Source organism: Crassostrea angulata, chromosome 1 (assembly GCF_025612915.1).
Source record: "Crassostrea angulata isolate pt1a10 chromosome 1, ASM2561291v2, whole genome shotgun sequence".
Lineage (NCBI taxonomy): Eukaryota > Metazoa > Mollusca > Bivalvia > Ostreida > Ostreidae > Magallana > Magallana angulata.
Window position 1 is genome coordinate 30,213,569 of NC_069111.1, and position 72,089 is coordinate 30,285,657.

The following is a 72,089-nucleotide window of genomic DNA, read 5'->3' on the forward strand; positions in this document are numbered from 1 at the left end:
TGGCGCGGCGACACAGGTACTGAAGGTTGAAGCGACATATCGGCAGCTTGTATGTCATCACTTTCCGGCTGTAAGTACAGTTCCTCATGACAGCAATGGTGGCCTCACTGGGACTGAAATGGGGAAACACTTGGAGGTTGACCACTTCAGATACAGGCCAGTAGCAGCCCTTTACATCCACCTGCAATAAAATCACAACATTGGTTTTATTACTGGTAATTGATAATGTATTATCTCTGTCTATTATGCCAATTAAAAGCATAATGAATTTGGAATTTCATCAGATTGTTATAGTCATTATTTTATCAGTAAATACAATAATGAACATTTGCACCTCTGCCTCCTTTCCCGCCCCCACTTTCCATTCCTTTTACGTTAATCACTTGTTGCAAATATAACTCAATAAACACTTTTGCTCCAATTCATGTTTAAAAAAATTGGAAACAAAATTCAAAATAAAAATATTATTTGTTAACATGTTCCAATTATCATAACATTATAAACTGTAATTTGAAAAAAAATTATTGCTATATAAAGATGAGCAGTTCAACCCATACTGGTCAGTGAAGCACTTGCCTTCATTAAAACATTGAAGGTGTGAAAGTCGAGGACTGCTATAACATTGACACTGTACTCTTTACTGTGGACAGGTGACACACATCGCAGGGCCACAAAATCCCCCAGGGGGCTAGACTTCATCTGCTGGATCCCCGTAGGAAGGTCCAGGTTCTGGACACTCCTGACAATCTCCCAGGTATCCGTTCTCCGGATTTCCAAGGTTTTGTGAAAGGCCACTAAGACTAAGTTGTCCCCTGCTATGCTGTTGTAACATATGACATGTGCTCTAAGTGTAGGTGGGACCACATTTACTTCCATATTAATGTAAGCACTCTTTAAACAGACATTCTCCAAAATGTAGTTATCAGGCAAAGACACAATGCGAGTCAAATTGTCTGGCCTCATGAGAATCTGTTTTTTGCATGGGGATATGTAACACTCGTACCAACGCCTGCAGTGGTAAAAGATCAGAAAATGTCCAACTATTTCATTTGTCTCTAAATCTATCAAGTAAAACCTGGGAGATAGGTAGTACCGATTAGTGTTGATTTGCACCACCAGTAAGTTGTCATGGTAACCAATGACACTACACTCCCGTCTGTTTCTATTATGACTCGACCTCTGAAACCAATGTGGGTCTTCGAAATCTGGCACAGGAACACGTGGCAGTTTATAATTGGACATGAACCACCTTTGTTTTTCCACGATGACTAGTTCGAATTTAGACTTGAAGCTGGGGATGAGATAGCGTCCTCCAGTATTATCAGGTTTTACGAGAACTCCGTGCCGAAGTCGAGATTCTCTACAAGTAGTAAAGTCAGCATAGTCTGTGAAGCCTCCCAGGTTCCTCTGGGATTTAATCCACTTGCTGTATGGGATGGACTGAATTTGACCAAAGTTCTCATAATCGGAAATCTTCCTCCAGTGTTCATGTCGACTATGACTGAGGTTGTATTTGCTGCTGTTAGAATTTCCCATTGTAACACACTGTTATTGTGGAGAATGTTGATTATATCTGCACAGTGGTGGCAGTTTATAGATCTACGCCATGGCAGTCTCTATCTTTGTTGATAAACATGGCACTGGATAAGCAATAAAACCCATTTACTATTTTTATCTCGTCCTCGTTACTGTGACAGAAATTTTTCATGTTTTGCGTCTCCGAAATCAGCTGATCAACATCAATGGCAATCTCAAATTTTTATCAATGTACAAAGCATATTTAGTAAAATCCAAGTATGTTCTGGTAGTAAAAATCCTTCGATTCTTAAATCAGATGTCTGTTTTCTTTGTCAATTCTTACATTTGAAGAATTTCATTTTTTTTTCATCTTTGTTCTCATCCGATCAATAATATTTACATCAATGTCAACTGGACGCCTTATTTGGTCGGAAAAACGCTTTACAGTTCGGGAAAAAAAAACAACGAATCTGTGGAATGGACAAATACCTTTAAAATGAAATGATTAAGGGCGTATTTGTACCGAATAAAATAAATATACTGTATCCGAGGCAATTGACAGTAGTATAACATTTTTACATAAATTAAAGAATTTTTAACAGAATTAAACATCGGGCTTGGTATTCCAATTGCTAGACTGGTCGTGTTTTGAACAAATTCGGACAAATAACAACACATCGATCATGGCAAGAAGATACAATCCCTCCCGAATTGGATTAAGTAGAGGAGATGCAATGCCAGCCGAGCCATATTATCCAAACGTTCCAACAGCACCAAATATGCCAGCAGAGGATTACAACCGCGCTTTGATGCCACGCTGTAGTAAAACGGGAGAGGACATAAGTAATTTTCATAAACATTTAATAGGCAAATTAGATAAATTAAACTCAGTTAGAGCCACTAAACACAAGAAACATCTTTGGTACAACAGGAGATATGCTGGATTTTGTGCGGCGTTTGCATTTGGAGTCTGTATCCTTTGAATTTATTTTACAGAGTAAATTCGAGATTGAGGTGTTGTGTAATCGTAAAAAAATAGCATGATGCCATCAGAATAAATGTTGAAGATATTTATACTCTTAATGTTGACCTCAACAAATTATTTATCATGATATCTATAAGTGAAATACAAAGAGTACATCATGGACATAGATTAAAATGTTTGTAGCTGATTAGCTATTACAATTTAATTACAATTATTTATTAGGGTTTTATAAAAATATAAAACCTAAGACATAAACTGATGATTGGATAATTTTTTTACACAATAAGCTAATCTTAACAGCTAAAGTAAATTTGTACAGGTAGATGTGTGCACAATAAGTAGTTCATTTAATTACAGTGTTAATGAGACCAGTAATTGATAACATTTTATTATTATTCAACTACTTTGTATATGGAGCAGTCTGTCTTTCAATTTCATTCCTTAAGACATACTACAGATCTTTACACAATGCATGCAATGAAACAGGAAGAATTCTTGGAGAAACTGGATATTAATGTGACAAAAACAGACATAAATATTGCCAAGGGACAACCTATAGCCTAGAGGACCCTAATCACCCTGTTATCAAAATACTGATGTTAATATCAATTCATGTGTGTTGTAAAAACAAAGCATTTTCCTGAGAGAAAAGTGCATGTGCATGTAACAAATATGACTTAATTTATATTTTGAAATCAAGAAATCAGAGTCCACGTCCACTATTTGCAGATTGCATAATGTTTGCACACATCCAATTTAAAACCCTGAATACTTTAGTTGATTGCATTTGTTATGTACATATATCAGATGAAATGCATTTTTACAATGCATTTCCACACCGATTGTGGATTCTCTAAAATAACATAGAGTTGGTTTTTCTCTCTTTATTTTTATGAAGATTTCAAAATTTTGAGTAGAGAAATGTTGCATGATTTATTTTTATTTGATGCTGATGTAAATAATGTTCATCAAAAGGTTGAAAAAGATGAACACTCTTATTAAATGTACTATGTTGATTCTTTCATCCATTAAAATATAATGTATAGATCTACTATCAAAAAATTTCAGTAGAAAGTTTTCTATGTTATACTATTTTTATTGAATTTAAATTGAACCTCTAATCTCAAAAAGCGTTTTCAGTTATTTGTGGGTATAAAAAAACCATCACAAGCCATGACTTGAATTTCTAGGAAGAATTGTTTTCTTATCATTACATGAAAATTTTGCGTGATTTAAAGCAGTATAGTTTTTTTTAAATCATGTATTAACATTAAGAGTACATGTATGAAATAATGTATTCAACAGCAGTGGATTATTTCTCTTTTGATGATACTTACTGCAATTTGTAAATTTAATTACATGAATAAAAATTTAAAATTAAAATAAATTGTGTCTAGAAACTATCATATGACATGTACAATTTCGTCTGTTTTTCGTCCGATCTGCTGAGATTGCATTGGTTAGTCAGATTGGGAGTGGAGGAGACAGCAATCTGATTGAAGTAAGATCTTTGATCCGCTCCGTAAATTTCGATGTCACTACATCGAATTTGTCGGAGCGGATCAAAGATCTTACTTTAACCAGAACGGTGGCGACAGTATACTGTGTGCGACAAGACTTACGCCTAATGGCTATTGGAACTAATTTTGAAAAAAAAAATGTAAAAAGAATTCATGAACGATATATTTTTAGTAATATTCGACTTGGTAAAAATACAGAAATTATTATAACAATTTGAACACTTGAAGTCACTACCGTCTGCGTGGAAACCTAAATGGAAATATAAAAGTTTTCATCAACACCCTTTCGTGAAAATCACGAAGCCCGACGTGCGTGTTTTTGAGAGAAATGTTTATTCAATTTTTGCCAAGATTCAATGAATTACTTCGCCATTTGTGAGACGTAAATAGTGAAATACATTGCACTATAGTTATCAAGTAAAAAGATTGGTATTTGTATTGTAAATGTCAGTTTGGTCCAAGTAGGTATATTATAACCAACGTTTTCTGCTCCACCTGAGTTAAGAAACACATTTTAAGTTTTGGTCGAGTTTTTACGAAAACGGGTCAAGCAATTTAATTAATTTGTGATTTTTGAATAGTTAATAAGGTCTACGTTTCTAATTATTTTGAGCAAAATCAGTTTCCGTGAGTGCCGAACATTTTTAAAGTTTCTTTTTTTGAGTTTTTAGAGAAAGGCTCGTATTCAGTGTGAAAAGTTTTGAACACAACACTATGTAATCATCATTGTCGAAGAGTTATTTTAGGAAAAACTTTATTATGTTTTACACATTGCTCATTATGTAATACAAAAAAGCAGCTAAATACAGAAAATATTTAAATGAAATCTGTATATAATGCTATAAATTGCATGGAAACACAACAGACCATCAACTGGTACGAGGAAATAAGTCTCATTTAATAGAATACTTAATGACATTTTCTAACATTATTTATTGATCAGAAATCATCAATAAATAAAATTAAAATCATTTAATAATGTGAATCTTAAACCTGACACGTGCACATAAACTTAAGACTCGAGCAAGTAAATTAAAATATAAAATCATCTCTATTACATATACACAGGTTTTTATAATTCAATATATTAACATCGATATAGACATGTATTATTTACATCAATCGTTAAATACATAGATTTGTAACATTAGATCAATTCTACAACGGTAACACCCATTTCATGAGGAAACTATTATAGACAGACTATGAAACAATTATTTTGATATACTTTGTTCATTTGACATTTAATCGGCAGCTTTTACTGCATTGTCTTTATACTTTTACACTGGCATTAAAAGACACATACTATTGACCTAAACACACAATCATTATTTTATTTGCACAAATTGTCCATTTTTTGTTGCCTTTTTAATCATATCTTGATTGTATTTGTTACAATAATACAATAAACAAAAAATTATTTTGAAATATATTTACTAGTATGCTAGTCAACGAATCCTGTAACCTGTTGGAATTACATATATTGTACATTTTAAAGAATTTTAAAAATATATAAGAATCGATCACATATATTCCTCAGCAAGGACTTCCGGTCGCTTCGGCGATGACGTCCTACAATCTTGCTGGCTTGACGTTCCTTCATCAACAAGTGACACCTGTAGTTTAATGAGATTGACATGTACATTTTTTTTTGCATAAATACAAGTAATAACTATCAGAAAAAAAACTTCTAGCATATACATGTACTTCAAACAAGACTGAATATACCATAATCATATGATATTCAGGGAGTTCCAGGTAGCCACTATTTCATTATTAAAATTATTAATGTTTAAATATAAAATTGGTCTTTTTTTCTGAAATATAAAGTAAGTTCGTTTGATGAACACAGTCTGTATATCATCTGATGATTCGGTGTCTATTTTTACGGCCGTTGACAGACTCTTACATTACATGATACATTTTCCTTAACTTGTCATTCTTTCACATGCTGCTGATATATATAGTGTGCCTTTCAGAACAGTCAAAAAGTTCATACGGAACACAGATTATGGCAAAATTCATCAACAACTACTTATTAAACTCCACTCTCTAATTTCCCTAGTTTTTCCAGAAGAAAAACTGTTTCCGTTTTTACAAACGTTGCAGTATTGCAGTAGCATTTGGGTAGATGTGTTTACATGATTTTATAACAAACCTGGTTTTTTTCGCCGAGGTTTTCTTCTTCCTTTGTAGTTGAATTATTTGTTATTCGTAATTCGTTCTGTCAATGAAAATTTATGTACATTTTACGATTTAAAACTTGCTAATCACTAAGGTAAAAAAAATTACCAATGTATTGTGTATAAAACACCACGTAAAGAGAAACTACAACTTTATCGATGTTTTTCTCATTTTACGTGTATTCATGCATGCTCTTCTTTTGATATATGTTTATTTTTTTTCCCCAGCGAATTATAGAATAGATTAACATAAAACGGTCACGATTTTCTTTAAAAAATTTTACATTGGTCACTAAGGCACGTTTGGCTGAAATGTTAACGTCGTTTGTCAAGAAAGAAACGAGCCTTTGACATGGTTTTTTTTACGTCTATAGGTTGCTGAAAAGAATACAAATGTAAGGGACAACACTTAGAAACTGTTGGTTTATGTTCATGATAAACTTGTAGATCGAAAATTAAAGTAAAACTAGTGAGTATTTCTTTTTACAAAAAACCCAAGAAAACAAACCAAAAACAAAAAACAACCCTCCCCCCCCCCCCCCCCAAAAAAAAAAACCAAAACAAAAAACCCAAACACATCTCAACTTCTCCCTTTGGTTTAAGATACATGTATGGGAAAAATTTGAAAAGTAAACAGTATTTGTAATGTTAGCTGGTCTAAATGTCACATCAGAGTATTCATGTTAAGCCAAAATCTTGTTAAAATTTAGCCTTGAAAATCGAAAAATAGGTTCGGGTTAAATATCGTAGGATAGGGTTCAGACCTTTAATAATAAATATTCTGTGCTTGTTGGAGAAACTTCTCCCACGTGAAGGACCCTTATAATTAAGTAAACTGGATTTCTTCATGGAAAATATAATAAATACCTTATATGCTTTCCCTCTTCGTCTCAGTATTTCAGAAAACGTGTAGATCATAGGGTTCAAGGCCGAGTTAATGGGGAGTACAACGACAATGACCCAGGCGTACACCTGTGTTGTGACGTCGATGCCCGTGAAGGTCAAAAGCCCTAAGAGAAGAAGGAGGTCGCAACACACAAGAAACTGATCTAGTATAATTTAAAATTGAGAAAAGGTTTTATTTTTATCATTAATAATGTACATATACATTGTATATCAATTACCTATCGCATATATTGTACAGAAAGCTTACGATATTTTGCAATCACCATGGATTTTTTTTTCTTTTTTCATTTTATCTAGAATAATTCAGTTTACATCCATAATATTATATGATAATATACTTTATCAACTTGATAACATGTTTTTTATATTCTGGATACTAAAAAAGCCGACTATACCCATGCGTTGGATCTGTATGTCCAGATGGGCACATATAACACACTCTCACACACACACGCATGCACGCACATCACCTATTACTACATGTACTACCATGCTTAACTAATTTGCAGAACTCACTAAGTTTATAGTGATATCAATGTAATTTGTTTCTTACCAATAACACCAACAGGTATCCAGCACAACATATCTGTAATGGCGACAGCAACAAGTGTCTTGGCCAAGTTAATTTCTCTCCTTCTTTGTGCAGAATGGCTGGAGTTAACATTCACTCCCATTCTCACAACAGTAGCAAATATAACCAACTGCCCCACAAATATGGCAATGAAAATAAGAAAGTTAGCTCCAACAAATAATGCCATGGAATACTCCCATCCTGGCTTACGGTACACTGACAGAGGTAGAGAGATACAAATACCCGAACTAGAATAGTAATTCTCAAAATAATCACTACCAAATAGTGGTAACAGAGAAAGAAATAATGAGATAGTCCATATCGTACCGGTCATAACTTTTGAAACCAAATTACTTCTCTGCAGACTTGATAAAGGATCTCGTATAATGATTATTCTGTCAATGGTGATCAAGAGAACAAACAGAGCGGAGGCTTCACTTGAAAGAGTAGCCAGAACACCAGCAACAGTACAAATGTGACTGTGTCTCCATCCTTCATCCTCAAAACCGTAACGACCACTAAACCTTAAATTAGCTCCGGCTATAGTGAACATATATACTCCCATCAGAAAGTCTGCAATGCTTAAATTGATGGAATAAATTACAAAGGATGAAAGATTCTGTGTGTTCCGTAAAAAGCCTCTATAAAACGGACCGAAAAGATTTCCAAAGACAGCTAAAAGAGCAATGTACCAAATCAAAGTGCTCAGAAACGGAATGTCGATCAAATTGTTGCATGAGGATATCTCATTCACCGGTGCTGTGCATTGTATTTTGCCTACTGTTTTAGGTTGCGCGCAACATAAGGTGTAGGAATCGACTCGAAGATGCTCAATGCTTATTAACCCGTCAAACATTCCTTCCACAACTTTTATATAATTGTTTTGAAGATAAAGATATTGAAGACTTGAAAGACTTATAAAAAGGTTTAGTTTTACAGAATTAAGGTTATTTGACGAAAGGTCTAATAGACGCAATTTAGCTATAAATGAGAGAGCGTTTTCATGAATATCTGTAATACGATTGTTAGAAAGTTTTAGGTGAAGAAGATTAGGAAAATTGCTAAAATCAAATTCATTTATATGAGTAATAAAATTATCCGAAAGATCTAAATAAATTAACAGCGCTTCCGATTGTCTTAAATCGCTTGTGAACTTTATTGCCCCAATATTATTTTTCTGAAGATGCAAGTTTTGAATTGCGGATAAATAATGCCACGTCGAAAGATTATTACGACTTAGATCTAACGTAACTGTCCAAAAATACGAAGATGGTTGAAAATCTAAGCTACAAGAGCTTAGATTCACTATAACGTGTTTAAACAATTCAATCAAAAAAGGAAATCCACGAGTTTCGGAAAAGTCTGCATAAAAAGCTGCAAGGTTTAAGGGTGTTCTTGGATTCCCAACTTTGCTTTGGTGAACAAAAAATTCAAATGTATGCTCAATGTTCGGGAAAAAATTAACCTCATTAAAGCTACAGTTAATGAATCGTACATATCGAAGAGAGTTAGATTTATCATTAATTTCAGCAATATTTATAAAACTGTTGGTTATTGTCAATATTTGTATCGTATTATTAGAAGTAATCTGCAATATATGTAAGTTACAGCCAATTATATCAATTTCTCTCAAATTTGAGAAACTGTCATTGAATTCCAACCGGTCTTGCACTAAACCAGATACGGTAATAGAGGTTGCATACACAGGTACATCACCAGTTGTACATGTGAACGAAAGGCCAGAAGAACTACAATTAATATTCGAAAAGCAGCTGATTCTACAAATATTTGAAGTGAAAGCATTGATATTGAAAGCTTTTTCGTCGTTGGTGCCTCCATTATCAGGAATTTGGGTATTGCTTTTGGACGTATTGCAATCTTTGCAAATTGTCTCAAGAATTTCGATATCTGAAAGATGCAAAAAATATCTATATGTTACAGCATGCATGCAAGATTGTTAACATTTCAAGCAGAATTAAAGGCAAAGAGACTTTTCTCAGTATTAATTAAAACAATCATTAGGCCGCTTCTTCACTCTGTCCCAAGTCATTTATGCAGCCAAATTGTCTTCTTTTTCATTGATTGAAAACGCATGGTTATTTATACTCACGAGAAGAAAGTCTGTGAAATGATGCCTTACCTCAACCTAATGTTTGTCATCATTCACTTAATGCTAGTTAAGTTTGGTTTTGCCTTCTTTTGCAAAGTGATTTATGAAATGTACAATTTTGCGGTATTTTGGGACAGACTATTGTAGTATTAAAAACGTTTGATAACAATGTTATTATTGTCGTTTTACCACAATTGTTTTCGTCTTCTCCACCCAAACAGTCAGGTTCAAAATCGCACACTTTATGGATTGGAATACATTCAACTCGAGAGGATGCACATTGAAACTCGTCTAGACTACAAAATTCTACAATATCAAAAATGTATAGTTCTATGTGAGTTAGTTCGCAGGGTGTACTATATATTAAGATAAACCCAAAATGGAAACATGAAATTTAACAAAGGCGATGGGATGCAATATTATAGGTAGATATAGGAGGGTGAACGGTTGAATGCCGAAATATTCTTTTTAATTATTATTCTGGTTGATGAAAGTACAAAGTTGAGAAATTTACCAACCCCCCCCCCCCCCCTAAAAAAAAGTGGTAATGTTGTTCAAACTTCTAAAATTAAAACGAGAAAATCAAGTCTATTCTGGGAAAAAATTACAAAAGTAATCAAATAAGCTAAATTTTCAATCGACAGTATTCATCTTCCTACTCTTAAACTGAAATTAAAATAAAAGGAGGTATATCTTACTATGTCATTGTGTTACTGTTAGATTTTAAACTCCATATTATTCGATGATAACAAATTATTACGTTTGACGTGTTTTTATCAGAGGCTTTTCCAATATTTATACCAGTTAATATGCAATCTGGTTACAGCGGAACGATTTACCAATGTTAAGATACACGAAGGGTTTTTTTTCTCTGCATGGTAACATCTATAGTGCTAAAATGTGTTTTATATCAATAAAACACACGTAATACTTTATTGCATTTTAACTTCTTTATGGTTACAAAAAAATTTCATTACATACGTCTTTTTGCTGGGATCCAATTGAAATACAAACTTAAAACAAGATATGTGTAAACCAATACTTACTTGTAATACCCCCTCTCTAATGTGAATATACAAAATAAGCAAAGGAATTTGACGTCCGAATGGTACAAAATGGACCCCACCATTGAGCATATTTAAACAAAGAGTGTGTTAAAATTCAAAACATCTGCGATTAATAGTTGCTGTGGAATCTTTGACGAAAATTTGTTTAAACATCTTGGCAAAAAATAAAGTCATCATTTAACAGAAAGTTGCCATCCAATTGTTACAAAAATGGATCCTACCATATGGCATGTCTTAACAAATAGTATGTTAAAATTTTAAGGATGTATAATTGCTGAGAAGCCTTAGACAGAAATTTGTTTGATAATTTAGGCTAAAAATAATCAAGGTCATCATTTAACAGAAAGTTGCTATCCAATTGTTACTAAAATAAATCCCAGCATATGCGTGCCTAAACAAAGAGTATGTTAAAATTTTAAGCATCTGCGAATAACAATTGCTGAGAAATCTTTGACAAAAATTTGTTTGAAAATTTAGGCTAAAAATAATAAGTCGTTATTTAACAGAAAGTTGACGTTTGATTGGTACAAAAATGGATCCCATCATATGTTATGCGTAAACAAAGAGCGTGTTATATTTTTAAGCACATGCAATGAATAGTTGCTGAGAACAATGCGACAGATATTTTTGTTACGGACAGACACTGAAACAGACAGACACACAGGGTTAAAACAAAGGGTCTCCAAAGGAGAGGGGGTATAAAAAGCCTCGAATCCAAATATTATTTTGAAGAAAAACTTAAGCAAAATAATATATAATTTTGGCGTTGTGCTATTAAAAAATTCGCTTTTTTAAGTTCTTCATATAGTTGATAACCCCAATATAAAACTTACCACAGAGTCCGGGAGTGATTGTTATGTTGTCAATCATAATTATTCCATAACCAGAATATTCTTCCACAATTCGAAACACGAGCTAAAAAATAGAGTCCACTTTTAAGGAGAATTTAAAATGCAATTGCCAATGATTTATTATAAGATATTATATAGATTTTTGTTCTTAGTTGATATGTCACGGAATGTCTTCGCCTTGATAGCTACCAATGAATTAAATAACTGGTGGAAGTTATCTCAGCGTTGTTTATACACATTTCATTCTATGCTTATATATACTAGTATATTCATTTCAAATCTAGAGGGGCAGGAGGCATGAAGGGGGTTGCCCCTCTTCCCCCCTAGGGAAGTCAAATAAAAATTTAACCGTGTGAAAATTCCAATGATAGACTTTTGAATACCACGCACATATAATACACCCCCTAGATATATTTTTTTTGGATCCGCATAATTTTTGAAATATTTAAATATGAACAATTTCTTATTAACTCTCAAAAATTTGCATTTATGACAAGATCTGACAATACATAATGACACAATAAGAAAAAAAATCATTAAACACCTTATTTTGGGACATCATATTCTTACATTCTTTGATGCATAAACTGATTTTAGGTCTCAACTTATAAGAGATAAAAAAAAACCGGATAAAGGTAACGATATGAAACCCTTCCTGGAGTCTTAATATTGGTTCAGGAGTCATGGTTTGAATAATCTAATATCAACACTATCTGAGGATGTTGACAAAAATACAACAAATCGTAGCATTTTGTAGTTCTTAAAATGGTTTGAAAAAAAATCCCTTTATTATTCTATGTTGAGCTTTAAAACCCTCATGTAGCTATATTATTGGCCTGGGAATCACGGTTTTTATCAATATAATCTACACCATCGAAAGGAGATTGCATAGTAATGTCCAAAACCGCAGCATTGTAGTCTTTGAGAAGAAACATTTAAACATCCCCCCCCCATATTTTTTTATACGAGTATTGAACTTTAAACCGACCCTGAGGCCGTAAGTAGTTGTACGGAGGTCACGGTTTGAACAATTTAGAATCTTATGTATATACATACATGTATACTTGATTATTAGCATTTCTACTGCAGTGGGTGTTAAGAAAAAAGAGTTTTAGGACACACACCCCTTTATTCTGTTATATGAATGTTTTTCTTTTGAAGAGGGTTCGGCCTTTAATTCAACAATTTAAAAATCTCTTTCTATTATGAGGAGGCTATGTTTTAAATTTGATTAAATGTATCCAAAGACTTCCAAGTTCAGAGAAGTTACAGATATAAGGCAAGATGGACGGGTGGACAACAGGTAATCAGTAAATATCATTTGAACTGATGTCCCGGTGAGCTAAAAAGCGCATTGTAATGATAAAGAAAGGAGTTTTGATTTTTTATGAATAAAAAATAAGTGTTTGGCTTACCTTGAACTCGAATCCAACTGGAAGGTTTACTGATGATTTGCTAAATTTTACAAAGGAAGAGTTTCCATGTGCATTTAAATAGTTCGATAAATCATAAGGTTCATAAAAGTCAGTAATGTAGGCAAGGACCAAAGCGAGGTCACCGAGGACCAGATGGTTGTAGTGAAGACATCGATACTCCATTGACATGGGAATCTTTTGGCTAATGACATCATAGTTTCCTTCTCTACGTATCTTTTTCACAGATGCCAAAACCGTTGTAAACTTCATTTGCTCTAACTTTTGACTTAAGTTGTAAGGAAACCCTTCAAACAAAGGATTAAAAGTCTACAAAATACTCTGTTAAATTAACTTTAAGATGCAAATAGAAAATGATGTAAGTTGGTCCAGACTGAGTATTCAATCAATTGTTTTCTTAACCCGAACTCCCCAAGTTTATCAGATTAGGCAGAGAACAGGAATAAAAAATGTTACATACTGTGGAATCATAAGAATTCATGGTGGCTCAATTTCCAGGCATTCGTAGGTAGCCCTCCCCCACGAATTTACATTCTCAACGAAAACAAATTTTGAAATAGTTAGTTTTCTTACTGAAACGGAAAACTGATGCATCTACGAAATTACATTCCAACGAATAATAAAAAAAACCCCCACAATTTAAATAATTAGACAGTATTCAATTTAAAAATGGAAGATTTATGAAGGTACTTTTTTCCCGTAGTCTAATCGTTTTCTATTTTAGTAACTTGTCGCTCTTTGGGCGCCATAATGAATGCAAATTTAAGGTGAGGGATCTACAAGGAAGGATTTGTAAAACTAAAGCATTGTCTTGCGGATGCCGAAACGTCAGGCTTCTATGACAAATCTGCGCCGATCATAGTCAATGCCGATACAAGTCCTGTTGGACTAGGGGGCCGGTACATGTACAAGAGCAAAATGGTGAATTCGGTGTTATTTCTTATGCGAGCCGTAGTTTGAGCGATATAGAACGTCGTTACCCTCAGATGTCTTACGGTGTAGAATTTGAGCTTCTCGCCGATCACAAGTCGCTTAAATGTATTTACTTATTATCTACAGATTAAAACGTTAGGTGCTAGATATGCAAATATACACATAGAACACAGCAGACATACTTTCACGTCTCATTGACGATGACATTCCAAAAACATCGCATGCTATTATAAACAATTATGAATCATAATAATTTATGATAGGTTTGTATCCATAGAAGCAACACCGATTGGTTTGACAACCAGGTTGAGCCCCGGGGAACAACCCAGGACTTTATTTTGATAGAAAATGTCTTATTGACCAGCAGTGACATCGTTTCGAGTTGGACAATTTTTGTCGGGAGGAGGCGAATTGTATTCTATTGAAAAGTTATTATTACTACAAGGTACACAAATCGTAGATCCTGACGCCAAGATCATGAAGCAGTCGTAAACTTTAGTCAAATATAATTGAACACTGTTTTAATTTATGCTGACTATTGAACACATTGACAAAATTGAAATGCTATTAAACGTGATTTGATATAAAGTTGTTGATTACAACTTTCATGATCAATTACTGTAAACCAACTTTTATTCGCGTGCGATAAATTTTCGCGAGGTTCGCGAGAGCCTTGTCGTCGTGAATATTTCTCGCCGCAAACCAATCCTTTGTCTATAGTTTTTTAACAATAAAGGTCTGGATAAGGCTTGGTCGCGAACACTAGTCGTCGCGAACCAGTTTATCGGCAGTTAATCACGAAATAAATTGAAGTCGCCGCAAATAAAAATTGGTTTACAGTACCAAATTATAATTATCATTTCATGACTGACTGAAATCGCAGTTGATTAGTAAAGTTTGTTTGCCAGGGATGAACACAGTAAACACTCTTGTTTAATCCTTGGGCGGCTGTCAACTAAGTATAAGTGATATAAATACTAGTAATTACATTCATTTGTTCATCTCTACATTAAAAAAGTAGAAGATTTACCCGATTTACATTTATATGTACATCTTTGAAAATCTTTACTGTTTGCTGTACAAAATGTAATTTAATATTTGCCACGATGCTTTCTTTTATACAGCTAATATCATATTGGCAAATTTTGGGTCTCGTTTCGATCATAGAAAACACAGCATTAAATTCGGCAGTTGTAGATTCAAAAACCGGTTTTGTGGACAGGCACATGAAAACATTGGTAAACGTACGTACCGTTCAACTCAGTGGATGAAATTTGTTTGACCCGTTTCCATGGATCTGTTGATTGTAACTTAATTTGTGTACGACAGTAATTAAGATTCCCTCGAAGACCGCAGACCATTATCACGCGCTCCAAACTAACAGGACCGTTATGTACAGTCCATCCACAGATATCCAGTTCAAAATCACAGTTACCTAAAATAAAAAAAATGACATTCAACACTAAGCAACATTAAAAATATTTAGAGATGGAAGATTTTATTGAAATAATCACATTGAAATTTATACACACCATCAGGTGAATAAAATCTTCGTTCGAAAGATTGCTGTATACAGTGTTATTTTCGCCCCGTGTTATTTTTGCCCGTCTACACTTGCAAACGGTTTCGCCCCGTCTCAAATTCACCCAGACTTGCTTGTGTTCTTAAGAAATAACTTGGAACATTGGAATTCGCCCAGTCTTCAATTCGCCCGCTGACGACGAGGGCGAAAGGGACGAAAATAAAACGGTGGCGAATATTTCCCTGTACACAGTACGTATTAGAATTCAGATTAAGAAAAGGTTATAATGTGATTATTCTGTTGAAAATCATGATATTTTATGTTCAGGTCGTAATTATGACCTTCGCATGATGTTGTGCTTTTGGTGAGATTATCTGGCATGAATCATATATACAAAAGGCACTTGAAATATCTCTCAACAAATGTTGTTGAATCAAAAATATCTTGCTTTAAAAGTATATTATTGAACTTTGACACATTTGACTGAATTTGTGTGCACTTGCATAGCCTAATTTGTTACCAGAGAATATTATGGTACAAAAATGTGTTGATAGGCCGGTTCCTTCAGTCGTTTTTAAGCCTTAGAGTTATGATTAGGTCTGTTTATATATGCATATTGAATCTTAATTTCGTTACTCATATAGAAAAAAGTGTCATCTGTTTGTTTGAAAATCTCTAAGGCTTTTACATTTTTCACTTTTCATAAGAAATGTAAAAAAAAAATTTCGTCATCAATTAATGCCTTTTTTAACTTTCAAAACAGTGATTATAATTTGACTATAATTTACTTTCATCCAGTTGATATCTTATTTATTTAGATATAACGTGATCAATTGAAGATATATAATTTGACTTTGTTTATAAGCATTCAATTGCATTTTGCATGCTGCTTTAATGAAAATTCTGAATATTTTATCTCTGCAAAGAGCTTGGTTATGTACCCTGAATTTTTGGGAATTAACAGGCCTTAAAGTTAATAAATAAGGTATAATATATCAGGGAAAAATGTCACGCGTATCCATAAAAAATTGAGTTCTAAATGTTTTATCCCCAATTTTCTATATAACAAAACGTATCACTTACCTATTTCGTCAAAGTTGTAATCAGCAACGATTGTAGAAGAGATAAACAGGCTTAAAACAACTACTAATGTTGCGATTTCCATTTCACTTTGTTCAATAACATTGATGTCTCCTAAAACGCAAAGTATCTGAGACTGTAGTATAAGATACAAAATAGAGCTTGCCAATGAAAAATCAATTGTAGACTGGTTGTTTGGCGGTTAGTGTGTTGTAATGCCTAAGTTGATAGTCATTTTAGATAAAATCTGCAATTCAGTATTAGGTTGGTCTTTTCATCCCAATTAAAGTAAAATGAAAAGTCTACCTTCAGAGAAGTGACGTCGTCAATGTAAGAATACATGTAATATACAAATTGTTATATACATGTACAAATTGTGATCAGTTTTTGAAAATTATTTTAAACATGAATTCTTGCAGTTATACTTGTGTGGATTAACTTTACTGATTCTGGATTTTATATATATATATATATATATATAAATATATATATATATATATATATATATATATATATATATATATATGATATTCTGGTTGCTTCAAATTCATATCTTAGTTTTACTCTAGGAATTAAAATTATAGTGATTCGTGAAGGTGGCGACATTGATAAAAAAAGAAATACAAAACCTGTGTTAGCGGATAATGTAATTTTTTTCTACAATGATCATTACCTTCATAGATAAAAAAAATATAACATTTTATTATATATATTTACATCTTTCTTTTAACAAATTAATGAATTGATCGTAAAACGGAAGTAAAATTAACTGAATTATTGTTAATGTACATCAGTAATTTAAAAAAAAGAAATAGCCAAGTCGGACTTTGAGTCTGACATCATCATGTCATTGATTATTTTGTGCACTCCGTGATTTTTCTCAGGTCGATGAAGGTTACGACCCTTTTTCAATGGGGCGTGTAGCTTTTAGTCCTGTCAGTTCCTAGAGAGCTATGAATAGAGTCATACTTGATGAATGTAAATATATCTTATTGTCTTGATTTATGTAAACGTTATGCCACATGCAAACATAATTGAAAAATTGCAAACATAATTGAAAAATTCGCATCATATTTAATTAAAATATCATCAATATTTAAAATATAATTTGGAGTTCAAGTTTCATACTTAAAAACAAATTTAGACCTTGATGTATTGACCATGTATTTCATATTCTTAGTACCATGATAAATTGGAAATTACCCGAGGAACAGTGCGTGTTGAATCAACCTATTGACACATTTTATTCACAGGAAAAAATCCTTACTTTGAAGCATGGAAAAGTGATAAAAAAACCCTGTAGTGTATTCATCCTTTAGATATTTCCTGTAAGTGACATTCTAATCAGCTATCGACACCTCACATCAATTAAACTACATACAGAAAGAACAGAAGTCAGTCGTAGTACCGGATGTTTGTTTTAAGGAAATAAATTAATAATTATTGTAAAGCAACACACATAATAGAGTGAAAGATGTCAGAATAAAATGAAATACCAATTAAGGATGCGGAAATAATTTAACGTTCTTTTGTTCTCTATATTAGTTTTTTTTACAAAAAATACATTGATTGTTAAAAAATGCTTTGGGGTTGTACCATATGTTCTTATACTAAACGTTTACCGTTTTCAATTATCATGCTTGAAATTTTAACTGTTTATTCTATAAACAATTTTCTCTCCATTTCAGATCGCTGGATGGTTGTGGCCATTTTTAGACGCTATTAAACTCCTTGAAAAGAAGAGTCTTGTATAACTGTTGTTATTGTTGTTCAAATTTTAAAGATAAGATTTTTGGAATATTACTTTACAAAATAATAGTTAATAGCTAGCTACACAAATTGAAAATTTACGTCAAATCTAATTGCTAATTTGCTGACCGTCGAACCTCCTTAAAAGTAACGTTTTTATTCTCCTTCTTAGTATTTTTTTTCCCAATTTATACTGAAAACTCGTTGTTAAATTGGCGCAACTAAGAACAATTGCAAGGTTTGAAAACATATACATGTAATATTAAACATTATCTATAGGTTTAAAAAAAAAACCAATACATTTTTCATACTTTTTATTCAGCAATATATAAAATAAATGACAAGTGAAAATAATATTACAGTGGCTGACATATGAATTCATTTAGTGTCGTTCAACTTGTTAGTAGAATCATGGATATCTGTGCTTTTCTGCAAATTAAATTTCAAAAATGAGTTAAAGACTTTGTGCTTTGTTATTCAATGTCATTTTTATTTAAACAAGAACAATAATTCAAAAATAATGAAATAAATAAAATAAAAAGTAAATCAATATGAAATAGTTGACTTAATCATTTTCTACTGTTCATTCAGATGTTTATTTTATCTGTAAACAGATAAAAACAAGAATGTATATGCATCAAATCTATTTCATTTCAGTAATAAATACAATCGTTACCAAATTTATATGATTATAAATTGGGTTGGGACAGTTTTTAAGCGTACATGTAAATTCAATAATTCTAAGAATAAAAAAGATATAAAAATCAATCAATATACTGCCTTATCTACATGGTGATATTATAATATATAATGTTATGAAAAAATATTAATAATAAACACCTCAAAAATCGGATTTTTTTTAATTCAAAGAACAGAACAAAACTTCTGTGAAATTTTCTTGTAAAGTTTGTATAGCAACGTTAGCATTTACTTTAGAAAATAATATATAAATTTCCTAAAAAATTTTACAATAGAAATCTACCTTACCATTATTTCTGGAATCAAAACTTTTTCTGACGGTTTCTATTTTTGAACATGGAACATTGAATGGACTTATTAACATTAAAGAATAATATAAATATGAGAATAAGTCTATGATTATATAACAATTTATAATTAAGTACATCTACATTACAATAATAAAAAACATATATATCCCCAAATTAATGTACTTTAAATCAGAAAAAAATCATATTACAAAACTGAACCAAATATGTCAGCCTACTGATATTATAAAAACTGAAAAAATTTTGTTTTACATTTTTTCAATAGGAATAAAAAATAAAGTTTTTGGGAACACAAATCAAAGTGAACATTCAAACAAATCGATGTCCGCAATTATGTCGAATTCTATAATAACTGACATGTGATCAGCAAAAGTCACGTGATCAATATAAACAATAAACAAAGTTTTCTTTTATCTTATCCATCTTAAAATCTTTAAAACGGTGTAGATGATTGGATTTAAGGCGGAGTTGATAGGAAGTACAACCACAATGATCCACGCGTATTCCTGTGGTGTGACGTCAAAGCCCGTGAAAGTTAGAAAACCTGCATGTTAAGAAAAATGTTCCAGTGAAATGTAATGTAATATAGATATTTTTGCCACTTCATTTCACTCGAAGTAGTTGAAAAGAATTATGCTTAATGCGTTGTTTTCAATGGAAATTATTAATGATATTTAATTTTAAAAGCCCATAACGTACCAATTACGCCAATTGGCATCCAACAAAGCATGTCTGTGATTGTTACCGCTAACAGAGTCTTTGTCAATATTACTTCAGTTCTTTGTTGTAACGTATATCGTAAGTAGTTGTCCTTTCTCATTTGTCGAACGTAGCAAAAAATAACCAGTTGTCCCAAAGAGATTGCAATGAAAATAAGAGAATTGGCGCCAACAAACAATATCATAGAATATTCCCATCCAGACCTACGGCATATCGATAACGGTAAAGAAATACAAACACCCGAACTAGAATAATAATCCTCAAAGTAATCACCTCCAAATAGAGGTAACAGTGAAAGCATAAAAGAAAGAATCCAAACGAAAGTTGACATAACTATTGAAATCCAACTATTTTTTTTAACGCGAGAAAATTGGGAACGTATAGTCAAAATTCTATCAATAGTGATCAAAAGGAGAAATAAAACAGATGCTTCGCTTGAAAGCGTCGCCAGAACACCAGCAACAGTACAAATGTGACTGTGTCTCCACCATTCATCTTCAAAACCATAACGACCACTGAATTTTAAATTAGCTCCCGCTATAATGAACATATATACTCCCATCAGAAAGTCTGCAACACCTAAATTGATGGCGTAGATAACAGAGAATTTGAAGTTTTGAGAAATTTGTAAAATTCCTCTGTAAAATGGATTGAAAACATTTCCAAAAACAGCGAAAAGAGCAATGTACCAAATCATAGTACTAAGTAACGGAATGTCAATCAAATTGTTGCATGAGGAAATCTCGTTCACCGGTGCTGTACACTGAATTTTACCTACTGTTTTAGGTTGCGCGCAACATAAAGTATAAGTATCCACTCTTAAATATTCAATACGTATTAATCCATCAAACATTCCTTCCACTACTTTAATGTTATTGTTCTGCAGATCAAGGAATCGTAAATTTGACAGACGAAGAAAGTGGTTTCGATTTAAAGAATGAAGGTTATTAGATGACAAGTCCAAACCTTGCAGTTTTGTTATAAATGCAAATGCGTTTTCGTGAATATCTTCTAAACGATTATTCCGCATTATAAGTTGGAGAAGATTAGGCAAATCTACAAAGTCGTGTTCTCTAATCACCTTTATCATGTTGTAGGAGAGATCTAAGAAATGTAGTTGAGCCTCTGATGTTTTTAAATAGCTGGTAAAATTGATTTCTTCAATTAAATTATGTTGTAAATGCAAACATTGAAAGAAAGCGGAATAAGACCACGTGTAAAGATAATTGTGGCTCAAATCTAGCGTCATAATTCTCGAAGGAAGTGATGGTTGCCTTTTCAAATTACAAGAACTAAGATTAACTATAGTGTGTATATTGTTTATACCAACACCAACTAATTCAAAAGGAATTGAATAAGGGAATCCGGCTGTTTCTGAAAAATCTATCAATGCCCCTGTTCCAAAGACAATGTAGAAAATTTTCCTCAATGAACTTCTGTGAACAAAGAAGTTAAATCTAACTCCATACTTTGTTGTAAACTTAACACTATCAAACATACAGTTATCAAAACGCACAAGCCGAAGTGAGCTTGTAAGTTCGTCAACATCTACGATACCTATTGAGCTGTTTCTTATGGTTAATGTTTGTATCGTAAGTTTAGAATCAATTTTAAACAAGTTGAGCTTGCAGTTTATGATACTCACTTGTCTCAAATTTGAAAAACTGTCATTGAATACCAACGCATCTTGCACTAAACCAGAGGCAGTTAAAGAGGTTGTATAGACGGGTGAACTATCAGACGTACAATTGAACGAAAGTCCAGAAGAGGTACAATTAGTAGGGCAAGAGTACTCAGAATCGATGGAAGCACACAAAGGACAACAATCTCCAGTCTTACAACCATTTGAATCGGAAGCAAATAGACTTTTATCAATGCTGCTGTCAAGAATCCAGGTTTTATTACGTGACATTTTCATATTTTCTTTGCAAACTGTTTCAACTGCTTCTCTATCTGTAAATAGTCAACAAGTTGAATTATTAAACAACATGAGTATTTACCCTCCATAATAAGACTTATCAAACATATCATCTTTATTCTTTTGTAAGTTTTTTAGTACTCTAGTTGTTCCTTTTAACCATACTATGTTTTAAAATAAAGCATTGCAAAGGGATGGGGTGGTAGGAGGTTACATGTAACCTATGTGCAGATAAATTTGTCGTCGGTTAAGCTGTGACATCGTCTGGTGTTAAAGAAAGATGAAGAAATGGTTTTATATATCAATAGAGTAATATAATGAAATGTTAACGATACCGCAGTTCTTTTCATCTTCTCCGCCCAAACAGTCAGTGTTAAGATCACACACCTTACTGAGAGGAATACATTCATCCCGGAAGTCGTCACACCGAAACTCGTTTTGAGGACAGACTTCTGATAACGAGAATAAGGAAATCAATGTATTTGGGTTGAAAATTAAACAAGATGTCTCCCAGCCTTAATTAATTCTTTTTCTGGAGTATTTGTACTTTTAAATTTCATTGTTGTAACACTTAAGTCCTCAAGACAAAATAGCTCACCACAAAGTCCTTTTGTAATTGAAATATAGTCGATGAGAATCAGTCCTCTTAAGTTTTCTTGAACCGCTCTGAACACAAGCTGGAAAGAGAATACTATTTAAGGTGTCCCTGCAAAATCTTGCAGAAACTTCATTGCCTATATAAAGTAGCCAATAGAAATCAAATAGAAATTCGTTCAACATATAAACCAATGACAATTTCGTGGCCCCAGAAGCAGTTCAAAGTTCATTGCTCGAAGTAGGAGCATAAACATTTATGAAAAGTTCGACAAGTTATTTAAGATCTTTTTGAGAACTTCAATTTAACAATGATATGTTATAACTATACAATAATGCTGTTAAAGTGTAGAGCATCAAATTGTGATAACCTGACCATAACTTGGTCCCAAAGAAGGTTCACATATTTGATATTGGATTGTGAATTGTTCAAACGATAATATTGGATTTTGAATTGTTCAAACGATAGTATTGGATTGTGAATTATTCAAACGAAACCCCAAACTATTACTGGGGTTTCAGAAGAAATTATGATTGTTATGAGACACTTGTCGATATTGATGTAGATAAAAGTACATTGTAAAAAAAAACCAGTTTTAGAATTTTCAAATTTTACAGTATTTGACCAAAATAACGTGTTTAAAATTTTTGTAGAAAGGGGAAAATTTTCGGGCGCAACTGGATTCGAACTCATGACTTATATATTTGCCCTATGTTGTTGCGCGAGGTAAATAATAATTATTATATAAATTTATCTTGATTTTATTGGTTTTTTTTCGATAGGAAGTACATGTACGTTACAATATAGAGGTGTCCCATACCACCTTACAAACCAGCATAGGAATGTATATATGGGAAATCGGTTTAAAAAATCCAAAAAATACAATTACGCTACGTTTGGTTACATTATTATGTATTACAGGGGCATGGTCAGGGTTTTAGGCAAAATTTACTATTCTTATTTTAATGATTACAATGCTTCAGTAAGGCATTTTTAATAGGCAACACATATTTGAGATTCATTTCTTGAGTTACAAGAGAGTTACAGAGCTTACAATTTTTTGCTATGTAAGCAAAACTTTTGTTTTACATTTTGAATGTTGAAGTAAAAATTCCAGTTTTAGGCCTAAAAGGAATGTGTTAAACGTCAGAAACTGTCTATTTCTGCTTAAAATTAATAAGAAGATAGACTAATCAGCTTAAAAAAGAGTTACTGATATATGGAACCTATGTAAACAAAAACAGGACACGTTCCTTGTTTACATGACGAAGAATTGTGAGTCCTGTATCTTGCTTATATATCTACTACTGACTCTCAAATTGCATTTGATCTTTGTGAATGATAAAAACAGAAAAATAAAATTTGACCAAAATCGTGACATTGTCTCTTTAGAGCACCATGAAAGCATTCTAATTTATTTTGTTGTAACCTTCGGTTCGGGTGATCAAATACTATTACCTTAAATTCTCTTCCAATTGGTAGTCTTACTGACGTTCTGCTAAAGTTGACAAAAGGAGAGTTTTCATGAATATTTAAGTAATAAACAATCTTATGAGGTTTGCTATAGTCCGTGATGTAAGCAACAACCAATGGGGTGTCACCAATGACCAGGTGGGAATAGTGAAGACAGCGGAAATCTACCGACAGAGGAACCTTTGGACTGATGATGTCGCTCACATAGTAGCGATATTTTCCAACATCCGGTCGGAAACTATTTATCGCCAAAACATATCTGTCTTCTAATTGCTCCACTTGGTCTCTGGTGTACTCAGGGAATCCTGAAACATAGTTACAAAAACAACATTTAAATTCGCATTCGTAAATGAATGATGTCGATAATTGATTTTTGCAATATTTTTTTTTTCAGGGAATAACGAGGAGTACTGTTGGATAAAGTCTATCAAAGCCGTTTGTTACGTAATAGATAAAAAGTTGATTAAGAAGCATCTCTCGGAATAAATTCAAATAGCACTTTTAAAAGAATTGAATAAATTTTCGAAAGTCTTTACATGTTCGTTTGATAGTTATTAAATCGAGTTTAAAGCTGCTTGGTCCGATTTTTTTGTTATTACAGTATCAAAATATTTTTCATACAAACCATTTATCTTAAAAAGTTATGGACTTTCTCCTATTAACACCAGCAAAATCAGTCTCCTTTCAAAGTTAGAAATATTTAAAATAAATAAAAATAATTTCATTTTGGGCAAACGAAAAAACAAACCAAAATGCATCACGGGAATGTTTAGAAAAGGAAACCGCTTGGTTTCGTCCACCGAATGACTGGGTTTATTCAACCCGCATGCTATGCATCGATTGTAAAGAAAGCAGACTTCAGAAATATTAGCAAACGAAACGTACACATGTTTATTTGTAATTTGTCTGACCATTTCAACCTTTATTTAAAGCGATGTCAAAGTCGTAATACAACCATACCAGTCGCGTTGCAGGAGTGAAATTTAACATGAGGCGAAATAACGCGGTACCTTTTTATGTCGTTTGTTTTGTTAGCAAATTTTGTACGTATTTTTCTTCATTGAAAATTGGCATAATTGACTGGAAAAACTACTGCATTGTCTATTATTATACATTTACTAAGCATAGCCATCGTTTAAAAGCGTGCATAAAATTGGACATCAAACCGGACCAAGCAGCTTTAACTAATATGCATACATTGCTTTCTTTAGTGATATTATAGTTATAAAAACTTGAATATAAAGAAGTTATGTCAATTCCCTAAATTTACTTGTAACAAAATGAATATAATTTCTCTTATTAGAACTATTAGAACTATTTAAACAAGACCATAGACTTTCGGTAGGGACGTATCTTTCTATTTCTTGCATCAACACAAGTTAAAAATGACGCTGGTGTAAATGAAATGTGCATGGATTGCGTAGTCTTAGCTCATCTTGTTGATTTCAAAGAGCTATGACTGAGTGACCGACAATGAAATACTAGTAGACAGAAATACGTAACACTGCTGTTTGACACAACTACCCAGAATCCAAGCTTTTGTTAGAATGGTTCTAGATAACCAAATAGCACTAACCTGTCAAATTGATCGATCGAACCACTTTACGACTCCACAAATCGCCACCTTGATAAATTGTACGTGTGCCGCAAACAAATTTGATTGTCTCTAATTTTGAATAAAAACAATATACGGAACGATGGTCAGGCCTGACAAATGACGCGTGCGTAGTCCATCCACAGGTATCAGTTTTGAAAATGCATTTTTCTGAAAGTAAAAGAAAGTGAACAAGTGATAGGTCTTTCTTTTCTATTATTGATTTTAAACACGTGTATATTTCGATTTTTTCATTGAACTAAACGGAGGATTCTGTTTTGTAAGGGAGGGGTTGTTTAAGACCTTGGATTATAAAGAGATGTTGCGTGGCAGTTATATTCTGTCTGTTGCTTAGTGCTTTTGTGATGACCATTACCATATTTGTGAATTTAATAACAATCAGGAGGGGAAATCTCCAAAAAGAGATTTATCTGAAGATATGATTTTTAAAAGACTGTGAAATATTAATATAAAACATTGATAAATAAAACTCTTTCTTCCGCCACAACTGCAATTAGCAGTAGAAAGTTGTAAAACTTAATAAGCACAGAGACTGAACAGCACGTAGATTAGACATGCAGATGCCCGAATTGTCATTCTATTTTTAAGGTGTATTGAGCAACCTAAAAAATTATCAAAATCAAGTCATTTAGCTCACCTGAGCTGAAAGCTGAGCCATTGTGATCACATTTTGTCAGTCGTCCGTCCGTCTGTCTGTCCGTAAACTTTTCACAATTTCGACATCTTCTCCAGAACCACTGGGCCAATATCAACTTAACTCAGCACAGAGCACTCTTAGGCAAAGGGAATTCAAAGTTGTGAAAAAAATCAATCATTTTTTCCCACCCGTTAAATTCACATCTTATTTTTTTCACGAAATATAGACCACGCCTTTTTTAAATTGTTGTTCGTGTGAGCGATGGGGCCCATGGGCCTCTTGTTAAGTAAAGTATGCATTAAGTATTAAACGAGTAAAAGATTTTGTGTCTGATTTTAAATATTGCGAATTTATCTTAAAAGATATTCATTAGATAAGCAAAAACATACTTACCAAAATTTCTAGAAGAGTTCTCAGAAACATGAATCACTAAACAATAAAAGAGGGCATAAAGCTTTGCCATGATGAATCTCCACTGTACGAATTTCATTACCTAAAGGTAAATAAGCATCTCGCTCACTTTGTACCGTTATAACGTAACATTACTTTATAGGTGAAAAATCAATACGTTTCCAATGAGAATTCAGGATTTTTTCCACGCTTAACAAGCTTCAACATTATAAACAAAAGTAACTTGAAACTGATTTCGACATTCTATTAAATGGAGTGAGGGGTAAGATAAATAACAAAAAAGAAAAAGTTTCCATTATGGGTAATTAACTAGTTTGTTTGGACACTCGACATTTTATTTAAGGTATTCATAAAAAATATGTGTCCAATGGAGCCAGCCTCCCACTTCCAAAAAAGATATTGCTTTTTTATGTAGCTTACATGAATGTACATATAATTATTATTTAACAGCCAGTTTTACTGTATCTTGTAGATTTCGGTCCTCTTGTTGTCAATCAGCGTTTGTATGATTTCATTTGATTTTCTCGATTGATTTAACTTCAATATGCGACTCAAATCCTCGTCACAGGTATTGCTGGGCTGTTTCAACATTGTCTTCAAAGTTAAACGTAAATTATAATCAAATCCGAAATGGCAATGTAGAAACAAAGAATAGAAATCTGAGTTAATGTGCAACCATACGATACAATTTGCCATCCGATTTTCGCTTCATTTGTTTTTTATTTATTTCAAACATAACCCTTCAAAAAGAATTGCATTTAAATTGGTTAACTAACTAATAATTCGGATTTGAAATGATATATACCAGTTAGGGTGGAGGTCTTCACCAAAATATTTTTTCATAGATCGTTAAAGTATTATTTTTGAAACATGATTTCGTTGTTCAAAGGAGGATACATGCTCTCAAATATTTTATACAATTTTTTTTGTTTATTTTCTGAGAAAGTAAAAAATCTGTTTCCGTTGGAAGTAACACTGCATAGAGATAAAAACTTGGGGTGAATAAATATGAATAATATGCACATATTTGATATATGTTAAATTGATCTGCAAAACAACAACTTCCAATCTTGAAAACTGAAGGATGACTTATCCGTACAATAGGGGTGCCCTTTAGGCAGCCGCACGTCCGCCCTTTTCATCATTTCAATAACCGGATTTTTCCTTTGGAAAACACGTTTAATAAAATCGAACTTTATTTGCTTTTCAGAAATTCATTACGTCTATGCATACTTCAAATTTCATTTAAGGCAAAAATAAAAACACAGATTTCATTTTTTCATAAAGCATTTTTATTCATTCATCCGGACACACAGTGTCCAAAGTAATGATAAAAACGTTGTCACAGACAACATGTAAAGTTGATCACTGTCACAGACGATATCACAGATTGGTAGAATTGAGCAGATTGAAATTCCATCTGAATTAGGTTGACCGGTTACTTCATCTGGACACACAGTGCCCAAAGTAATGATAAAAAACGTTGTCACAGACAACATGTTAAGTTTATCACCGTCACAGATAACATGTAAAGTATAAATATTACTGTCATAGACAACATGTAAAGTTTATCACAACCATAGTCGATATCACAGACGATATCACAGATATCGCATGATATCACAGATTGGTTGCCACGGGCATCAAAAACGTCATGAAAGACACAGTAGTTGAAAGTAGTTCATTCCATTCATGTATAAACGCTTCAGGAAACAGCTCCACAACATTAGAAAGACCGGAAGTTAGGAGAACCTCGGGTCTTCCGGAGCTGTCCGATTCCAACAACTAAATGGCGACATCCCACCAAACAGGTCCAGAGAGACAGCGGGTTCGGACGTCTGTGGAACCTAGAGGAACAAACACGGCAAATTGTAAAGCTACTATAATAGCCTTTCTAGGATTTTACATTTTCCCCTGTGCACTTAAGCTATGTTTTTAGTCAAATTAAATAAATTACAATCGTATTTTCCACAGCAGCGTAAAATATTTTAAGAAAAAATGCAAATCTTCCATTTTAAAAACACGTAATTTGCAAACATTTTTTTTAAATTTTAAATAATTCTGATGTGAAGCACTGTAACATTAAGTTTGAAGCGTGAAATTAAGATTTATAAACATGTCGCTAAGTTTGAGATAGACTTGTGCTTTTAACATTTAATTTCTAACTTTTTTCACCTCAATCAAATTTTTAAAAATTGCAATGGCTGTATCTTTTTAAAAAATGTGATAGGGTAAATATATATATATAAATCGTATCATTGTGCTTTTATTCATTTTCAATTTTACGGGTCTATTTTCTTCTCTGAGAGGTAAAATATCATAAAAGATGCTTATGTAAGTACATGTACATGTAGAAGTCTTCCTACCTTATTGCCAGTATGAGTGTTTAAGGTGGAGCGGACACTGTTGGTGAGTTTTGGAGTCTGGACAGCAGCTTTCAGATGTTGACGCTCGTTCTGTCTGGCTTTCTGACGAGCAAGCATCTGCAATTTATAGCACTGCTATTTCATTTTACATTAAATGTTGAAGAACAATAATGAATTGTTTGTTTTTACTTCTCATAAAACAAAATCTACATTCAAGCTTTGGAAACAATTACATACCTCATCGTACGACTCTTCCCTTGCAGGTTGTGATTGATATTTGGTGTTTGCCTGGTGACGCTCTGCGTCATATGATTGTTGAGGCATACATGGACGCCTGTCACAGCCATATCGTCTGTACGCTGCGTCACGTCTTGCCTCTTGATTATCACACTGACAACTCTCTGCCACGTATTGCTCAGTGACCGTTGACTGTAAAAATGAATAAGAAAAATATTAAAGCACTCCATTACAATCAGCGGGATCAAAGTGACCGCGTTATATGTACATGTACATTACGAATTTCTTTCTTACCCAGACACACAACTTTTTCTTAGGTCTATCAGCTGCATTAGGCTCCGGTCCCTTTCTTTTTGCATCGTTTGGTCCAGTCAGAGCAGACGACTGAGACTCCAGGAATTGGTGAACCGACGGTTGCGAAGCAGCCAAACCATGGCGTGTGTCACAAACAATGCCTTCCTTGTTGTTAAATTGTGATTGTCCCACACAAACACTGCCTCCCCTCTTATTGAGTTGTCCCCTTGATCGTCTCCCAAACAGAAGACGTGGATCACCAACATGACTTCCCTCCAGATGTACAGCCGGCTTGACGTCCTGATCTGGGATGGTGATCCTTATCAGCTTCCAAGGAAGTAATGTATCAGTTATCCTAGAGCCTGCAGCTTTTGTATCAGTCTGCTTAAAGCTAAGTGTCGTTATTGCATCAGCCTGCTTCCAGCTTACAGCCGCTGTTTTGTCAGTTTGTTCTGACTCGGTAGTTGCCGCTGTCACACTCTGCTCAGAATCTCTGACGGGTGACAAAGGTCTCGGTGACGAGGGGGGACTGTCCAAATAGCTGGTCAGTCCCAGGTCCTCTAGAGTCGGCGTCGGGTGATACATGATGGTTAGGTAGTCCGGAGGCGCATACTTGTCGATTGGCTTGACTTGAGGCTGCAAAAAATATAAATAATAAATGAAATTCATTAAGGTTTCAAATACCAAAATTCTGTTTGTTGTTAATGACATTATCAACATAAAATTATTTTTCACTGGGTTCATATTGTAAGCAAAAAAATCAGGTATTTAATTGCAGATGATCATGGCGTTTACCTCTTTCCTGACTGGTCTGTCAAATCTTGGTTGTGACAGATCATGAATTTGAAGTGGATCTCGTCGTGACCAACAAAAAGCGCCATCATTGTCAAAGTCAGTCTTGGTTTGTGCACGGCGTGCTTGGTTCACACTGGAATGAGTAGACTGGTGCCCATGGTGGTAAGATTGGTGCCCATGAGACTGTCTTGGTTGGTGCCCATGAGCATGAGTTGACACGTTTCCTTGAGCATGATTTGACTGGTGTTCATTAGCATGGCTGGACTGCTTCCAATGTCCATAGTTTGAGTGTTGAGCATGGTTTGAGTCATGTCCATGACGGTGGGTAGATTGGTAGCCACCAACAGGACGACCAGTGGGTACATTCTGGGACAGACTGGTCACTACTGACTCGGACCCTACATGCTGACTTGTGTAGGAAGTCCTGGCAGTGTTAGTTTGATTGTCTCTCTGATGAGACTGGACCTGAAAAAAATTTAATTAATATGGTTTAATCACGCAAAAACGCAAGTGTAAATTTATATTTCTTTAAATTTACGTAGAAAAACAATGAAAATACTGGTATTTTTGTCATGACTTACCCATTGTGGAACCCCGTTGTCAGATCTTTGGGTGGCATTAGATGTTTGAGAAGCTGTACGGCAGGTTCGATGCACATGGCTCTTAGTGTTCAGTCCAGTCTGTAAAATATCAATTTAGTTTTATGGATTTTGTTTAATAATATGGTAAACGATTTTGTTTAAAGTACATGTATTTAGAAATTAGAAAATAAACCCCTCTTTAAAAAAATGTTTTTGCAAAATGTTTAAAAATTGAAAATGATAAAATATTAATCCCAAACACTTACACATTGGATATACTAGAACACAGTGAATTACACAGTGCTAGATATAACAAAATCTGAGACCTGCTGAGACAGGCCGGAAGTGGAGGATGGGGTCAGTATGTCCAGTCCCAGCCTCTTGTAGAAACTGGAGGCGTCTTCCCCCACAGAGGCGGACTCAACTCTTTTCTGAAACAGAGAATATGACTTCATAACCTACAATGTCTGATAATGGGGTATTTACCAATAATATGAGTGTTGATAAGATTTATCAGAGTTTATTATAAGAGTTAAAAATGAGAACAAACTGACCATTCTGTTATTATTTTGTTTATTAATTGAGATTTAATTTATAAGTATCTGTGTACATGTATATAGGCTCCTGTTTTATCAATACGTTATGAAAGACTGGTCATTATCCCCAGTAACAGGGGTGTCTGGGTCTGAATGGGGCGGATAATTTTGGTAAATATATGTCAAGTTTCTTAGTTAGAAAAACAATTGGAAACTGGACCTCTAATAGACCTATAAAATAATAACTGATTATTTCTTTTATTCAATTATCGATATAAAGGTCACCTAGATAATATTCCCATTCTTGATCTTCTTGATTTTCTTTTTTATTCATCATAGTATAAAAATAAATAATATGAAGTCGTTCCAAAACCAAACCACGAATTTAATTTTGATGAAAATTATATCCATGGAACTAAAAATAATAAGATGGTATTTGAGTTGCTATGGAGAAGATAATCATTTTTCTTATATAGAGACAAAATTGTAAAAAATAAAATTTCCGTTAACAAAAAAATTGCCAAAAATCTACACAAAGCCACAAAATAAGAATTGTCGGATATATACCGTAGAAGTTTTGAAGCAAAACCGATAAATCTAACATTTCTGTTAATCATGGCTGCTGCAGTTTTTGAATAATGGCGGCCTACTCATCAAATTATCTAAATTGCACGTGATCTCTATGCAACCCACGAGAGAAAAGATCTAAAAAACAATCTTTACCCTCTTATTCATGTTTGGGATCATTTTCTCTTTTGCTCCGATCATTTCTTTCTATCGAATTCGCAATTTTTATCTCTCGGCGTTCAGACACGTCTGTTCGCTTCGACCAATTCGTAAAGAATGAGCCGTAACTACAAACAAAACGTACCTATAAAAAATCCTGGATCCACGCATATACCGTATATGACGTTGCCAGTGACAACGTCCCTATATGACGTTGTCACTGGCAACGTCATATACGGTATATGCGTGGATCCAGGATTTTTTTTTTCCAGAGGGGTGTCCGAGGGATAATATGTATGTGTGCTGGGGTCGGAGGGTTCCGAGGCTTTTTTCAGTTAATTTTACTATGTAAATCTAAGAAATTTGAAATATCCAGGGGTTCAGACACCCCCCCCCCTCCCCCCACCAACTATAGACCCTATTTCCCAGATCTTGATCACAAATTTGAAAAGCAGGAAAAGATCTAGGTTATGAACATTGTATACATTGTAATAACATTTAAAATAAATATGTTAGTTAGATCAACTCATTACTGGAGGAGTGGAGAAAAAGAGGAGTCAGCGTTGTAAACGTTACAGTATTGTGTTGTTGTTGTTTTTTTTTTAACTGGGCCTGTCTAAAGTCGACTGTATTATCATCTACATATATTTATTTACATGTATTTACATCACATGCTTACTTACCTTTACATAATGCACAACTGAGATAAGCAAATATCCTTTGAATAAATAAACTGGGTATACAGTCACAGGAAGTTGCCGTCTGCTCAGGTAAGGGATATCACTCTATTCCGATATAAAAAATACAAATAATTATTTAGAGTTATCTTTCTTTTCTATAAGTTTGTGATAACATTTTATATTACAGCAACTATTTGATCAAACATGGCACATTAAACTCCCATTTTTATATAGGCCTACTAGGAATCAATCAATAGATAATTCTGGAACTAAAATACTTGTTTTTTTCGTTTATATTATTTATTGTTTCTGTCCAAACTATTTCATGGTCTGATTTTAAGAACACGACTTTTCATGAAGGTTACACTCCGAGGTAAGTGCTGCACTGCACGGGGGTACAAAGCAAATAGAATATCTTTTAAAGGGGTATAATCTTTATCCATTTGAAATTAAAATGGAGTTTAGAAAATGAATCCAAAATGAATACATACAGCGCGGCGAATTTACTAAGAACCCTTAGCAGAACAGCATACATTGTACATACACGTACAAGAGGTGATAGGCGGTAAGCTAATAATATAATAACTTATTCACAAAATTTGTGAATATAGTTACTTATTGCCACATGCACGTGTAATAAATAACCTACCCGAACATATGATAATGTAAACTATTATAAAATAATAATGTAATTGTAAATTTATGCCCATTTGTGGGGGGGGGGGGGTACATATAGCGGAAGCACGACTCCCCCCACCCCCGCCACCACACACGTAAATGTACATCACCCACTTGAACTTCAAATTTCTTTTTTATTAGAGGCTAAATAAATTTGAGTAAATCAAATTTAATTGAGAGAGGGGGTAGAATAGATGTCTTAGTTTGTTCTATTGATATAGAAATAGAATTTTTAAAAAGACACAAAAAATAAGAATTAAATCATGAAATAAATGAGTATCAATTTACACCTACAGGAAAATTGAAATACAAATAAAAAAAACTTAAATAATAATTTTTGTTCTGATATTCCTTCATAATATTCAACACAGGGTTTGATACATTATGAGAAATAAAAAAGTGGGCGTTATCCATCCCCTTTTTTGTTAAGATTGAGTCAAAACCCTGTGATTTCTAATTAATGGTTCATCCAAGCAAAGCTCGGAAACAACCGGAACTGCTAGTTTGTATCGCGTTTAAAAGAAAAATTTGAAAAATATATAGGAGTGTTATTTTAGTGTTAAATGTACAAAGACGTTTCATCCACAAAACATTAGTTTGGTTCATTGATTAAACAGTGAACACCATACATTAAAGACAGAAGTCAGTGTTATGAGTTCAACGCCCAATGATGTCAGCCGTTCTTAATATTTACCAAAAGTTCACAATTTTTCTACACGTTTTTTCACTTGCACAACTCATCTTGAAAATAGTATCAATAGCAATGGATGAAAACACAATTTATTTTTATTGTTCTTATATTATTTTTTTGTTATTTGCAATTTATGAATTTTTCACATAGATATTCATACACACACTCATACAATCTCAACAAGAATATACAATAAATAGCTTGAGGACTATAGTTGATACAACGTACAGAAAAGAAAGTATACGAGTCTACTCGTGAAAAATATTTCTCCACAAAATCCATCTTTTGTCAAATATTTTCATTTCAGAATTTTTATAAGATATACATTTTTCAATTTCATATTTCACTTTTAAGTAACATAATAAACCAGATAAACATGGAAGTTTGTTTTGTTTAGAACAATAAAAAATGAACAGTTTTCCATATAAAATAAGGAAATTCACAACCATGTTTGTATCTAGAAGAGGAAAATTTCCAAAAATAACATTTGATATATTGAAACCAACTCTTTCTGAAGTAGTATTATAAATGTGAATACTAGATTTAAAACTGATTCCACATAGCTAATGAATGGGAACAACTAACAAAATTATGCTCATTAGTTTCAGTAGAATTCCCACAGAATGTGCAATCATCGTTATCAGTAACTTTTATCTTCTTCAGATAATTTTTAACTGGGAGAATTCTGTGTAAAATCCTATACTGGAACCATTGAGCAGCAGAATCTTTGGTCACATTAAAATATATTTTGAATACATCTTTGGTGTTTTTTTTCTAAATAACCATTAAGTGACATTTCAGAGTTCCATCTGACAGCAGAAGCTGCAGTTTTGTCTTTAGTGTTAATATTTTTATAGATAATATTGGTACATTTTTTATAAAAGAACAATGGCTCATAATACAATGGTATAATTGGACCAATATTATAACAATACATTTCTTTGGTGAAACTAAAAAGTCTTAAAAACTTTGCAATGGCACTTATAATGCTATTATATTGCATTGTACATACATGACTAATGTTAAATTTGTTTTCAAACATCTCTTTTGGTAGAAGAGTTCCATTATCATCTAAGAAATCATTAACAGTTTTTACACCCTTTTCATACCAGTATTTTATAAACAAACTTTTCCTACCAACCGTTATCTTAGAACTGTACCATACAGGAGATGAAGTAACCTTGTAAGAACTTTGCAAGTTACCATATATGATGCCAGTACATACAACCATGATTTTAAAACATCAACCCAAAAGTTGTTGGTTGTCTTATCTAAAAGTTTCTTAATGAAATCATCACCAAAATCCAGAATTTTTCTGACAGCAGTGTCACCATATATTGCATAAAAAATATGAATCCATGATTGTTCTCCTCTAAGGAGCTTTTGTGTCCAGGAACTTTTTAATGATACTAAAAAATTATCAATATTGAACATATCAAGTCCACCATTAAAATATTTTTGGGTAACAACATCCGGTTTGATTTTATCACACTTGGCTTTCCATAGAAATCTAAAGAGTTCTTGGGTCAAAGATGACAAAAATTCTTTATTGGGGTTTGGTAAAGAGATAATAAGATGATTGAGCTTCGGCAATATAAGTGTTTTAATTACGGTTACTCTTCAAATAGGAGTGAGAATTCGTCTATTCCATTGCTGAATCAATGCCAGTATCTTTGGTAATTGTTTATCATAATTTAAGTCAACAATTTTATTGAGATCAACTGAAAAATAAATACCTAATAAATTGAATACTGTTGATCCCCAATCTAGTTTCCACCTAGTATGATGGAAGACTTGACTAGAAAATTTTCTTGAGCCAATCCAAATAATTTTTGTTTTCGAACTGTTAATTTTTAAACCAGATAATCTTGCAAAAAGTTCTAAAGTTTCAAGAGCAGCAAAAAGAGACTGTTCAGAACCATCAAGGGTTAGTGTAGTGTCATCGGCATACTGTGTTAGTTTATATTCCTTGTTATTAATAATTATACCTTTGTTTTGTTTAATCAAAATAGAAAGTATTTCTGCACAAAGTATAAATAGATAAGGGGCAACTGGGCCCCCTTTTCCACAGCCGCGTTGAATACTAAATTGATCTGATAAGTAACCACTTTGCAGAATTGCAGATTTAAAATTGGTATTTAAAATTTTTACCCAGTCTGACAATAATATATTTACCAAATCCAAAAAATTCTAAAACTTTGTAAATGAATGACCATGAAATAGAATCAAAGGCTTTCTCAAAATTATTTTATATTATTCATCTATTAATTTTGTTGATATTCATACTAAGCATGCAACCTTTAAAAATTATATTTTTCCTGAACATGAAATAAATAAATGATCAATTTCAAGATACCGGTTTTGTTTACAGTGGAAAATCACTCTTTGCCTTAAACTAAACTTGTTTCAAAGCTTAAGATCGTATCTGACGTTCTTTAAAATAACGTGGGTGAAGTTGCTTTATATTTTTTAAATGCTTCTTGTTGCTAGGTATTTACATAATAATGGAAAGCGTTTACAAGATTTATGTGCATGTAAGCAGACTTTTATTTTTGTTTAGTTTTGTAAATCTCAAAATATCTAAAAGATTAAAGAAACAAAATCTTGCATTTGCTGTGTTCATATATTGAAACATGGATAATTTAAGAGAGAATTGTAGTGTTAAATTGTTACACACATAATATTTTAAAAAAGATATATGTCTGTTGAAAAGGCTCGTCTGGCTAGAAATTCCTATGATGTGTATGATTCATTCTCACTGTGTGTGATCCATTGAAGTAATAAACATAAATTATCGAAAAAGTACTTATTCTTGATATTCACCCGTATATATCCATGGTAAACAAGATTAAATACAGGTAACCATAGTTTCTCGTTATTTGAAAATGTTCATTTCTGCTTAATGCAAATGTCAACTGACAAAAGCAATGAAGTGGATTAGTGTTCACAAAAATTTTCATCTAAAATTTCAAGAGTTAATTAGATGCGCTCGTTTGTCGAAACTGCCTCAAAGTAACAGTCTTTCTTCTGTACATTCAAAGTTAATTTTGTTTGAGATATCTTTACATGTATATATCAAAAAGCCATACTGGAAAGAGTAAAAATTGTTCAGTTTGAGCCATCAGCGTTTAGAAGGAATTGATAAATTAAATTTTGCATTTTATAGTACTAGTGATACATTTTAATGTGTAAGTGAAATATATTTAAGAGAGATGCAGGTCATTTTTTCATCGATTGATTTAATGTCCTTTGGGGTAAAGATACATGATTAAAAGAAGATTTAAAAAAAAAAAAAATTCCATACAGCACTTTTAAAAATATTTTTTGGCAAGTAAATGTAACAGTTATAGAGGAGCTATACCGTTTTAAATAATCGTAAATTCATGTATATGTTTTACGGTTTCGCGAATATGTATTTGACCTAACAAAGAAATTCTTGGCACGTGAAGACGATTATCAAATGATCCCTTCTTTATCAGGCTACAATTTGAAGTAATACGTTTTCAATTTACGAATTTTACGATATCTATATCTGTGAATCAATTTACTGGTTTTTAGCCAATAAAAAAAATCCACAGGAACAAACCAAATTTTTCCTTCATTATCATAGCAATCACATTAATCTAATTATTCTAAAAGATTCAGAACAAATTCCAAATGATTTTTTAAAAGCACGTGTATATAGAATCATACTATTTTTGTTTTTGTATTTTTATCAAGCATCTGTACATGTAACTATATAGGTTAATCGAAATCGATCGAAAATCAATAAATAACGAAAATTAAACATGAAATTATAGATTCGCTGAGAGATAGCATACATTTATGCGTCTATTGATAATGCTACATACACTTATGCATGTAAAAGTTACTGTAATAAAAAGATATAGTGGCGTCGGAAGCAAATTGAAAGTGGGGGGGGGGGGGGGGGTAGACTTGTCAAAAAAAAAAAAGGTCTTTGGTTCTGGTTTTGTATACCCCCCCCCCCCTTTCCTAGCCCCCCCCCCCCACCCGTTCCGACGCCTATGCGATACTATATATAAAAGATATAACTAGTTGATGTTCCCAGACACTCTATACAAAGATCTTTATCTATTTCTGCAAAGTGCGAACTAGTGAATGTGCACCGACCCGACCTACATATCTATAGACTGTCTGTGTCTGTAATATAGATCAACAGATATGAATGAAAATTGTCTGTATGATTTTTAAACTAAAATGCCAGTCATCTCTTTTAACAAGTTAAAACTAGTTACATCCGCCTCTCTCTCTCTCTCTCTCTCTCTCTCTCTCTCTCTCTCTCTCTCTCTCTCTCTCTCTCTCTCTCTCTCTCTCTTATAAAGATGTAATCAATGGCAACTGTCTGATTTCTCTTTCAATTTTTTTTTGTAAAATATTTCTCAATTCTATTGCAGTTCCCTGACATTTTATTGCCTATTCAAACTGAAAGTTTTAAAGCTGAATGTTGTTGTGGTCTTTTTTTCATATCAAAGAATTTAAAAAGGAATACTGAATACTTTAATTCATATGAGTATAGTTGTAATAAAATTTCTTCAATAAGCAGAATTTTTTTTGTCACACTGAAGATCTTTTCAGCAGTCCTGAAAAGTGTGTGAAACTTTTTGTCGAAATTTTGAACAAATTTAGCCCACCTTGTAACGTCATTGCATTTGTCTTGCGAAATGACACAGATGGGTGAGGCATTAGAATAATATGTACAGCCATGAAGGACTAAAGAAAAAAAAAAGAAAAATAAAGATGGGCGGGATGACGTCATACGCTTATTGACCCGTGATCTACCACGCTATATGAGTGGTCATGCATCATCTAAAAGCTGTCACATTTCGATAATATCTTTTCTACCTCAGTAATCAATGTAATAAAATGTAGACATTCCCACTGTCATTTTCGCCTATATACATGTATATCCGCGTAAAGTTTTATGTCTTATGACATTGAAGAGTACAACTGATCTTTTTAAATTTCAACCCCACTTCAATATTAACCTACAATCCCTTGAACTCTCTTGTTTAATTTTTTTTTTTTTGTCTAATTTTTGGAGAGGAAAATCACCATGGTCGTTGCAACTAAACCAAGTATTTCTTTTTTTAATTTCAATTTAGTTGCTATTATTCTCGAAAAATTTGATGGATTTTGAAGTTAGTAATGAAGTTAAGTTTAAGGTTGTTTCTACATATGTATGTACCTAAATAAAAAAAATTCCTTTTTCATATACACTTTCAATATCGATTATAATCTTGAATTTTCAGTCTGATAGACTGTATGTTGCTGTCACTTAGAAATAAAAGATTCATCTCTGAACTTCCCCATAGTCCAATTTCCTCGCCGTTGTCATGATACTATTAGTTTTAGATATATTTTTCTTCTTTATCCTTATAGATTCCGAATTATATCAGGGGAATCTACTCGATTCCACACAGAGCCTGAAGGACTTGGTAACATACCGGTAAATGTGTATTTTATCATGTAATTATCTTGTTTCTCATGTCGAAGCTATATATGATTTGAGTAAAATTTGGTCTTTATGATTCAATACTTTTTTTAAAAACTCTATATCAAACTTGTTGAAAGGGACATGATCACGATTCTAATGAAATTCTATTTTTCTGTTTTTAAAATTTACAATGCTTTAGGAATGCATTTCTAATGATCAAATGAAATGAGAGTTAGTCGTCGAGTTATGAGCAAGATACAGGGCTTACAGTTCTTTGTCATGTAAACAAGGCTCGTATCCTGTTTTTGTTTACGTAGGTTCAATATACCAGTAAACAATCATTTTTTCAAGCTGATTTATCTATCTTCTTATTCATTTCAAGCATCAAAAAACAGTTCCTAACGTTTCACACATTTATTTTTAGTTCTAACACTGGAATTTTTACTTCAACATTCAAAATGTAAACAATTTAAGCTTTGTTTACATAGCAAAGAATTCTAAGCTCTGTAACTCGCTTAAAACCCAACGAATGACACTTAAATTTTGATTGCCTATCAAAAATGCCGTACTCAAGCATTGTAATATTACAATCGAAATATTAATTTTTGACCAAAATCGTGACCATGCCCCCTTAAGAGACACTGGTAGTATTTGACACAAGACGCTATTTCTGTGATCCAATCAAAATCGGTCAAAAATATGCTTTTTTATGTTTTTCGGATGAGAAATAGAGGGCGCAGCTGTGAACAAGCAAAATAAGTCTTGGATGGATACATTTTTTGATGAAAATATTTTGCTTGCGTAAGCCTGCGCTCGATGTTTTCTGGATGAAAATCTGACGTTATTTGGATCAAAATGAAAATTGTGAAAATATCTTTCACATAAAATATTATCAGATAGTTCTTTACGTCAATTTTGTTGAAAAAAAATACACAGTGAAATGTTGCAAAATTGTTTTGTTGAAATAATAACAATGAAAATTGTTTATCGTATAAACCCTTTTTATTACGTCATTTAATTAAATGATAGAAATGAATTATAGCAATGACATATTTTCCACGTGATACGTGTATGGTATAGGTGTGTCACATCATTTCTTTTTATTCCTAAAAGTTTTCATTCGGGTAGTTCAAAACAGATAAGCAAAATGTTCTTATAAGTCAAATTGTCTGATGAATTAATATATTGTATTGTGTTCTTTGTAATGAAACCTGTAAATATTTAAAATATGAAAGAAAAAATGACCTCAGAGTGTTTGGCCCATCGGCTCGAACCTAAAATATCAACCCCCTATTGGTTGCTTGTAAAATGAAATATTCATTGTTAGAATTTGCTATGCCAATACTTCAATACTTTTGAAGATATTACACATGTTTGTGCTGCTATTCATACAAGAGACCTATCTGTTTCATTGAAATGTATTTTAACTGGTAGTTAAAGTAAAATCTGATGTAATATGATGTAAAGAGGACTTGTGAATGTTCTTTAAAGTCAGACGACACGTTATTCAATTTTATAGAACGTTTTCCGGGAAACTGTTATTGATTAACAACTAGTATGCAATTCTCTATATAATCTTATGGAAAATACACTTGAATTGCTGATATAAAATTTTTGATCAAAAAAGATAATAAATAATAATAACTCTATTTGGTATATTATCAGGCCGTTGAAAATTTGAATAATAATGATCTTTGTTGAAGGAAGGTGTCGTCTGACCTTAAGACGAAGATTTGCAACAATTTAAAGTCTCTATACAGAAATTGTATGATTCAAATTCGATGAAAGGATCTATTGCGAATAACCACTGAATTGACTTATAGGACCAGTATTGGTTTCTGTCTTTACAAAAAGCATATCGATTTCCTTTTCTACTTCTTGATTTTGGGTCATACACAGTAATCTCTTAGGTTCTAGTTTGTATAGTTTGTATAATTACACATATAGTGATTGACAAAAAAGTTTCACAGTCGTTGTCCGAGCAATATGAGTTAAGTATTTGACTCTTTTTTACTTGATTATCTTTACATTTTATTTTCATTTTACTTTCTGTAATATAACATGTTCTCTCTATGCGTTTATTTACAACCAGGGACATATTTAATTAGCAACTATATCGAAAGTATATTCAAAGGTCGCAAACCCTTGGACTCTTTGCTACAAATAATGTACGTCGCCTTAGGTTTTTTTCAACAAAAATAACAGGGAGAATGATGTTTGTAGATGTAGAAGGATTTTTACGAAAATTTCGAACACTATCATCATTCACCGTTCACTCCATTTAACTCTTTTCCCTATTCACAGCACCATCCTTTGTATAAAGGGACTTACCTGATGCCGGGATGGCAAGGGGAAGGATTTCAGACTCTAACTGACCCATCCCCATTTTTTCTAATCTATAAACATTCCTCCTGCATTTTTGACATAAAATGTTGCCACTGCACACATTCTTTGCAAAGAACGAGCTGAATCTACTTTACAGTACTTCACTACCAATTATACCATTTTCTATAGATGTTCTGGAAAATCAAACGCAACAATTTTTGCTTGGCATGATTTTTTTTTAAAATGACACCTGTTTTCAGTAACACAGAGTAAATTTAAAGAGCAAATACGCATTTAAGGAAGAAGATCAAAATCAAGTATACAAAATGCGCCATTCTGCATAAAAAAGAAGAGGTGTTCATAATTGTTTGAAAAGGAAAAATTATGCCCACAGATGGAATCAAACAAGGTCACAAATCATTACTTTTTACATAGCTAGCGGTTTAACCTACTGAGCTATCCAGAACTTACATTATCGGGTGTAAATATAGACCACTGTGATAGAAATTAGTTTCAGAAACGTTTATCGGTTTTTTGAAAAATTTTAAATCAGGGCCAGGATGCCCCTAAAAATTCTATCTAAATTTATACTTTTGAACAAAACCTATCAAAATATCTTAGATTTTTTAAGGGAACCTGTCGTAAGGGATATTAAGGCCAAAAACCATGCAGAAATATACCATTTTACTGAGAAAATGCTGTTTTTGCCAACTTTGAAGATTAATAATTAAATTGCAAGAGCAATTTGATAGGTTCAAAATGCAAATTCGAAAAATTTAGAAAACACGTACGATAGAAAATAACAAAAAAACTTAGATTTTCAAAAGTTTTTTTCCCGGTGAAATCCATTTTCCCTATAGGTCAATTAAAATTGTTATTGGCAATAGATTCGTAATATTGTCATTAACTTATTGTTAAAATATATCAAAATAATGAAAATTTGACGATGGGTCTTAGATTAATTACGATTTTAAAATCTTTGACAGGTGAAAATTTATAAACATCCAAGATGAAGTCATAATATTTGTCTTTTGACCTTGAAATTTGATGTGCATAAAGCCTAAACATTTATGATAATTGTGTCCAAATTTCAGGTTTGATATAAAAAGTTATACATTTTTAAATGATATGGCCAAATTGCACAAACGTAAAAAATGTAGGTTTAGAAATTTTTAAAATACACTGTACCTCATTTTTTTCGTAAAAGTAATTAAATGATGCGCATACTTTATAAATCTTAAAAATTAAGGAATATCTAGCCATTATTTTGCGGCGTATTTGAGACAATATTTTAAATAATCAGATTTCATGATTGTATTGAAATACATTAATATAATAGGTTGACAATTCATCTCCTATGGCATGTCTCGCCTTTTTTAGTTGCCTAACTGATCATCTAGGTCAAGATGTGCGCTAACTCTGTATTGTCTTGGATACCTTTCATCTCTGAGCCATTACATGAGTTGTGATTTTGATTGCGTGGCTAAATTCTTTTAAATACTCAAAACTGTATTTTATGTTTATTGCACGATTTTTTTAATGGAGTTTCTATTTATCTAAATGTTTTTCAGTGACTTGATCCAAACATTAAACTGAACAATCCAATAAATTACTCAAAGAAGAATTACAATTAGTTACAAAGAGCAAACAAAAAACCATCTCTTAAACAGGTGAGGTCATAAAGTGAAACAAGCCGGTTCTAGAGAACTGCATCGCTGACTGAATTACTATCACTGCAGAAGAAAATATTTGGATCTTTGAGATAAACTTCTTTTTTATTTCAAAACCTTTGCATGGCTAAATAAATTCTTATATAAATAACTTCAGAACCAAACCTTATAGTTAGTTATAATTATCAACCCTTTTCAGTTGCAAGTATGGCCAAGTACAATAAATATTGTTAACTGACACGTCCACTCCTTTCAGCAATGTGACAGCATATAGCAGCACATTTCTATGCATGTTTATCGATATTATTGATAAAAGATAAAAATATAATTAGTCCAGACGGAACAAAATTATATATGTTTCCAAACTTCTGTATAATTGGACGATATTTGAGGAACTGTTCTCCTGGCAGTGTTCTATCCTGTCAATATTAAAAAAAATGGATGTATTTTTGGATATAGTGTTGCGGTATTTTAATTGTTGACTATGTTTATATAGTGTATGTATATATATCTTAAGATGTATATCATTGAATCTTATAACATGATGTTTATTACGTTTCAAATATTCGATTCGATGAATTGCACTATTTCATTGGTTGGGAAAGTCACGTGACAAGACGAATGAAACTGAATATAATTATCATTTAACTATATAAATGTCATATACATATCCTATCCTATCTCTTTGGGAACATCGTAAACTTTTCCGTGGATTGTATGAACAAGTCCGGACATGTACAGATGACATAAACATATGGATCATTTTTCAAAGAGTTTAATCTTATATTATAATTAAAATTTCAACAAAATTTAAGAAAAAGATGAAAAAAGAAAAACATGTATGTTATTTAATAAAAAGAGTATGCAAAATCTATATTTAAAACATATGAATATAATTTTCACAAGAAAAATCACAATTTCAATGCCCTACGGAAACTTAATATTTTTTTTCAAACTGAATCAACTTTCGAAAGAAACAGAAAAAAAACACTAGCAAGAAGAAGAAAAAAGCTGGCCAAGATGGAGTTTTCATTTATATGTACTTATTGACTAGTGGTTTTCATCAATATATGATTTTACAAAATATGTTAACTATATGTTAATGTTAAAGTTAACTTCTTTTCGACCTCATTAATCATGCGAGGCCAATATACACATTACGACTTCATCGTCATGGAATAATTTCTGCTTTGTCATCAAATATCTTAAAATTATAGAGAGCATATCTGACTTCTTCGGTGTAAATCAACTAAGACCACAATTTTGTTTTTTAAATGTACAGTATTAAATTTCCTCATTCCAGTTAAGGACGTTATTTACTCAGGGTTTGAGTTCTCGAATCCGGATAGTTAAAAAGTTTAATTTCATGAGTAAAATTTGTTTTAAATACAAAAAGTATTTATGAAATGAATTATTATTGACATAACAATCGATATTTTTACTAAATTTTGGAATTAGGCTTTGACAAAGTTTGACTTTTCGCGAAACAGAGGAAATTCGGACTAAATTTTTCAGATTTTGTTTTACACTGAAATATTTTTGGTAGTACTATAATATTTAAAGTTAAGATTTTATTTGTTAGTCAACATATTTTTGCATATTTTCTGTTGGTTTTATCTTGCTTTTTCGTCTCGATAATCGCATGGCACACACTACAAAAATATTGAAAAATGCTTAAAAATGATAAAAGACACCATATCTCAAAATTTTTATCATTGACCTCATATAAATTGTATGCCACCAGAGAAAAGTCAATATACTTAGTTTAATACTATTAATGTTTTAGCATTATCATCATTCAGTTTTTGTAATATTGAATCAAAAGTGGGTAGTAATTTGAAAACTGATAGAGGAAATTCGGACTAGAATATCTTTAAAAATTGTGAATGAAAACTTAATGCTTTGTATCAATTTAATGTCACTACCATTCATAAACTGTATTTCATTTGTCAAAGAGTTAGGCAATTTGTATTATTTTCACAATTAAGAAAATCTCAATCATAGTCTAAAATTTTTATGGAGTTTTCTCAAATTTTCAAATTATATTCAATGGCCATTAACTAAAAAAGTAGGTCATTGACCTACTTTTTTGAAAGTGAAGAATAACACTACCATGTAAGGTCTATAACACACAATAGTTGGTTTTTCATTATCATCAGTGGGATTTTTTTTCATTTTGAGTAAACGTCATCCTTAACTACAAAAATTGGAATATTAATGATAGCTACTTGTATAAATAAGTTTATTTAACTGTAAAGGGGTAAATCTTAAACTTATTTTGAGTAACTGTAGGTGTTCTATGAAAATCTTGTGTTTTGTATACGGAAAAAACAATAGTGAATACACTGAGATTCCCCAAATTTTATAAAAAAAATTGCAGTTTTAAACAAACATTTGTTTAGTGTTGCTCAATAACCTATACTTGACAAATGTATTGCTATAAAACATCGTCATAGGAACTCTTTTCTTTTGAAATTAGAACGAAACCAGATCATGCATTATCATAATGCATCTTTTATTTAGATCTTGACCTTTAGAATTCACTTTATCATAATTGTAAAAATCCTCTCTTTAGCAAAGTTTTTCAATGCTTTGTACAAAGCTTATTTACAAGGAAAAAAACTGAAAAAATTACAAAAAAGCATTGTACATGTCTAACCAACCTTATAAGGTTCTTTAACAAATGAAATAATAGCAATGATCAGATAGATATAAAACCATCATCCACTACATATTTTCATTTAATTTGTTTCACTAAAATATCATTGCATATTTAAGGGGGCTGGGTGGTCGAAGCCATTTTAAAGCAATATTAACCTTCTTTTCACGAAAGACTCTAGTTGTATACAGATAAAACTAATATTCAAATTCTAATACCAATGAATAGTTTATGGATACATTTATTTTATGAAATTTTAATATATAAGACATATCTGAGGATCAATTTATTGATCACCTAGCCTCCTAAATGCACACATTTTTGTTGTTTTATCTGGGCAAAAAGGAAACAAACTAAAGCGATAGCTACTTCCTGGCGAAACATAAAATATCAATTCTACAAAAACCATAAAGTTACATAAATATCATAAAACGAAATTAAAATAAAGTTAAGTTACGTATTCTAAACTTAGTCGTCATGTTAAAAAAAGATAAGTACATGTAAACTCTTTCAGCGAAAACAGTTTTTTATTCTCATTTCCTTACACATCAAATGGTTGATGATATCGCTGTGTCAGAAACTGGCGCCAATAAATAAACAAAAAGCAAAGCAGGTAAGTTAACAAACTGAGAAAAGTAAAGAGGTCAGTATTTAAAAAAAGAACCTTCTTATTCAATGTATTTCCTTAAAACTCACACAATGATTATCGTTGAACAGTATGTACATGTCATTGTTATTCATAATTTATCATATTTTATTTGACAAACAAGTGCATAACTAGGATGTAATTTTTATGAGGCAAAAAGTTGGGGTGGAGTCTGGGGGCTGCCTAACGCTTCTGTAGCCTTGGCCTAAATTGGGTTTAATCTTCGATTCTAGCAATTCTCTAGCCGTTCATTTTCGTTTATTATGAACTAATATCCTTTTTTTGACTGAATCAGGCAATAGGGCGCATGTGGAAATCACAGTTAACTAGATAAATCTACATAAAACGTTTATAATGTAACGTAGGGTTTAGGATCTAGTAAAGTTAAGATATTGACTAAAACATTGAAAAAAGATCACTTTGAAACAAAATTTTCATTTATTTTACCAAAAATTATGATTTAGTGACCATCATTTCTACCTTTTTTTTTTTTATTTCTGTCTGAATTTGTTAGGTCAAATTCGGAATGTGACATTTTCCTCATAATTTGCCAATATGTAGTTACAGCACTGCTTGAGCAATGTATAAAGTGGAAAAATTGAAAACTGAAAAGGTCCTAAAACTTTTTAAAAATCGTCAAAGCAAGCTATTTAAAGAAGACATAAACTAAATGATTTTATAATTGGTATTTAAAAGTAAAAATGTTAAAAATATTTTATCATAAGATGCACTAAGATATTTTTGTTTACAAATAATAGAGGTAAAATTCATATTTCATATTTAATTTTTTATGAGCCCTATCACATGCTATTCATATCATAAAAATGGATAATTTGCATGTTCTTTTTACATGTCTCATGAATTCTAAAGCTGATTTGAAAAATTAATGATACGCGTTTTTGAACTTTTCATTTGCATTTGCCATTCTGCACTTTATGATCAGATCTAAGATTATCATTGAAGATAGGAATTTAGAGATGATTGCTAAGCACTTTAAATTTTCTATTAGTAATGTATACTTTGTTTGATAAATGCACGAACCTTGGTGGTTCAAAATAGTTTGTCAGTGATCAGAAGTACACATTAGATAATGTTTTCTTAGACGAGATTTTACAACAAAAACGATGTTAACAATTACTTTTTATTCCTAGCAAAACGTTTAGTTATTGTAACTTGTTGAACGTTACACTAACAAATATATGATGCAAATAAAATATCAATAGTATCACAATGTTTTCTTTCTTTATAAAAAAAAAAACTAGCAAAAGATTCGAGATTATCTCATACGCGATTGCAACATTGACTTTAAAGTGAAATCCAAGTCGTTGAATTAAAGCAATATGAGCTGCAATTTTCATGCTGAATTTTTTTTCACAAAAATGGCATTTTCTACTAAAATGACAGAAAATATCATGGTTTATTAATTTCTGTTAGCCTTATTTTTGTTGGAAAAGCTGTTAAGAGGCCTTAATTGAAGTAAACTTGAATTATTGTCGTTCTGTACAAAAATTGAACTGCTATGTATTCCTTAGAAGAGAAATCTCTCTTTTGACAAAAATAAATGATTGTTTAAAATCTTATTTATCATGAAATTTTAAGTTGCATGCAGCGTTTTCCAGTGAAATAAAATTCTAAGAGTACAGCTCATATTGCTTTAAAGTATCGTGCGTTAGTCAACTTGGCTGGCACCACGGTTAATGTCAAACAATTGCTTCTAAGTATTCTAAGATTAAATTTTATTAATATCTTCAGAAAAATTTTGTTTATTATAGAAAACAACAATTTTCAGTGAATGTTAACCAAACATGTAACAGATATAAGAGAGTATATGACATATCGGAAATTCAAAGAACTTTGTATTAAAAGCAAATTTAATGGCTAGGCATAGAAAACCTACATTTTATAAGCTAAAACAAAGGTGTGCGCCATTCAGAGAGCAAAAAGGAAAAGTATAAAATAAGTTGTCAATTGTCCATTGCTTTCTAAGAATGATAGGTTTATACGCCAAAGTGTTGCTGTCACATATCTATTCATATCTATAGTGGCTATTTTGAACCGAGACAATGGAGATATCAAAAGGGTTCGTACTAAAAATGGTGGTTGTGAAAAAAACCTAAAGTCTCATTTTTATATTAACATAATTTTTTCTCTCGAAAATTTACAGAAATCATAAAATCTGAGCGTTTGAAAACCAAAAAATATAAGAAAGGATAGTCTCCAAAGATCTGCTTTTACCTGCAACGTGACAGGTGCACACACCCGTGAAAGGTATTATAATGCACTATCGAAATCTTCATACTCCACGACCTCGACATGGAAAAACGATTGTGATAATTGTTTCAAAATCAAAAATTTGAAAGGTGGGATTTCTCATGCAAATTAGGGTATAAGCTAGCCCTATTTGCATATGAAATGAAGTTCAACAATATGATTGAAATCTGCTTTTCAAAAGTGTAACAAGAAACTCCTACATATTTTGTTTTCTTCAAAACCCGAAGATTTTCTAAAAAGTTTGCTTTTTTTCTCCGACAAGTATCCAAGATACATCTGGTGTTCAATATAATGGCTATAAAGATGAAATATTTAGCCATATTTTTAACTTTTACATGTACAATCATAGAAATTGGAAAATCTGAGCATGAGTTCCTAGGCAGTGTCGTTAATTGGCGCCATCTTGAAAATGACGAGGTAGGCCTGAAATAACTATCTTTTATTTATTTCTCATATCAATATGATATATATTGGTCCTTGTTTATATAACTGCATGAAATTCTTTGTTTTGTAACATAATAAAAACTAACAATATCTAAAAAGATATCATTTAAAATGTAACTCAATGATTACACAACTATCAGGAATAAGTCTGCTTGACATTTTTAACAATTTCCTGATTTTCTTTTCACTTTTTACAAAGATAACCATCCAATGCAAAATGTTTACAGAACGAGAACACATTCGGTCTTAATTTTTTTTTACGACTAACTGAATTTCATTTTCTCCTCTGTTTATCGCTCATAATGAACTTGCCTGTCTAATTCTTGCATTTTTACCAACCCAACGGCGATAAGAGAGGTTTGTTTTGAAATTTGTTTTATTTTTTTAAACTGAAATTTATGTTAAATCTGGTGTTTGCATAAAAGAAAATACTAATAAGTTTAGAATGAATTGGAATCCGACAAAAATGTTGAATTTTGTCATTGCTTATAAAATATACCATAAAAAGGAAAAATTAACTTATGTCTAACACTTTATATTGAATCAACATGTAAAATCAATCCACCGTTTCATTTTAACAATTCATGAATAGATAATGAAAAGAAATGTGTGCTAAACATATGTTTACCTATCATTATAAATGGTACATTGTTTCTTAAGCTTTTACGTTGATTCTTCATATTTTTGAAATTATTTCAATTGTAATATAAATGAAATGTTGCCATATGAAAATTAAGTAGTACAACCTTTTCTTCCTTAATCGTCGAGGCTTATCGTGGATGTTACATAATAAATACTATCTAGATCATGATCTGCACTGCATTTGTAAACGGACCGTGAACATGAAGGGATCAAAAGCTGAACCAGTACCCCACAACCGAGTGAAAACTCATTAAAGTAAAAAATATCTACACTTGCTTTGATATGCTTCTATTACATTCCTTTGGATATTCTAAAATGAATCCGACTTGCTTTGTGCAGTAATTATTTAAGCATGAGACCACCTAAAGGTCGCCATTTGGATTTCACCGCGGTGAAAAAATTAAATTGCAGAAAGTACGTGTGTTCTTTTATGGAATGATGAGTTTTAATTCAATCATTATAGATGTCATTGAAGCAATACTGTTGAAAATGAAAGAGAAATTATGAAATTTGTTGTTAATGATTCCTCTTTTACTTGTAAAGGATTGGGGGGGGGGGGTCTCAATGATGAATTAATATAACTAGAGTTAAGAAAAACCTGAGTAAACATCTTCTATTTTAATGAATTCGTATCTTACTTTCCAAAAATAGAATAATTGAATTTTAATTAAGATTCCCTCACTTAAACACTTAAACTCGATTGGTGGCATGCATAGTCACTAGTTTTTTTCTTCAAGTTTCGTACTTGTTATAATTTGATAGACTAAGAAACAATACCCCATTATTTATTGGTTTTTAGTCCACGTTACGACAGGAAGAGATACTAAAATTAACCAGAGTAGTGAAACTACTAAGTGGAGTTAATTTTTGTAAGGTTATCGTTTAACCGATGTATGATAATTGCTGATCATTGCTGATTCAGTTTCAGTTGCTTAACTGAAGGGAAGTGTCGGAAATTTTCTCATAAATTTTTACCAACTTTTTTAGTCAAAGTGTTACTTTTAAATATGAAGCAGAATCTGATATTAAAATAAAAAAGGAATTGCCGACTGATTTTTTAACTAGGCAAAGTCTGATGATTTTTATCTTTGGAATTATTATGCAAATTTTCGGAAGCTTTATTCCTATATTAGTTATTTTAAGATATATATATATATATATATATATATATATATATATATATATATATATATATATATATATATATACTGTAGAAGCACATATTTTCGTTGGGTCAAAATTTCGTTGTTTTTGAACCTAATAAAAATTCATTGGCATTTAATTTCGTGACATATTAATATCTTTGTATTCATTATTACTTTGGTTAAAAATTCGTCATGGATTTAATTTCGTTGATTTCTACTGCCAACGAAAATAATGAAATTAAATCCACAACGAATATTTCTGCTTCTACAGTATATATATATATATATATATATATATATATATATATATATATATATATATATATATATATATATATAATATATATATATATAAAGGGGTCTATGAATGAACAGACAAATATATATATATATCGAATAACCCTTCAAGGGGCATCTTTTACAAAATGAATTCAGGTTGTAGCAACTCCTATTATAAAAACGCAAAATACATGCTTGCAAAATAATAATTGTGGTTATTTTAAAAACTTTGAACAATTATTACCTGAGAGAAGTAGAAAAGACATATTTTTATCAACAAACATGTCCAGGAGAATCTTCGCGAGCCCTGCATGTGTTTTTTTTTTTTTTTACATTAAATACGCATGCGTAATAGTTATAGTGTTGAACCCCGTAACACGTTGTGATGTAAATATGTATAGGTTGTACGTAATTATTATTCAAAAAAAATAATAAGAAATATTTCATGGAGAATTTTGTAATCTTCTGAAAGTTTATACATTCATGAGTTGTACAAAAATACAGAACCCGATCGGAGAATTTTTTCAAGTCAGTGTTTTGATAAGATGCGCCGTACTGTCTCTTTAAAAAAACATTATGCATTATCTAGACATTTAGATTTTATGATATTGCGCAAATTGTTTATTCAAAAATTACCTTTTTATCAGCCTTCTTTTAAAGATGCTATTTCTTACTATCTTTTATAAGTTCTTGACAATTTTAATTTTTTTTTTACCTTTTCAACTCTCACATAAATGTATCAACATTTAAATCTTAAGATGTTACACAATTTGTGCGCTTTAATTCGATTATGCTTTTTGAAATTTTTAAAAACCACCCAAATTTCTATACATTGATATTTAATGATGATATGCAAACTGTACGTTCAAAAGTAGCTTGTCGACAGTCTTCTTTCACATAAAGAATATTTAATCATCCACCATTTTTCTCGGAAAATAATCAGCCTAAATATTGAAGATCTGAAACAGAATGAGTAATTTAGTAAGTACATTGTGGAACATTCCGGGCGTCAACAATTAATTCATTTTATTAGATGTACACATATCACCAATTTGGTATGACGGGCGTCACCTTCTCAACAAATTGATTTTATTTTTACTCTTATCTCTAACTTTACATGAACCGCCCATCCACATATCAAAACAACCAATTGAAGAAAGCATTAAAAAATAAAACCAATGATTTAAATTTACAACGAAAAAAAATAATTTTTTTTTTATCTGTAATGACACCACGGTATTTTTCATTTAAAGGATCAAGGTTAAAGCAATATTGATTTTATGTTTCAAATGTTCAAAAGTTCTTACATGCTACATTTCTTTGCGAATTTTTAAACAACAGATCAAAAAATGTGTCAATATTACTTTGATTGTACAAATATCACGCAATGAAAAGTGAAAAAAGTTTGACTAATTAACCAACGAATAAAAAGAAAAAAAATATATGAAAATTTATTTTAGAAATTTAACAAATAATTTATTGCAACATTTAATAAACAATGCAGTATAAATATAATTTTGAATAAATGAATTTAAGATTGAAAGCAGTACTAGTCCAACTTTAATTACATTTCCATTAAAAAAATAAAAATATGTGTCATTGGCGAAACCTTGAAATTCCTCGTCAATTATTTGCTTATTTGCATCCGTCCTATTATTCGAACAAGGTAACACTTTCACATGATTTGTGTTAAATTGTCTGCTTCGGTCCAATTACAGATAAAAAGGTAAAAAGTTAAATCAATGATGCTTGAGCAGTTACTAAACTCCATAAACTTTAAAAAAAACATTCGCTCTACAGATTTTGAAAATCTTTATCATAAAGGTAACCCAACTGCTTTATTTATTCATTTTCACTCAACAATAAAGGGATTATTATTATGATAAAAGTATACAAATTTCATTGAATAAAGAAGTGATTATTATATAGAATTACTTAAAATTTTATGCGAAATGTGATGTCTTTATTTTTTTTTTTAACACTTTTCTCTGATCCTTACTTTTGTTTATGTAATCATCCCGTGCCTGATATTCAACCCATTCACGTGTACATCTCATCCAATCAGAGGTGTTCAATTTGAGACGTTTCACTTATTGATCTTCTTATTTTGGACAAGAAGGCACGCTATTGATGTAAAATCAAATCTGTACCCACTGCCCACCTCTTTCTACCTCCAAAGATAGTAAATGAATATTAGGCCTAATGTTTGCTTGACCTCATTCTAGTTTTGTGAATCCCCCCACCTTTTTGTGGGCAAGGAGTTTTTTATGCTCATTTTCACACATGCTTTAACAGTAGGTGTCTGTCATGTATTTTTTTGTATATTTGTTGCAGAATCTGTCTTGTGTTTTGTGTATATATTTATTTTCATATGTGTATATACATGTAATAAAGGCCATGATTGCATTTAGCACCACATGTATTATTACCATGGTAACATGTTTATGTTTGAATAACCTCCTGTTTTGTATACATCTTTTAGGACATTAACTAAATGGCATTATTCATTCTTATACAAATATTCTGTTTTTGACTGCTTATAACCAAATAAAAAAAACCCACAAAACAAGATCAACAAAAAACATGCTCAGTCTCTTTGGCAAGGTTCTTCAAGCAAAGTAACACAAAAAGTTAAAATGTGATTTTATGTGAAACCTCGTCTTTACAGTAAAAGCAATGAAGGCAATCCAACACGTGTTGATAAGTCGAAAATTGCAAGATAAATAGAAAATTGGTTAAGATAACAAACAGTTTAGTGTCAGAACTCACCAAATAAAATCAAAATTTAACATAGAGGAGTGTAAATCAATTCAATTGTTGAATTAAAAAACTATCAGTATTAGAATTTATCAATGAAACCTCAATTAAATTAATAAATTTTCTCTAAATAGAAAACATCATTTAAAAACGATTTTTAAAAATTATCATATCAAACAATTGAAAATCCAATCTTTAAAACACATCATTTTAATAAAAAATCACATAAATAAACAAAAATCATTGAACTTTAAACAAAAAGTTTTTTCTTTTTTCTGTTTTTACAGGTATTCCTGAGTAATAGACTTTTCATTAAAGGAAGCTGTCTGTGCCAGCCTTCTATGGATAGCAAAGACGGAAATCTGTTTCCCATATCTAGGGTGATTTGTGAATCGGGCTGTTTAAACGACGAAGTGAATTTTAAATCTGTTTTTAAACAGTGTTCCGTAGTCAGCACGTTCCAAAAAGTGACTGCTGTCAAAGAAGGCTTGATATTAAGGATAAACACTTTAGACAACACCAATGTAACTATCAGGTATTTTCAAAGTAAAACAATAAGGGGAAGAAAAATAAAAAATAAAATCTACATGTTTGAGTGATTTATTAAAAGAGTGTAAATTACCATCCGCTCATGAACTCCTCATCACATAACAATGATATTGAATTAAGCACAAAGCTCCAATACGTATAATTGTTTAATAAAAGTTTATCCTTTTTATTGATAGCTTGTACAGTGAAATGCAGTGTGTCGCAGTTATTTCACTCAAGAAATATGGTAAGTTATAGTGAATACTTCACTCAAGAAATATGGAAAGTTATAGTGAATACTTCACTCAAGAAATATGGTAATTTATAGTGAATACTTATGTGCTGTTATCTACACTATAAGAGAAGTGACACAGAACGCTGCAACTGATGATACATACAGCCGTCAAGCCAATGTTATGTTAACTAGCATGTCATAAAAGTATACAAGCATATTAATAATTATGTTATGAAAGACGGTAGATTTCGTTATTTACAATATCATTTAAAGTGCATCGAAAATATTCGAAAAATTGCGAAAACATGTGTTCAAGAGATTGTGGTGGTGTTGTTTTAGGAAGATCGGTTCAATACGGAGGACCATCTTTGCTACGAAAACGTCGGAGTAACAGAAACTCTGATAGAACAAACGAAGGAAATGATGGGGACCAAACCCGAAATCAAAATCAAAATGGTAAGGCAAATAATGTTAGGCAAATCCTGATTGAAAATCATTGATCGCTGTGTAGAAATAGAAAAATATCGATAACATTTTCAGGAAAGAGCAATGATGGACAAGGAGAAAACACCAATGAAAGAAAAACATCGGAGAATAATGGAGAACATCAGACAGCCGAAAACACCGATGATACAAATAGTGAAGCCAATCACGTGAGCCCAAGTATGAGAACATAATTTTAAACCTTATGAAGAAAACGTAGAGAAAATTAAAATATTATCAAATCCAAAAATAAAAAAAAGCATCAAAGATTTGAAAAATATTTTTTTTATCTGACGTATGTTGAATTGAGTAATCTTTGACGCACATTGCATAACAAACAAATTTAAATGTAAATTCGTTGTTATTCAAATCAGAAAGTATGCCATTGTCCCTTTTTTAATTGTGTTTACCCATATTAAGATCCAATCACTCAACGATGCATATCAGACCTTAACTTGTTTTGTTTAGAAAGAGAATATTGACCATTCATATACATTCTAAATGTAAAACACTGATGATAAGAAGGGGACGAAATCTGCGTAACATTACAATTGTCTGGTTTATAGGTCGCAGTTGTGAAACAAGACAGTCTACCTGCAATACCAGAAGGAGCGTTGGTCAGAGTTCTGGAGACGGTTCCTGTCACTGTGACCTACTTTGTGAAGAACGGCAGGACTGCTGTGAGGATGTGTATGTCGTTTGTAACAGACGTAAGTATTGAAATTAACGTTCAAGGATTAGGCCAAATTAATTTTGGATGATTTGCTTTTTAACATCACAATCGTTTTGGTTTTTCTTAATTTATAGAGCCTTCCGTTACAACTGTGGAACCATCCCTTCCTATTACATTACCAGAGGACGAAGCTAGTAAGCAAGAAAATAATGCGAATATCGAAGAAAGTCCGACAACAGGAAATACTGATGAACGGCTAGAACAGACATTGCAGAGTACCGATGAGAGTCAGACAACCCAGAGTACCGATGGAAGCCAGACAACCCAGAGTACCGATGGAAGCCAGACAACCCAGACTACCGATGGAAGCCAGACAACCCAGACTACCGATGGGAGCCCGACAACGCAGGACACTGACAAAAATAATAGAGGTATGGTTTGACCAATTCAATTCAATGTGTTCAAAACACCACATTCAGTCCTTGTCGTAAAGCATTTTTAAAGAAACTAAATGTGCTATCTCTATTATGACGTCATAATTGATTTGATTGTAAGATGCCATTTATTCATTATGACGTCACACATAATTTGATAGATCTTTCCCCCGTACTTTACGGCTCTAAAGTAGTCATTTTCATGGCATGCGTTGGGAAACTTTTAACATTTTTAATTTCAAAAATGAAAATGTACATAATCAATCGGTTAATATAATCAAATGTATATTCTGAATATTATTCTGGTCGTATTAGTAGTAGTTTCCCCATATAATATTATATAAATAGTGCCTGTTTGGGAGGGTAACAGTTGAAATTGACACCCCGAGAAAACCATTGTCAACCGACGCGAAGCGGAGGTTGACAATGATTTTCGAGGGGTGTCAATTTCAACTGTTATCCTCCCAAACAGGCACTATTTATTTTGTTATACTGAATGTCTTTTTTAAAATTTTTAAGAAAATTTTACTGCTTTTATATAGGAATAACGTGAATTCTACAGCGAACCGTACGCGCATAATTTTCGCGTATGTAACATTTTTAATGTTACCCGTTGCCAAGTGCGTTGCTAACGCTGAGGGTAATAGTAAATATTATTAACTGCGTCTTAACCAATCAGATTTCAGTATTAAACATGAAAGTATAACAATGTTGGTTATGAATCTTATTATTATACTAGTAATATCGGGAGTGCGCTTGCCTCTAAACAATACGGTTCCAATGCGTTGGTCTTTATACATGTTCATTGTACTTCGTTTCTAAAATGACTTTCTATCCCCAACCAAAATTAACTATTCTTCATTTTTAAAAAAAATCATAGCCCAAATGAATAGATCGACTCCTCATTGTTATATTTTCATTTCATATTCATTCATTTTCCGACTTTTAGTATCGATAATTGCTTCAAAGAATTAAACTCATTAACACAATTTCATTTGTACGAACCCTATATTGTGCAATGCCTCTGTTTAAACAATTGAAACTAAATTGAAGAAGGTAATTAGTTTTTAAAATCTTATTTGATAAACTGTATCAATGTATATTTTTTAAAAGTGGCTGAAAAAACATGTACATATATATGTTGAACAAAATCAATCAATAAGCAAAAAAAAATATTATTTGAAAATGCATGTCGCGAAACCGTGAATGGTTAATGTCAAATTCGTTTGGCTACCGCTATTCACTCTGTCCACAAAACAAGTTTTCTTTTCAAACGCTTTTCTATCACGTGATTGACATTCTATAAAACCTTCAAACAGGATACCCCGATTTTATCTCTACTTGTCCAAACACATGGGGAGGAATATTAAAATAGAGTCTTTCTGACAAAGCCATTGTCGATATTGTTTTGTCTCGAGCTAAATATGAGATTTATTCGACGAACAAAGTTAGTCGAGTCATTTATCCGTAGTGAGTTTTGGCAATTTTGATCTGGAGGAAGCTGTTACTGTGGAGTATTATGGACGCGCTAAAAACAACTTTGTTGATGTTGTTTTTACTCGAAATAGTGGGCGGAGTTAAAAAAGTAGGATATGTACATATAACCCATACTAAACTCGCCAAGCTATGGTACAAATAAATATAAAAAATGTATTTATGTTTTGATGATTCAAAACAGAAAGTCACAAAAAGTAATAATTCTAGATTAAGGGGTAGGGATGGTTCCTATTGTAGTATCTCCCTTGAATGCCAAGAAAAATGCCATGAAAATTTTGTTATGAAAAGTTATGAAGCAGATGCTTGGGTTGATGTGTGATTTTTTAAAATTTCATTGAGAACTTTTTACGTGCCATCACATTTTGTTCAACTTTAAAATAAAATATTCAAAAATTTGAAGTGCCGATTTTAGCAATATTTTGACAAAATTTTGATATTGCAAAGGAAAAAACCCAGTGATGTTAAGCATTTTGAAATTTGTTTCCGCTCTTGAATTTAATGAATATTATTTGCAAATAAATTCCATCAAATAAGATAATTATTGCATAAACTGAAATTGCCAAAAAAAATCATAATGCCATAAAATGGGACAATTTCTATCAAAATATCTCCCTTGCAAGATAAGAAAGTACAGTGTAGTCATGAAAATTTTAAAAACTATTAAAAAAAATCATTGACAAATAATTTTACTCTGCAACGCCAAGTTCCACCTAATACTGATAAGCTTTGAAAGAAATAAGCAGTATGCCTTTTTTCACTCGTAACAATAAAAAGTGAATCGAAAGTAAGATCAAGCAATATCTTCTTTAAGAATCTTATCAATTGTTAATTAAGTATCCTAAATTAAGTTTGGAGACTTATTGTTTTTGTACGGTTCTTCTTCTTCTTCTTTCTCGCTCTGAACTAGTCCGTCACTTTTCTCAGAGATGGCTGATCAGAATTGTACCATACTCAAGGATATCATAGGCCTGCATATCTAGTTGTGAACCCTGTTTGATTTTTCTCATTTGGATTGGCCAACCACTTTCTTGGGGTGTCAAAAGGATATGGGGTATAACACAGAACCCTATTGGAAAAATCGAAGACTCTATGTAAATGGTTATAACTTGATAACAGACAGAGATAATTACATAGGGTTTTCAGAAACAAATATTGACTGTTATAGGCAATATATAGAGTGTATTAGATCTTTACCCTGGGGTCATCATCACCCCCCCCCCCTAGGAATTTGAAATGACCAAATATCTTAAAAACGGTTGAGATCCCCATCCCTAAAACATATATTTTCTTGTTCATTGTGTCAAGATACATCAAATGGTATGTAGGTCATGTCCTCCGGGGATAGTCCTGACCCCCTTGAACAGGAAGTGCACATATATCTTGGAAACAGTTGAGATCCCCCTTAACCATATCTATTCGTGTTCCTTGTGTTAAGGGGCATCAAATGGTATGTTGGTCATGGCCCCCGGGGGTAGTCATGACTCCCCTCGAACAGGATCGGAGTGCCCAAATATCTTGAAAACGGTTGAGATCCCCACTCTATAACCATATATATTCTTGGTTCTTGTGTTAAGGGTCACCAAATGGTATGTAGGTACAGGGCCCGGGGTAATCTTGACCTCCCTCGAACACAAAGTCCCCAAACATCTTAAAAATGGTTGAGATCCCCACCCCTAAACCATAAATATTTTTGGTCCTTGTGTTAAGGGGCATCAAATAGTGTGTAGGTCTTTGGTCCAGAGGTATTCCTGATCCCCCTCTAACAGGAAGTGTCCTAATATCTTGAAAATGGTTGAGATCACTACCCCTTAACTTTATATATTCTTGTTTCTTGGGACTTATCGGTTCACCTGATATACAGTAAATAACCCCGGGGGAACATGAAATTTCAGAGATAGAAATAATCAAGTATTAGATATTTTTGTCTGCAAAGTTTGACCAATGCATGTTGGTCATCCCAATCCCAATGATGGCCTCGTTCGTTTGGGGGACTTTATAATCGGCCCGATTATAATTAAATCTTGTTAATTTCATGGTTTTTTTTTTTTAAATGTAAACCGAAATTCTTAATATCATTTTCAACATGAAAGGAGAATTTTTTTTGAAATCTCCTGTAAAATAATTTGAGGGTGCTGTCAAATATGAAAGTGGTTGAGATAATGCACTTACTGTTTTTCTCCCTTTTCTTATCCACCGTATAAGTTTTGAGCAGGATTAAATAGAAGTAAGTCAAAATATTACATTTCATATCTTAAAAGGACATATTTGTTCTAATTGAAGTTCTTTATTATTAATTATTGAATTCACCAAGCTGACCCAGCACCATACATAATATTTGCTTGAAAGACTGAGCCTGGCATCATACAAACCCTATGAAATAGAACCTTGACAATAAATAGCATACGAAATATTTATTACTCCGTTATTACAAGTAATTGGTGGATGTTGGCCGCATAATAACTTTGTGGGGTAACTGGGGCCAGTTAACTACCCATGTGGGGACACACTGTGGGCCCGAGTCTAAAGCACCAATGCCCGAACCTGAACGATCCCCAGCGTTCTAAGGATGGTAGTGAGAACTCCCTTTTTCACCCTGTCTCCTGCAGTGCTACCTTGTTTAGAACTTTTGCAAAGGCTTCGTTATAAACATGATTATTACATGCACCAGCCTTTAGCATCCCCTCACTTGAGTGAGGTGGATGTGGCCTCACCTATACACAGTGTAGGCCCCACCTTAAAAAAACCCCCCAATTTTGAATTATAACAACATGGCACAGTTAACTGAGTCATGACTTGGCTTTTATAAACCATATTGAATGATTTTATTTATATACTAGCTCCTACCATAAGAAGCAAGTAGGGGGAGACACTCAGATTTCGTAGCAGAAAGTGTCAACACATACCACTGCGGACTCCCCATTCCCGCCACAGACATTGGGACAATGTCCCCCACAACACCCTTAACATACAAATAAATATGCTTGCATTTATGAATAAATGAGGAAAAATTTATGTAGACTGGTAAACTTTTATATCCGCCTTAGATTGTACATGAAATTGAATAAGCATTGAAACAAAGGTCAATACCAAGTATGGCAACACATTATGCTTTAAGTAAAACAAACAATTTGAGCCAAAGCATTGTTCCCATCATAGCAGCAAAACATGTATGAGAACTCTCTGAATAATAACAAAATTGTACATATGAATAAATGGGATTGGGGACAGAATAACTGTGCTTTAAAAAAGAACAACAATGGGGTTTCTGCAGGGGCGTCTGGATAAGCCAAATGTTAACTCGTATAGATTTTTTTTCTTAAGTACAGTTTTATCTGTAAATCAATATTGACTATTTGATATAAAACAAAATAATCCTGACAATTGAGAGCATTGATGGTCAAATTTGAACCTTTCCAATGGATTATTTAGGTAGTGCTTTGAGCATAACAACTCTACTTTATTGGAAAGTTTAATTTTTTTGCTTATATGTAAGGGAGAGTTGTTAAAATTATTGGCATTCTTAAAATTAGCGAATTTAAACCTTAGCTTAACGTAAACTTAGAATTACATTAAAAGCCGAATAAAATTATGATGAAATAATGATTAAAAGTGAGTTTTATTCAGCAGTCAATAAATTACTAAATCTTCACCAGAAATCATTTGGCTTTTTAAATCAAGTATCCGTTCCCTGAAAAAATGCCTGATTCCGGATTTTGTAATATGCAGTATACAAATTTTTATCTTGTAAATTCGATTGCTATTTAATGGTTTATCTACTTTTTTATTATACGATAATAGCGATATCACTATATCCTGAAAAATAAAACGAATTCTGCTTTTTAAGGTAGTTGTTTGTCAAAACCAAGAACTTGCGATCACGACAACAGAAAAAATACAGGGAACTCTGCAGACAATTCGTGTCACTGTGACCTAAGTTGTGAAGCCCGACAAGAATGTTGTGACGACGTGTACGACGTATGTAACAGACGTAAGTAAACACTTACACGTTTGTAGATCATTACAGTATTCACTAAAATGATTTTGTATCTGAAAAAAAACTTTTCTCTTTTTATAAGACAGTAAAAACAAGTTTATAAAACCAGTTTTAATCATCAGAATAGAACTTATCAATCAATATAAATATTTAAATTGTAAAATTCTATAAAAACTGATTATTTCAACGGCAAAAGGTTGTATAGGGTACTTTTGATCAAGGCCATACTAGGCGCTTCTCAATTTTGGATTCCAAATATTATGAACATATTACATGTATTCCCTTTTACTTTACATCTAAATTTTCTTACGCTAAAATACTATGTTCTGGATAGATTACCAAGTTGTTTTTCTATAGGAGTATGTGTACCACAGACAATGGTCATAAAATATGTTCTATTGAAGCTATACATATAAAATAATACATGGTTTCGAAATAACACAAGGAAAAGTTTCTATTTGCGGAGATATAAACAAAGGAAAATACTGAAAATCGCATCAGACCTTAGAAACTTGCGACAGGAATATATATTTTTTTTATTTTAAACACTATAATACAAAAATCAGTTCAATCTTATATTAGCAACATATACGAGAGTTGTTCGGAAATTATTGAGACATTTCCTCTTATTCTTTTAGTAAAAAAGATAAACCATTGAAATTTCACCAAAACGTTAATCAGGATAGAGACTAGCCATGTGAAAAGTTTCTAGTTCATGGCATGAATAGATCATTCCTGGTAAGCTGACCAACCTACCTTCGTCCAATGACCCGGCGCAACCGCAAACTTTTCGCAACGTCATTTTAACGCTTCTTATTGCTCCTGTGTTTTAAACACCTTACAAACGAACGGAAATAAGAATTATTCTTTATTTATCATCTTTTGTTTTCATTTCAAGATGTTATCATTTACATTTTCTGTCATTCTTGTTATTTTCAGGAGGAAAATCGAGTTATTTTTCCCGAAAGTCTAACTACTGCGAATGTCTCCTGCAGTTATTTTTTATATATTTTAGAACTGTTGACAACAGTTAGTGTGTCAAAAGTACTTGATAATTAATCCTTTTGGACTAATTCTAGTTAAACAATCAGTGAAAAAAATATGATGAACTGGAGCTCTATACCTTGTCTTGTCATCGTATAGTTTTTTTAAAGCAATTGCTTGGCCTTAAAAGGTCTTCTTCCGAGATTTCCACCAGTTTGACGGTTTTTAATGCGCCGCCTTGACGTCAAAATTCAATGTAAAGTCGTTGTCAGATTTCTATTGTTTGGTAAATATATGTGTACCATATCCGTATTTCAACTCAAACATCAGTGAAACTTAATCAAAAGTTAGTCGCAAAGAATAGCAAAATGAGCATATTTAATTTGATTTCTTTTATCATTAACTGTAATTCTACGGACACTTATAAAGTAGATGTTTAAGTTATTAAATCTCCGAGTTCATGGCTGCGCCGGGTATCCCGACCACCGACTTGTTTATCTATCGTCGTAAACAAAATATTAGATATTCTTTTAATATCACTTTGTTTTATTATTTGTTGGCGTAACTTCAGTGTCTATGCCAATTGTTACCAAAACTCGTCAATTAGGAAAGAAATTATTCGAGTTGTCTCAATAATTTCCGAACAACCCTCGTAAATGAGGTGTTTTAGTTCTACTGTTAATAAGTTTTTATAATAAAAAAAATCATAATTTCAAATTTCAAACAGCAAGACCAACCATATCAACATCGACAATGACAAGTTCAACATCAACGGAACCGACTCTATCAACGTCGACAGAAGCCATAACAACAACAACATCAGAAACACCAACAACATCGACAGCAGCTACAACATCAACAACAGAACAAACAGTATCAACATCGACAGAAGCCATAACAACAACACCATCAGAAACACCAGCAACAACATCAACAGCGGCTGTAACAACATCAACAGCACAAACAGTAACAACATCGACAGAAACCATAACAACAACATCAGAAACACCAACAACAACATCGACAGCGGCTATAACAATATCAACAGAAGAAGAAGTATCAACATCAACAGAAGCCATAACAACAACAACATCGGAAAAACCAACAACAACATTGACAGAAGCCATAACAACAACAACACCATCAGAAACACCAGCAACAACATCAACAGCGGCCACAACAACATCGACAGCGGCTATAACAACATCAACAGAAGAAGTATCAACATCAACAGAAGCCACTACAACAACAACATCGGAAACACCAACAACAACATTGACAGAAGCCATAACAACAACAACAAAATCAGAAACACCAACAACAACATCGACAGCGGCTATAACAACATCAACAGAACAAACAGTATCAACATCGACAGAAGCCACAACGACATCAGAAACACCAACAACATCATTGACGGAAGCCGTACCAACAACAACAACATCAAAAACACCAACAACAACATCGACGGCGGCTATAACAACATCAACAGAACAAACAGTATCAGCATGGACAGAACCCATAACAACAATATCAGAAACACCAACAACAACATTGAAAGAAGACATAACAACAACATCAGAAACACCAACAACAACATCGACAGAAGCTATAGCAACAACATCATCGACAGCTGCTACAACATCAACATCAATAACACCAACAACAACATCGACAACAGCTTTAACAACGACATCAGAAACACCAACAACAACATTGACAGCGGCTATAAAAACATCAACAGAACAAACAGCATCAACATCGACAGAAGCCATAACAACAACAACATCTGAAACACCAACACCAACATTGACAGAGACCATAACAACAACAACATCAGAAAAACCAACAACAACATCGACAGCAGCTATAACAACATCAACAGAACAAACAGTATCAACATCAACTGAAGCCATAACAACAACATCAGAAACACCAACAACAATATCGACGGAAGCCATAACAACAACATCAGAAACACCAACAATAACATCGACAGCTGCTACAACAACAACATCAGAAACGCCAACAACAACATCGACAGCGGCTATAACAACATTAACAGAACAAACAGTATCAACATCGACAGAAGCCATAACAACAACAACATCTGAAACACCAACACCAACATTGACAGAGACCATAACAACAACAAAATCAGAAAAACCAACAACAACATCGACAGCAGCTATAACAACATCAACAGAACAAACAGTATCAACATCAACTGAAGCCATAACAACAACATCAGAAACACCAACAACAATATCGACGGAAGCCATAACAACAACATCAGAAACACCAACAATAACATCGACAGCTGCTACAACAACAACATCAGAAACACCAACGACAATATCGACGGTAGCCATGACAACAACAATATCAGAAACACCAACAACAACATCGACAGCTGCTATAACATCATCATCAGAAACACCAACAACAACATCGGCAGCAGCTTTAACAACTACATCAGTACCAACAACATCATCGACAGCAGCTACAACACCAACAACAGAACATACATTATCAACATCAACAGAAGCCATAAAAACAACAACTTCAGAAACATCAACAACAACATCGACAGCGGCTTTAACAACAAAATCAACGGAACAAACAGTCTCAGCATCGACAGAAACCATAACAACAACATCAGAAACACCATCAACAACATCAACAGCAGCTTTAAAAACAACATCGATAGCAGCTTCGACAACAACAACAGAACAAACAGTATCAACATCGACAGAAGCCAAAAGAAAAACAACATCAGAAACACCAACAAAATCATCGAAAGCAGCTTTGAGAACAACAACATCAGAACCAACAACAACAACATCGGAAGCAGCATTAATTACAACAAAAACAACAACAACAGAACAATCAGTATCAACATCGACAGAAGCCATTACAACAAAAATATCAGAAACACCAACAACAACATCAACAGGAGCTTCAACATCAACAACTGAACAAACAGTATCAACATCGACAGAGGCCATTACAATAACATCGGAAACACCAATGACAATATCGACAGGAACTTCAACACCAATAACAGAACAAACAGTATCAACATTGAAAGAACCCATTACAACAACATCAGAAACACCAACAAAAACATCAACAGAAGCCAGTACAACAATAGGAAAACCAACAACAACATCGACAGCAGCTATAACAACATCAACAGAACAAATATTATCAACATCGACTGAAGCCATTATAACAACAATATCAGAAACACCAACAACAACATTGACAGCAGCTTTAACAACAACATCAGAACCAACAACATCAACATTGACAGAAGCCCTAACATCGACATCAGAAATACCAAAAACAACATCGACAGCAGCTCATACAACAACATCAGAACCAACAACAACATCGACAGCAGCTATAACAACATCAAAAACAGAACCAACAGTATCAACATTGACAGAAACCATTACAACAACAACACCAGAAACACCAACAACAATATCGACAGAGGCCAGTACAACAAGAATAGAACCAACAACAACATCGACAACAGCTATAACAACATCAACAGAACAAACAATATCAACTTCGACAGCAGCTATAACAACAACATCAGAATCACCACCACCAACATCGACAGAAACCATTACAACGACATCAGAAATACCAACAACAACATCGACAGCATCTTTAACAACAACACTAAAATCACCACCAACAACATCGCCAGAGGCTAGTACAACATCAGAACCACCGACAAGATTGACAGCAGCTTCAACAACATCAGAAACATCAACAGTATCAACATCGACAGAAGCTATTACAACAACAACATCAAAAACACAAACAACAACATTGATAGATGCTACAACAACAACAGAACCAACAACAACATTAAAAGCAGCTATAATAACAACATCAGAAACACCAACATTAACAACATCGACAGAAGCTATTACAACAACAACATCAGAAACACCAACAACAACATCTAAAGCTGCTTTAACAACAAAAGAACCAACAACAACATTGAAAGCAGCTATAATAACAATATCAGAAACACCAACAACAACATCGACAGTAGCTACAACAGCAACAATAGTACAATCAACATCGACAGAAGCAATAACAACAACAACATTAAAAACACCAACAACAACATCGATAGCAGCTGTTTCAACAACATCAGATCCAACAACAACAACAACAACACCTATGTCAACAGCAACTTTAACACCAACAACAGAACATACAGTATCAACATCGACAGACGCCATTACAACACCATCAGAAACACGAACAACAACATCGACAGCAGCTTCAATATCAACAACAGAGCAAACTATATCAACATCCACAAAAGCCAATGCAACATCAGAAACACCAACAACAACATCAACAAAAGCTTTAACAACAACTTCAGAACCAACAACATTTACACCAACATCAATAGCATCTTTAACATCAACTACAGAACAAACAGTATCAACATCGACAGAAGCCATTACAACAACATCAGAAACACCAACAACATCGACAGCAGCTTTACCATCAGAACCAACAACATTTACACAAAGTTGTGCGGCAAGAAGAGATATCTGCAATCACGAAGACAGGAACAATGCAGGGAACTCTGCAGACAATTCGTGTCACTGTGACCTACGTTGTGAAGCCCGAGAGGACTGTTGTGACGATGTGTACGACGTATGTAACAGACGTAAGTAAACACTTACACGTTTGTAGATCATAATAGTTATTCACAGAATTTAAATGATTTTGTATCTGGAAGAACTTTTGTTTTTTTATAAGACAGTTAGAAAAAAAGTAAAAAAAAAAGAGAAACTTTTGATTAAGGCCACACTAGGCGCTTCCAAATATTATGAATATATTACATGTATTCTCTTTTAATTTACATCTAAACTTTCTTACGCTAAAATACTACCGGTATGTTCTTGGTAGATTACCAAGTTGTTTTTCCATATAGGTGTATATGTACCACGGACAATGGTCATAGAATATCTTCTATGTAAGCTATAAATCAACATATAAAATATTACATGGTTTCGAAATAACACAAGGAAAATTTTCTATTTGCCGAGATATAAACAAAGGAAAATACTGAAAATCGCATCTGACCGCAGAAACTTGCGACAGAAATATGTATTTTTTTTTTGGATTTTAAACACTTTAATACAAAAATCAGTTCAATCTTATATCAGCAACATATAAATGAGGTGTTTTAGTTCTACTGTTAATAAGTTTTTATAATTAAAAAAATCATAATTTCAAATTTAAATCAGCAAGACCAACCATATCAACATCGATAATGACAAGTTCAACATCAACAGAACCGACTTTATCAACGTCGACAGAAGCCATAACAACAACAACATCAGAAACACCAACAACATCAACAGCAGCTTTAACACAAACAACACAACAAACAGTACTAACATCAACAGAAACCATATCAACAACATCAACAATTACAACAGTACCAGCGGACAGTACAATATCAGAAGAACGAGCCTTAGTAACATCGACAAAAACCATAAAAACATCAACAGAACCGGTAACATCATCAGAGACCATTACAACAACAGCAGAAACACTTTTATCAGCATCGACAGAATCAAGTGCAATATCGGAAGAACCACCTATTTCAACATCGACAGAAGCAAGTACAACATCAGAAGAAACGATGATTCCAACATCGACAGAGGCTAGCACCGCATCAGGAGAACCGACTGGTTTAACATCGACAGAGGTCAGTTCAACATCTATACAACAACCCACGGAAGCCAAAATAACATCAACAGAAACGACCATATCAACATCAACAGATGATTTATCAACAACAATGCCATCTTTATTAACAACATCAACAGAGGATCCAACGACCAAAGTGGTTAAAGCATCAGAAGAACTCACAAACACACTGGAAACAGAAACAACAACATCGGAAACTGCCACAACACCATTTAGTATTACGACAACCGAATCAGTTTCCATATCAAAAGATAAAGATTCAATTACAAGTATACCAGATGAAACAGAAGTGACCAAAGCAACTGAAAACTTGTTATCCATTACAGAACCTGGCACTGTTGCAGGTGAGCATTAAATCCGGTTGACAATTTCATAAATTATCGGGATTTCTCTTTTTTCTATTTCTATTATCTTTCTTCACATTTACAAAAACTGATTTACATGCCAATAACAGAAAACTTAGAAGCCATCGTCGCAGTGGGTGTAGCACTACCGATTTTACTCTTATCGCTACTCTCTTGCTGTTTGATTTGCCTCATTCTGGCAAGAAGAAGAAAAAAACGGAAAGATAACGAAAAGGAGGACACAGAATCAACCAGCGGAAGCAGGTATGTAGCTGAGTTAATACATTTGTAAGCACTTCTTGCAAAAATAAGTTAAAGGAAGTGAACATGAAAAAAATAATTGTTGCTTAATAAATTTTAAAAGCCTTTTGAAACTTAAAAATGAGGCCTGTTACCTTTTTGTTTATTTCTATAAAGAGATTTTATTAATTTAACACTCTCGGTGAAAGATTTATGGAGGTAATCCATTATTTCCCAGCATGCATCTGTTCTCTGACGTAGATAAGCCACATTGCTGCTGGTGACTGGGTCAATGTTGGAACTAGGCCAGTGTTTATGTACAGAGTTGATAAAAGAGTTGATAAAAGAAAAAATATGCCTTGATGTGAAGAAACATTTTGTGTACTGTCATGAGAAGACAAGGATTTAGTGCATTTCTATAAATGAACCTCAGATAACTATTTATGATTTGTACAAAAAATGAATAGATAAATTAATTTGTGAAATATAAAACCATCACATTCCAGATGTTTGTACGGAGATGCATGTGGCAGTCATAAATAAAATGTTGTTTTTAGATTTCAATTTCAATTAATATAAAATTGTAATTTCATTTTCTTTGTGGGGTTTCTTACCGTTACTTTTTATTTAAATGCCCTGGAAATTTTTTTTTACATAAGATCTTGATGGATATGTACGCCGGTTCTGTTTATGCTGTCAGAAGAATAACATGACTAAGACACTTTTTAAAAGTCAGGATGCTGTGCAATGCACCTTGTGTGCTCATTAATGTAGCACACATAATGCTCAAACTCATAAACAAGAAATTCCCGAGTGCAAGAAAAAATAGGTCACAATAACACTGATCCACGGACATTCAATTCTAGTTACATGTCACATTTAACTGCTGGTGGGAATGCATCATTCTGAGATCCAAAATCTTCCTCCATAAACACTGTTTAAATGATAACTCTTTACATTCCTTTCAAGTTTCCATTCACAATTTGATGATGGAATTTTATCTCTGTTACTAAACGTGTGTAAAAATGCAATGTGTCTCACTGACGGCAGCATCAGTGCTGCCCTCTCTTAGATGTTTAGAGATAACCCAGCAGGGAGGTAATGATTTTAACAATATGGCGGCGCTCATGGATTGCAAGAATTAGTTATTCTAAGTGGTATATCTTTTTACTGAGGAAAGCTCTGTCTAAACGGTTTTCAGATATCATTATACACATCAAACAGACAAATTTGAGCCCTTGATAATTTTTTCATGTTCACTTCCTTTAACAAAATACATATGTTTATGATATATTAGTTCAAAAGTAGGATATAATATCAATTTCTTTTTAAATATAATAGTCAGTCGAGTGAATTGCAGTGGTTTGGCAATAAACCAATGTTTGATAGCACCGGAAGAAGCGGAACCTTTAGCTCCCCTGCGATTTATGAACCTACAGGTACCAAAACCATATACAAAATATTTGATCGGTTAACAGTCTCTTAAAACACTTAATCTAAGACAGGACTGTTACATTTTTTTAAATGTACTAAGAGATGAAAATAGTATAATAAATTAATTAGATACCACAAATTTTGAAACTGTTTCATTTTCCATTTTTTATTATAGTTTACAGTTTCAAAGATCCTTCTCCATGGGAGTGGGAAGACGGAAATTCCAATTTATCCACACAGGTAAAAACGAATCCAGATCATTTGTCAATATGTTGAATTTATTCTGCTCCTGTCTCCACTATGCAATTATAGTGATGTTTGCGTTTACATGTTCTTAAGTCGTAAATTGGGCCTAAAAATTAAAACTTAATTACCTTTGACCACTTACATTATTTTAAACATAATTCTGTTAATGGTTCTTTCAATCATCGATGAAATGTTTTAATGTTTATTTTTTTCAGTACTATATACCAAGACCACTGGTTTCAAACACATAAATTGTAAGTGTTAATTACCTTCAGTTTTACGCATGATAATATCTATTATTTTAATGAGAAGGAAAACCATAAGAAAATTTTAACGTACGAATAATAGAATGCATCACTCTTTTGAAAAAGATTTTACCGCAATGAAAATATACTAGTTTAAGAGTTTCAAACTGCTTAATTTACTAAGGTATGAATTCAAAAGCCAATAAATTAATGTATTTCAGGAAATGCTAATATTTCAATATATATTTTTTTAAATTCAGAATTTTGGAAAAGAATCTTTGGATGAACAGAGGAGTGAAGATAACATTTTG

The 72,089-nt window shown here is 32.5% G+C and overlaps 5 protein-coding genes and 1 long non-coding RNA gene across 6 annotated transcripts in view; 2 read left to right on the plus strand and 4 right to left on the minus strand.

Moving 5' to 3' along the window:
- LOC128157801 (uncharacterized) overlaps nt 1–1,918 on the minus strand; it is a 2,440-nt gene extending 522 nt beyond the window's left edge. Inside the window, exons 1-2 of the mRNA XM_052820428.1 lie at nt 577–1,918; nt 1–181 (exon numbers count right to left, since the gene is read on the minus strand). The exon at nt 1–181 is cut by the window's left edge and continues 522 nt beyond it. Coding sequence (XP_052676388.1) covers nt 1–181; nt 577–1,536 — 1,141 coding nt within the window. The 5' untranslated portion in view covers nt 1,537–1,918. The remainder of the gene's footprint in view (nt 182–576) is intronic.
- A 235-nt stretch (nt 1,919–2,153) lies between these two features.
- Nucleotides 2,154–3,192, plus strand: LOC128157814 (uncharacterized). Its single transcript, XR_008239865.1, has 2 exons — nt 2,154–2,490; nt 2,961–3,192. It is a non-coding gene; the product is annotated as an uncharacterized LOC128157814 (long non-coding RNA).
- Nucleotides 3,193–4,897: 1,705 nt separating this feature from the next.
- Nucleotides 4,898–13,396, minus strand: LOC128192066 (G-protein coupled receptor GRL101-like). Its single transcript, XM_052864497.1, has 7 exons — nt 13,127–13,396; nt 11,694–11,775; nt 9,983–10,099; nt 7,666–9,591; nt 7,074–7,216; nt 6,182–6,247; nt 4,898–5,639 (listed from the first exon to the last, which is right to left on the minus strand). Exons 1-7 carry the CDS (start codon nt 13,394–13,396, stop codon nt 5,547–5,549), a joined length of 2,697 nt encoding a protein of 898 aa, XP_052720457.1. The 3' UTR covers nt 4,898–5,546.
- Nucleotides 13,397–19,857: 6,461 nt separating this feature from the next.
- On the minus strand, nt 19,858–26,856 carry LOC128168337 (uncharacterized; the record flags this gene model as incomplete). Its single annotated transcript, XM_052834605.1, has 7 exons — nt 26,787–26,856; nt 25,718–25,906; nt 24,127–24,446; nt 22,672–22,750; nt 22,409–22,525; nt 20,135–22,108; nt 19,858–19,979 (listed from the first exon to the last, which is right to left on the minus strand). Coding segments are annotated over exons 1-7 (2,871 nt in total), but the record flags the coding sequence as incomplete, so codon positions are not given.
- Nucleotides 26,857–28,203: 1,347 nt separating this feature from the next.
- On the minus strand, nt 28,204–32,381 carry LOC128170129 (uncharacterized). The gene is made up of 8 exons (XM_052836083.1): nt 32,337–32,381; nt 31,404–31,508; nt 31,078–31,176; nt 30,497–30,961; nt 29,702–30,337; nt 29,408–29,599; nt 29,171–29,287; nt 28,204–28,651 (listed from the first exon to the last, which is right to left on the minus strand). Exons 1-8 carry the CDS (start codon nt 32,379–32,381, stop codon nt 28,547–28,549), a joined length of 1,764 nt encoding a protein of 587 aa, XP_052692043.1. The 3' UTR covers nt 28,204–28,546.
- A 23,368-nt stretch (nt 32,382–55,749) lies between these two features.
- LOC128192072 (GATA zinc finger domain-containing protein 14-like) lies at nt 55,750–69,227 on the plus strand. Its single transcript, XM_052864509.1, has 10 exons — nt 55,750–55,900; nt 55,985–56,097; nt 56,494–56,624; nt 64,237–65,234; nt 65,326–65,533; nt 65,743–66,401; nt 66,513–66,651; nt 66,757–67,236; nt 67,498–68,154; nt 68,801–69,227. The coding sequence occupies exons 1-10, from the start codon at nt 55,750–55,752 to the stop codon at nt 69,225–69,227; spliced, it is 3,963 nt and encodes a 1,320-aa protein (XP_052720469.1).
- Nucleotides 69,228–72,089: the final 2,862 nt, after the last annotated feature.

Bases quoted from the DNA above. Each gene is read 5' to 3' on its own strand.
- LOC128192066 (XM_052864497.1), bottom strand. From the start codon at position 13,396: ATGAAGTTTACAACGGTTTTGGCATCTGTGAAAAAGATACGTAGAGAA. The intron at 7,217-7,665 runs GTAAGAAACAAA...TTCTTCTCTTAG, and splicing joins GATACCTGTTGGTGTTATTG to GGCTTTTGACCTTCACGGGC. The intron at 6,248-7,073 runs GTATTTATTATA...TTTCATTGACAG, and splicing joins GAAGAGGGAAAGCATATAAG to AACGAATTACGAATAACAAA.
- LOC128170129 (XM_052836083.1), bottom strand. From the start codon at position 32,381: ATGATCGGAGCAAAAGAGAAAATGATCCCAAACATGAATAAGAGG. The intron at 30,962-31,077 runs GTAAGTCATGAC...AATTTTTTTCAG, and splicing joins ACAACGGGGTTCCACAATGG to GTCCAGTCTCATCAGAGAGA. The intron at 30,338-30,496 runs GTAAACGCCATG...TATTTTTTGCAG, and splicing joins ACAGACCAGTCAGGAAAGAG to CCTCAAGTCAAGCCAATCGA.
- LOC128192072 (XM_052864509.1), top strand. From the start codon at position 55,750: ATGTGTTCAAGAGATTGTGGTGGTGTTGTTTTAGGAAGATCGGTTCAA. The intron at 65,534-65,742 runs GCCAACAACAAC...CATCAACTGAAG, and splicing joins ACAACAACAACATCAGAAAC to CCATAACAACAACATCAGAA. The intron at 68,155-68,800 runs GTGACCTACGTT...AATTTAAATCAG, and splicing joins TGCAGACAATTCGTGTCACT to CAAGACCAACCATATCAACA.